General features: G+C 44.0%; 2 protein-coding genes and 1 long non-coding RNA gene across 5 annotated transcripts; 1 reads left to right on the plus strand and 2 right to left on the minus strand.

Moving 5' to 3' along the window:
• The first annotated feature begins 35,939 nt into the window (after positions 1-35,939).
• LOC101780057 (auxin transport protein BIG) lies at positions 35,940-58,105 on the plus strand. Its single transcript, XM_004956344.4, has 14 exons — positions 35,940-36,341; positions 39,959-40,065; positions 40,270-40,435; positions 40,512-46,543; positions 46,654-47,265; positions 47,369-47,549; positions 48,108-48,342; positions 48,453-53,000; positions 53,106-53,328; positions 53,449-53,847; positions 54,334-54,477; positions 54,652-55,677; positions 55,825-56,328; positions 57,034-58,105. Exons 1-14 carry the CDS (start codon positions 36,125-36,127, stop codon positions 57,844-57,846), a joined length of 15,207 nt encoding a protein of 5,068 aa, XP_004956401.2. The 5' UTR covers positions 35,940-36,124; the 3' UTR covers positions 57,847-58,105.
• Positions 58,106-69,198: 11,093 nt separating this feature from the next.
• LOC111256304 (nifU-like protein 5, mitochondrial) lies at positions 69,199-70,203 on the minus strand. The gene is made up of 2 exons (XM_022824119.1): positions 70,011-70,203; positions 69,199-69,774 (listed from the first exon to the last, which is right to left on the minus strand). Exons 1-2 carry the CDS (start codon positions 70,182-70,184, stop codon positions 69,709-69,711), a joined length of 240 nt encoding a protein of 79 aa, XP_022679854.1. The 5' UTR covers positions 70,185-70,203; the 3' UTR covers positions 69,199-69,708.
• A 17-nt stretch (positions 70,204-70,220) lies between these two features.
• Positions 70,221-71,768, minus strand: LOC101780462. 3 transcript variants are annotated; one of them, XR_002676351.1, is made up of 4 exons: positions 71,739-71,768; positions 71,460-71,587; positions 71,158-71,187; positions 70,221-70,312 (listed from the first exon to the last, which is right to left on the minus strand). It is a non-coding gene; the product is annotated as an uncharacterized LOC101780462 (long non-coding RNA). The 3 variants fall into 3 exon arrangements; XR_214642.2 differs by lacking the exon at positions 71,158-71,187; XR_002676350.1 differs by lacking the exons at positions 70,221-70,312; positions 71,158-71,187 and adding an exon at positions 70,538-70,636.
• Positions 71,769-72,089: the final 321 nt, after the last annotated feature.

A 72,089-nucleotide genomic window follows, 5' to 3' on the forward strand; every position in this document is an offset into this window, starting at 1 on the left:
AAAGCAACTTCACCGCAATGTTGAGGCTTATGTCGACGACGTCGTCGTCAAAACAAGAAACCGGGAGGAACTCATTGCTGACTTGGAGGAAACTTTCTCTAGTCTACGCGCTTTCCGATGGAAACTCAATCCTACTAAGTGCGTCTTTGGAGTACCTTCCGGCAAATTACTCGGGTTCATCATTAGCCATCGCGGCATTGAGGCCAACCCGGAAAAAATTTCTGCCATCACAAACATGCAGGCACCAGCTAGCATTAAGGATGTGTAGAAACTCACAGGCTACATGGCCGCTCTCAACCGGTTCATCTCGAGACTTCGAGAACGGGGACTACCCTTCTTCAAGCTTCTCAAACGCTAGGACAAGTTCAAATGGATGGAAGAGGCAGATGAGGCACTAAAACAACTCAAAGACTTTCTGTCAAAGCCTCCTGTACTCACCGCTCCTTCTCTGAACGAAGACTTGCTCCTATACATCTTGGCTACCACTCATGTCATCAGCACGGCAATAGTAGTCGAACGGTCTGAAACGGGCCATGCTTACAAGGTCCAACGACCTGTCTACTTCGTCAGCAAAGTACTCTCGGACTCCAAAACTCGGTATTCACCGATACAAAAGCTCTTATATGCAATTTTTCTCACCTCCCGGAAACTGCGTCATTACTTCCAAGAGCACAACATCACAGTCATCTCCGACTTCCCGCTCGGCGAAATTCTCCACAACAGAGATGCCATGGGTAGAATCTTCAAATGGGCAGTTGAACTCGGAGCTCTCACCTTGGACTTCAAGCCAAGGACAGCTATCAAATCCCAAGCTTTGGTCGACTTCGTAGCTGAATGGACTGAAAATCAAGTGCAACCACTAGTCGAACGGCCAGAACACTGGGTAATGTACTTTGACGGATCCCTCAAACTCGAAGGGGCCGAGTGCAGGCGTATTGCTCATCTCTCCCAGGGGAGACCAGCTCAAGTACGTACTGCAATATTCTAGGAAGCATCTAATAATGAAGCCGAGTACGAAGCACTGCTACATAGCCTTCACCTTGCAATCTCCCTCGGCATCAAACGACTACTGGTGTACGACGACTCTCTAGTCATTATAAACCAGGTCAATGACGACTGGGACTGGAACAAGGACAACATGGACGCTTACTGCAAAGAAGTCTGTAAACTGGAAAACAAGTTCTCAGGCTTGGAATTTCATCACATCGTCCGCGACAACAACGTTGCCGCCGATGTCTTATCCAAAATGGGCTCAACTCGTGCAGAAGTTCCAGCAGGAATTTTCGTCCATGAACTGCGCAAGCCGTCCATATCCGAACAAATCACAGCACCAGCAGTCCTGACTGCTGACGTCTCTCGTGAAGTCATGATGATAGAAGTCAACTGGAGGACGCCCTTCATTGACTACATCAAAGATCACCAGCTACCATCCGACAAAAATAAAGCTGAGCAAATCTCCCGGCGAGTAAAAAATTACGTTCTAGTCGGAGACAAGCTCTACAGGAAAGGTGCATCGTCTAGAGTACTCATGAAGTGCGTCATCAGAGAAGACAACCAAGAAATCCTAGAGGAAATTCACAGAGGAATCTGTGGCAACCATGCCTCCTCGAGGACACTAGTTGGCAAGGCTTTCAGAGCAGGCTTCTACTGGCCAATGGCTCTGGCAGACGCTAAACAACTAGTTTACAAATACTAAGGTTGTCAATTCTTCACAAAACAGCAACATGTACCGGCCTACAAGCTAGTCACAATACCTCCAACATGGCCATTTGCCTGCTGGGGGCTCGACATGATAGGGCCGTTACCAACTGCGCCAGGAGGATTCAACCGAGTACTCGTGGCAATCGACAAATTCACGAGGTGGATCGAGGTCAAACCAGTCACTTGCCCCAAGGCAGACTGGGTCCTCGACTTCTTGGATGAAATCGTACATCGCTACGGTTTTCCCAACAGGATTATCACAGACCTAGGGTCAAACTTCAATAATCACGACTTTTGGGAATGTTGCGAGAATAGCGGCATCGACGTCCGCTATGTCTCAGTCGCTCATCCATGAGCCAATGGACAAGTTGAGCGTGCTAATGGCATGATACTCGGTGCCTTGAAGAAAATACTACACGACGTTGGCAACACCAAAGGCGGCAAATGGCTCAAAGAGTTACCCAACGTTTTGTGGGACCTACGTACCCAACCGTACAAGACTACTGGGCTATCGCCCTATTTCCTCTTATATGGCTCGGAAGCCATCCTACCCGTTGACATCATGTGGCAATCATCATCCGTTGAACAATATGACGAAGAACTGGCAAAAGAAACAAGGCGAATAGACATAGACAGTCTAGAAGAAACAAGATGCGCAGCACTAGTGCAATCTACCAGATACCTTGACGGTTTAAGGCGTTACCACGACCGCAACGTCAAAGAAAGATCTTTCAACTCGGGCGATATGGTCCTTAAGCGTATCCAAGACACGTCAGGGTTGCATAAACTCAATTCACCATGGGAAGGTCCTTACATCGTATCAAAGGTTATGGGACCTGGATCTTACAGACTCCAAGAGCTTTCAGGAGAATAAGTACCAAACTCTTGGAATATAGAACATGTTTGTCGCTATTACCCATAGCAGCATCTGAGTAATCGCTTCAAGGCAATAACTCATGATGACTACTCGGGCTAACTGCCCGACTACCGAATTCAAGATACCTCAACTTTGACAAGAGTTATCAACTCAACAAGGATCACTGCCCTGGTACAAAATTTCCGTAAAGTATTTCTTTACTAAACTGAAGATACATCAGGTTACATATGAGTACAAGTACTCGGAATACACGAAGACTCCAAGCAACTGCCTACTGGCTGGCTGCATTTAAGCCTTAGGCTTTTACTATATCACAAGGCCACTCAGGTCTGCCGACTACAATGGGAAGGGCCCACACGCAAGGAAGCTGCGCAAAACGCAGCCATATCCAGGTCCTCTACCCAAGGCAACGCCTGGAACTCCAGCATTGCCACTGCCTTGACAGCGGCAACGATGAATCCGGCATGACGCGCCTAGAGGGAACCAAGGCTGCTCTTTTCCTAGCCTTGCGGAGCCAATTCACTCTACGGCCACACCTCCACCTCTAAGAGAGCGGGATAAAGACCGCGGCACTCATCACCCATCACCCGTGAGTTCCAGTGCGTACTCCACTGGATCACGAGCTGCAAGATGAGGCGTGCGACGAAACCTCCTACGAGGATTCTTCTAGCATCGCGGCTATCCCTACGAGCGCAGGAATCTGTGGAGGGAAGGTGGCCTCAATATACGAGGAATCTTCTAGCACCGGTGCACTCTTTGATGGCTCTCTGCACTCAAACAACAACAACCGAAGGCAATCCATTGTCACTCAGAAACTTGGTTTGGTTCGCTCTCCAACTGGCTCTATTTATAGCCGAAAGATACAACTACCACCTGCCCAAGAGTTACTATGCGCCCGTGATCAATGAGTTTGACGACTCCTGACTCTGCCCACATGATGGTACTTATGCCACAAAGTACAAAAGAGTACAGTACACCTGTGCATCCACAAAGGACAAAGGAGTACAGTACACCCGTGTCCCTCAAAAGAAGAGTACTTGACAGCGTTATGACTACTCGACACTCGGAACTACTCCAAGCCAAGCACGGCCTACGCTCACACCATTATCTCGGGGGCTTGGACTACTCCGACCCTCTGCTCAGGGGTCGGGCGCACCCGATCCCAGGACTCAGGGTCGGGCGAGGCGGAGCTCCTCCCCCAAAGGGTCAGGCTTAGCCGAACCCAGGACTCAGAGTCGGGCGAGGTGGAGTTCCCCCCCCCCCAAAGGATCGGGCTCAGCCGACCCTAGGACTCAGAGTCGAGCGAGGCGGAGTCCCCCCCCCCAAAGGGTCGGGCTCAGCCGACCCCGGGATTTTGGGTCGGACAATGTCTGAGTAAACCTACTTTTCGCAAGATCATTCCAAGCAACAAAAGCAATGGGCAAGTATTCATTTATAAAAATATTGTTCCAAGTACTCGACACAGATTCAAGAGTACATACAAAACTCAAGGCTCTTCTAGAGAGACAAACTCCAACATCTTCGACGCAATAGGCTCCGCCTCCTCGAGTTACTGCGCATATGCTTCTTCTATGCAGTTGCGAGGCACGCCGTCACCAGCAGCCGCCAAGTCTGCCCTTGGGTAGTAGGACTTCACGACTACAGGAACCTGTTTGCAGACAGCCTTGCAGAGTCCCGCCACTTTACTCGAGGCAGCCTTCAATCGCTCGACTAGTGATTGCGGCCCTGCGCCTTCTTCCACGGGGGCTATGGCGTTCACCAAGTCTTCAGCTGCTACAGTCAGCTCCTGGAGTTCACCTCGAAGTTTTCCCATGGTCTGGGCATGATCTCTGCATGCCACCATGGCCATGGCAAGCATCACGCCATTTTGCATCTTCCGGTCCCGCTGATGCTCACAAGCAGCCTGTGCTTCCATCAGCGCGGCCTGAAGACGTTCAGCTTCATCCGCCACTTGGTCGTGCGTGTTTCTCCAGTCAAGAACTTGGCTCCTTGCAGCCGCCTCTTGCTTCTTGAGCTCTACAAGACAAAACAAGTTCAACAACAGCCGGCTACAATTGGACATACTCGGAGTATGCAAAGTACTTACCTTGATACTTTTTGTTCAACGACTTGTAGCGGCTCTCCAGTTTTTGCTGCAGGACCGCGTGATCCGTACATTCCACAGCAAAAGACTTCACTCCAACCTCGTGAACCCTCAGAGCTTCTGTCAGTCGGGCACACTCCTGCTCCAGTTGATGACTTCGTTCCTGAAAAGGTCCGAGTATGCAATGGTGAGTTAAAAGCCTCACAACTACTCGGTCCATGTGACAACTCAAAAAAGAAATTCACCTGGAAGCTCCAAAAAAGTCCGATGGCCTTCTGGATCTCCAAATCAGATGGTAGGCTGATCACCGGTCTTCGAGTACTCTCTACAAGATGAGGAGCTGTACCCAAAACGGCACCTACAACATTTATCATCGGTCAACTGCTTGCTACGACTACAATAACAAGACTACAGACACATACCTGGAGCAGTCACCTCTTTGGCTTTTTCAACACCTACTACGGCCAGCGATCCACCAGTGGATGTTGATAAGGCAGCATTTCCTGAACCCGATGCAGCGGCAGGAACTTCCACCGAACGGATGACATCTTGAAGCATCGACATTGTAGCTCCAAGACGACCGGTGTCAAATTTGGGTACCTCCTCAACAATTAAATCCTCAAAAGGAGCAGATAATGTAGCCAGGGGATCCGACCCTACCCCTGTCTCCACAGGGATAGTTTCCTCTACATCCCTGCATCAAGAAAAGTCATTATACGACTTCAAGACAACTTAAAGATATACACCGGCTAAGCAAGCTCACCGAGTAGAGCGTGGCGGAAATCGCACACGTTTCTTCTCGACAACAAGTGGCCGAGTAATTGGCGCCGCAGGAACAGCCACCGGCACCATCTTCTTGCCAAGACTTGTAAAGCAAAGGTCAAGCCTACAATTCCACTCGGACTAACGAAACCAGCCGGGGTAGAACAATTACCACTGGCGATCACACTGGACAGCAAAGAACCAGTAGCGAGTACTGGCGACACTTTACAACACCCGCTGATCCAGCAGGCAACCCCAGGATCACCTGGTCAGCAACGGGCGGCATGACAGCCGATGGAGCCGGCGCGGATAACTCGGGGGCTACTTTAGCTTCTGTTGATGGCACCTTCTCTGGCACCATGTCAACAGATACATTACCGACGTCCGGGTCAGTTACGACTACTTCTCCAGAAGCAGCCTCATCATCACCAAGGGCCGCGTCGACAGCCTTTACGAACAGGACGAATCAACCATAACAATATCAAGTTCACAATTATCAGCTACAGATAAGTTCACGACTACACACCTTGGTTCCCCGAGGCTTCTCAGGGGTTGAAGCAGATTTAGCCGCAGACATCTTGCGGACTACTCTGCGCTTCTTGGTAGGAGGAGAGGGTTCGTCCTCTGACTCCTTGACAACAGTTTCTAATTCTTCTTCCGACTGCGCCAAGTAGCCGGCAAGAACTCGAGACTACAAGAAAACAAGTCGATACTAACAGCAAATATCACACAAGTGAAAAAGTACAAGTGCAAAGACATACCACTTCTAGCTCGTACCAAGCGTCATACTGACGAAGAGCCACAAGGATTACTTGTACTCCCTGATAGTTCCTGAAGAACTTGGCCAGCAACACCTCGACATCATCATCGGATATATCCTCATCGGACATACGCGATGGATCCTTGAGACCTGTGTACTCACTTCCCAAGTGAGCACGTTGTTGAAGCGGCTGGACCCTTCTCTACAGAAAGCTGGCCGCCACATTGATTCCAGTCAAACCGAGTGCCTTCAACTCGGTAATCTGCTGCATCAGGAGATCGAGCTCGGGGGTGTCTTCGGGTTCGCTCACCCAATTTTCTGCGTGCTTGGGCGCGTGACTAGTCACCACAGGCAAGCGAGGATTATGGTTCCCAATGTAGAACCACCTTTTCTTCCACTCCCCACGGGAGTCAGTCAAGTTGTACTTGATGTATGCGCCTGAGTTCCTGAGTTGAAACCCGGCGCCTCCAAAGACTTCTGTTCTATGAGCACTTGGCTATGGCTTACAGCGGAATAGTTTCCTAAACAACTTGAGACTTGGACGAATTCCCAAATACACTTCGTAGAGGTGTACAAATATCGACATATGCAGTACACCATTAGGGTTCAAATGCACAAGTTGAAGCTTATAATAGTCGAGAATACCTCTAAAGAAGTCGGAGGTGGGCACTGCCAACCCCCTCTCCACAAAGTGCGCGAGCATCACGGTCTCGCCTGGATACTCCTCAAATTGCCACGGATTTGGAAATGCGGGGCGCCACTCCATAATCTCTTTCGGCTATAGAAGCTTCGCATCGACTAGTGCTTGCACAGCTTCCTCCTTCATCACTGAATGTTGCCACGTTGCCCCAGGCGGCGGTGGCGCAGTCTGGTTCGTTGGCCCCACCTTCGGCGCTGGCAGCACCAGCTCCTTCCCCTTCTTGGATTTCGCCTTGCCCGTCGCCGGAGCCTTGCCCTGGATCTTCTCGGGTTTCTTGCCCATCTTCTTGGTGCGCATTCGACGGACTCAACCTCAAGCTAGAATGGCACTCTCACTCGGATCTTTATCAAGGGGCAGCAATGGCGGCGGCGGCGCAAATGTGGAGCAGGAGGACGGAGGAGGCAGACAATCAGATCTGATTACCGTGCGGGGTAAAAACAACCAAAAGGGGGCCTTCCAGTTTTTTCTCCGCCAGCTCCGGTTTCCATGCGTCGGTTGCGCAACAGACAGATTAATTGCAGATTAATCGCCTTAAACACTCAACGGCTACTCTTTTCAACAGACTGCTGACCACTTCAACGACAGAGATCGTCTAAGTGCTCGGGGGCTGCGGGTACCGTACCCGTTGGCTGGTTTTTTCTTTTTCAAAGACTGCTGAGGGTAAAATAGACAAAAGATTGGTTTGACCCTAAGCCTGACTCTTCGACTCAACCTAAGGCTCGGGGGCTAATCCATATGGAGTGCGATTGACATCGCACTACCATATAAAATCTCAGAACAGAAGCAACTCGAAGCAACAAAAAGAGTACCTTCCAGCCACGTGACAGTACTCGAGCACTTCGGTCTGCAAACTCTATGACCAGTTACTCGGATAGTGCCCGCAGCGCCCAAGACTGTGGCGCACGACTACAAAGTACTCGGGGGCTTGTCGGGCATGCACCCCAGGCCCACGAGTAGACCTTGGACGGCCCACTCAGGGGCGTACTCGGACATGATCAGAACAAGGGATAGGCGTATCCCACTCGGACTAGTCAAAGTATGTTTATGGAAAACTACTCGGGCCTTACCGAGTAGAACTCTATAATAGTACCCGACTAGGACTCAAGACTTGTAAACCTGCCCTCCCGTGTATATAAGGGTGGGCAGGGACCCCCCCTCAACAACAACTCCAGTTCATCAATACAAACCAACACACAGGACGTAGGGTATTACGCGATCTGGCGGCCCGAACCTGTCTAAATCGTGTTCCTTGCGTCACCATTGATTCCTTGATTCTCGATGATCCTTACCACACAAAAGACCTCCTAGGGTACCCGGGTTGCCGGTCTAAAACACCGACAGCAGTAGCTTAATCATGGCAAGGTTAAGTTGATGGTAAAGTTTCAACTCCGTAGCTTGCTGTTTGAAGATTGAAATAAAATTTGGGAGATGAACCAAATTAAATGGAAGAAAGAACCTTATGTTAAGGTAATAGCCTTTTTTGAAAGAGGTACAAAAGAACATTCAGAAATAGGATAACTTTTCGATCTAAAGTTTAATAAAGTTAAGTATTTATATGTACACAATCACCATCAAGTCAACCCCGAGTTTTATACCATAACACACCATACCTTATGCAGATAAAGAAGGTATAGAACCTTGTCTAGGTGAATGTGGTCATGATGTAATTTATAATTTAGTGCTAATTCGTGTTTTGCATCCTATTAGAAAGCTTGGAAATTAAACTGGATGCATTTGCATTTCGTGTAGAGCTGAACCTTGCTGACGAAACGTACGAGCTTCACCCGGTGTCAGAAGAAGGAGCCGTAGCTGATCTGCAGCAAGTCGGAGCCCAGCCCATACCGGAGCAAGCCAAGGATCAGTTCGCTAACTTCCCATGTGAAGGCAAGCCCCGGAGCATAAATTCCTATATTTAACTACTTGCAATATATTTGGATGCTTGATTGTGCATTGATGTTTTTAGGAATTGATTGAAACTGTAGATGCATGAATTAGTACCCTTTGATTTGAACACTAGTATGATAGGCCGAGTAGTTGCAATGCTTAATAGGACTCAATAAAAGTCGAGTGATTGACTGTCACTCGCGAGTTATAGGAGTTGTTTGCTTTCCTTTTGTTACAACTATAAGGACGATGGACGGGGCAGGGCTCTGTGAACTATTTTGGTGGTCAGTGGATTGCCCCATCTGTCTACATAAAATTAGACTAAGGTCGAGATGTGATAGTGTTCATGATCAAGTGTTGAAAGTACTAATCTCATACCTAGTATGGGATGGGAAAGCCTAGTACCTGATTGAATCGGAACATGAGCGGATCGTTCCACTATCTCTGGAACGGAGTTCCCTTGCGGCTGCATGTGGGGACAAGTGCGGTCATAGAACGGCAGAGGTCAGGTCTATGGAGCCTTGTACCAAGGGAAGTGGGCCCGACACGGGTCTGGGAATTGATGGGGACGACTGACAAATGAAGCGACCCTTCGCGGTGCGCATATGTCGTGGGATTAGGTTCGTCATGCATGGTTAAGAAATTCGAATCGATTCGTCTGCCTCTCAAAGTTTGGGACTACTTGATCGCTATGCTACACTGAGTAAGAATGAAAGATGATGATGATCTAATATTGTTACCTGTATTAATTGCTTGGAAAATATGCATGGTTTAGTATAAAAGCTAACTTAGAATGGTAAACAACAATAGAACCTGTGGCTAAAATGTTGAAAGTAAGGACCTACACTAGTCGCTTTTGGCAAAAACAAACCCTAGAGCCAAAAAGCTTGCATGTCTAGGTGTTGGTGGAGTAGTACCACTAGTCGGTTAAGTCTTGTTGAACGTAGTCACTCAGCCTTGTTGTGGCACATCCTTTTCAGGTGATGTTGATACCCCTGAGCTCGCTGCAAGTGGGACTTAGCCTCCCCAACTTCCTCCTGGTTGGACGGTTGAGTGGGATCCCTCCTCGGACGACGAGGACCGGGATCATTAATATCATGATCAGCTTTGTCATGATATCCTGCAATGATGTTTAGCTTCCGCTTAGTTATTTCTATTATTTGAGAACTCTGCAAACTTGCTTGAATTTTGAGCTTGAGGTTGTAATAATTTGATGCACTTGTTTAATTGAGATGGACTATTGTAATCTCTGTAACCACTCGCCTTCATGCGAGTCTTGCTTTCTCCATCTTGAGATAAGTGGTTTATCGGATGAAATCCGACAGACGACCAAGTTGATTTCTTTAAAGTACATGATCGCATGTTAAGCGGTTTAAGTGTGCTTTAGCCAAGTTAATTTGGGCGGTTCTGCCATAGAAAAATCCCGCAAGAATATCCAGATTGTCCAAGAACAGAGTGAGGCTGCACGCCGTGCGGCGCAGTTGGAGAAAGACATTACTGAGGAGCGCCGCCGCACTGCTGACTTTTTGAAGAAATATCAAGATGCCGTTGAGTCCTTTCAAATTGAAAGGCATGATTTTGAAGTGGAGTGGAGCCATCTGGTGACGCGCAATAAGTCCTTGCAGCAAAAACTGGAGGGTGAGTACTTGTACTCATATCTTGTTGATCATAATTGTGTATTCTATCGGTCTCTCTAACCGCATTGTCATTGTTCTTTATAGAGCTAAAGAGTCAAGAAGCCAAACTTAGCAATTAAGTGCTAGACTGGAGTTACTGTGTCCTTGAGTAGGACAAGTAGAGTTACTGTGTAATCACGGATGCGGTTGATGAGGACACCACGAGTACATCTACACCAGCAGCACCTCAGGCGCCTCCAGTTGCTCCTCCACCTCACGCGCCTACAGTTGATCATCCAGTTGGGCCAATCACTCGAGCCCATGCGAGAGAATTAAACTTCATCATGGTGTTAAGGAATGAAGGCCCAGCGGAATAAGAAGATGGCCCAATAGGGCAGCCTAGGTGGGGCGCCTAGGGTTGGGCGCACGCGACCCCTCCGGACTCCAGGGGCTGCGCCCCCTTTATTTAGTCGGAGTCCCTTTTGTTTAAGACTTGAGTTTTGTTTACATCTAGCTTTAGCTACTCTCGAACACGCGCAAATACGCGCTGTCCTTGTGTGATTCAGAACTCCACCTTCGAGTGATATTTAGATTGCTCGCCTCTTTTTCTTGTTCGTTCTTTGATTGCGGACAGGAATTGATCTTCGTGATCAGGCTGATCTTGCGCTAGCAAGGTTGGTAACCACAGGAAGTTGGTTCAGCGATTGCATTGGCGCTTCGGGTTCGCTCGTCGTAGTCGGATCGTCAGGGTCTACTTCCACCAAGTCGAATTTATCTCCACTCACCAAAAGATCGGGCACTCCGACTCTATCAAGTGGTATCAGGTTTCCAGGTTGATCGGTGAGTTTATCGAGTGTTTTTTCCCCTTCCTACAGTCCACAAAAACCAAACAAAAATTTCTTTTCAGGTTAGATCTTTGTCCCAGCAACCCTTTTTGAGCCTTACACCTTCTTTCAATACTTTGCATTGTTGAATTTGTGTGCCTACTCGTTCAATTCTTGCTGGTTACTTGTGTTTAATCTCTTGTTTCTCGTTTTTCTTCTAACCCTAGTTCTCGCCGCCGCCGTTCCGCTGCTCGCCAACCCTACCATGCCGCGCCCACCGTCCCCCCCTCGCGACAACCGCGCCGCGCCATCCCACCCCTCCGATCGCCCCCTCCCCTGTCCAAAAAAAAAGATAGAAAGCAATCAAAAAAAAGGAAAGTGCAAAAAAAAAGGAAAGAAGCAAAAAAAATCCAACAGGGAGACGGAAGGTGATCCAGTTTTGTTTCGGTGGAAACTCCTTGCGCGCGCCGTGAACCCTCCTGGGTCACGACCCTCCGGGGCAACTCCGCACCCCCCCCCATGCATACCGCGCCCTTCCCCACACATCCCGTGCTAGCTTTTCATATCCGTATCTCTCTTTCTTGTTACATTTTTCTGAGGTTCGCCTTACTCTAGAGAGAGAGAGAGAGAGAGAAAGTGTGTGCCGCAAAATGCTGTTTGAGATCCTCTATGTTCATATTATCCGTTTTGGGGCACCCTCTGTGAAAAAAAAAATAGAAAAACAAAAGAGGTGCGCCCTCTCTACCTTGGCCGTTTCTTTACCTCTATTCTTTCGGTTTCCCCTGTTACCAGCAACTCTTGTTACGTGTTTGGCACTATATTTCAACTTTGCATTATTGTTTGATTGTGCTAATCCTTCATTTGAGTGCAGCCTTCCCAAAACTCCACATAGTTCTACGACGAGCAGATTTTGTTTCTCCAGGCAATCGCTTCTCCAATCTTTCATGAGTTCCATCGGTTGGTTGCAGTTCACCCCTGTGTGCGTGGTAAGAACGGATAAGAATTTGATAACAGCACTAGTGTGAGCGCCTTGTGAGCCGTTGCACCCCTGTTTTGTCGTCGTTTTTGTTCTTGTCCTTGCGCTAACCATGGCAGATGATGTCGACGCGGGGACTAACCAGCTGTAGGGCATACGGGCACAAGTTGAAGGGCTTGTCACGGACATTCAGACGATTCATGAACGGCTGGACTCGACGATCTCCTCGACGACCGAGCGGTGCGATAAGCTAGACCTTGCACAGGCGGCCGCTAAGGCCACCCTCAACACAGTTGTGGCACGCCTCGATGCATTGCACACAACAGTCAAAGAGTTGCAGCAGGGTTATGGTGGTGACACGGACCAGGATGATGGCGACCGCCGAGGCCGTGCCCGCCGCATGCCACGCCGTCCCGGTAATGATTCCTTTTCCAAGATTAAATTTAAAATTCCACCTTTTAATGGCAAATATGATCCTGCTGCATATCTTGATTGGGAATTAGAAGTTGAACAGAAATTTTCATGCCATGACATTCTTGCTAATTCTCAAGTTAAAGCTGCTATTAGTGAATTTACTGATTTTGCTTTAATTTGGTGGCGTGAATATAAACACAAACATCCCAATACCATTCCCACCACTTGGGATCAATTAAAAGTTGCTATGCGCCATAGATTTGTGCCTTCTTATTATGCCCAAGATTTGCTTAATAAAATGCAACGTTTTCAGCAAGGTTCCAAATCTGTTGAGGAATATTTCCAGGAATTACAAATAGGCATGATTCGTTGTGGGTTATTGGAGGAAAACGACGCTGCTATGGCACGTTTTCGTGGTGGTTTGAACCACGAAATTCAGGATATACTTGATTATAAGGACTACACAGATATGACAACATTATTTGAATATGCTTGCAAAGCTGAACGTGAAGTGCAGGGACGCCGCTCGAAGACATTTTCTAACTCTTTTGCAGGAAAGACCAGAGCCATTTTTTCACTAAGATTGATTTGCGTAGTGGCTACCATCAGATTTGCATGAAATTAGGTGATGAATGGAAAACGGCTTTTAAAACGAAATTTGGGTTATATGAATGGTTGGTTATGCCGTTTGGTTTGACAAATGCTCCCAGCACATTTATGCGTTTGATGAATGAAGTTCTGAGGCCCTTCATAGGATTGTTTGTAGTTGTCTATTTTGATGATATCCTCATTTACAGCAAGTCTATGGAAGAGCATTTAGATCATTTGCGTGCTGTTTTTGATGCATTGCGTGCGGCCCATTTATTTGCTAACCTCGAAAAATGCATGTTTTGCACACAACGTGTCTCGTTTCTTGGCTATGTTGTTACTCCACAGGGCATTGAGGTGGATAGCAGCAAGATCGATGCCATTCGGGCGTGGCCTACACCGACGACGGTCACACAAATTCGAAGCTTTCCTGGTCTTGCAGGTTTCTACCGCCGGTTTGTTCGTGATTTTAGCTCCATTGCAGCGCCTCTACATGAGCTTACAAAGAAGGATGTTCCCTTTGCTTGGAGTGATTCGCAAGAGGTTGCGTTCAGCACCTTGAAAGATAAGTTAACCAATGCTCCTCTCTTGCAATTGCCTGATTTTACTAAAGTGTTTGAGCTTGAATGCGATGCTAGTGGTATTGGGCTAGGTGTTGTTTTGTTACAAGAAGGAAAACCGGTTGCTTACTTTAGCGAGAAATTAAGTGGTGCTAGCTTGAATTATTCTACTTATGATAAGGAGCTTTAGGCTTTAGTGCGCACTTTGCATACTTGGCAGCACTACCTTTGGCATCGCGAGTTTATAATTCATTCTGATCATGAGGCTTTAAAACATATTCGTACCCAAACAAACCTGAACCGTCGTCATGCTAAATGGGTAGAATTCATTGAGTCTTTCCCTTACATTATTAAACACAAGAGCGGGAAGGAAAATGTCATTGCTGATGCTTTGTCTCGTCGCTATACCATGCTGTTACAGGACGGGTTCCTATTTCGCGCTAACAAGCTGTGTGTTCCAGCTAGCTCGGTTCGTCGTTTGTTGTTACAGGAAGCGCATGGAGGTGGTCTCATGGGGCACTTTAGCGTCTACAAGACGCATGAAGTGTTGGCTGCCCACTTCTTTTGGCCCCGGATGCGCGTTGATGTTGAGCGCCTTGTTGCACGCTGCACTACTTGCCAGAAAGCTAAGTCACGATTGAACAACCATGGTTTGTACATGCCTTTGCCTGTTCCTACTTCCCCTTGGCTTGATATTTCTATGGACTTTGTTTTGGGATTGCCTAGAACAAAGAAGGGGAGGGACAGTATTTTTGTGGTTGTTGATCGTTTCTCCAAAATGGCTCATTTTATACCTTGTCATAAGACTGATGATGCTAGCAATGTTGCTGAATTGTTCTTTCGTGAGATTATTCGTTTGCATGGTATTCCAAATACAATAGTCTCTGATCGTGATGCTAAGTTTCTTAGTCATTTTTGGAGATCACTGTGGAATAAAATGGGAACTAAATTGCTGTTTAGCACCACTTGTCACCCTCAGACTGATTGACAAACTGAGGTGGTTAATCGAACCTTGTCCACCATGCTTAGGGTTGTTTTAGATAAACACTTGAAACGTTGGGAAGATTGCTTGCCTCATGTTGAGTTTGCTTATAATCATGCAACGCATTCTTCTACAAAGATGTGTCCCTTTCAGGTTGTTTATGGTTATATTCCTCGGGCGCCTATTGATTTGTTTGCACTTGATGCCGAGGACGCCCCACACATAGATGCCGCTGCACATGTTGATCAAATGATTAGCTTGCATGAGCAAACTCAACATAACATTGCTACCGCTAATGCTAAATATCAGGTTGCGGGTAGTAAAGGGAGAAAACATGTTACTTTTGCACCGGGTGATCTGGGTTGGTTGCATTTGAGAAAGGATCGTTTTCCTACTTTACGTCGTTCTAAATTGATGCCACGTGCTGCTGGTCCTTTTAAAGTGCTAACCAAGATTAATGATAATGCTTATATCCTTGACCTACCTGCGGAGTTTGGTGTTTCCACGAGTTTTAATGTTGCAGATTTGAAACCGTATGTGGGCGAAGATGAGGAGTTGCCATCGAGGACGACTTCAGTTCAAGAAGGAGAGGATGATGAGGACACCACGAGTACATCTACACCAGCAGCACCTCAGGCGCCTCCAGTTGCTCCTCCACCTCACGCGCCTACAGTTGATCATACAATTGCGCCAATCACTTGGGCCCATGCGAGAGAATTAAACTTCATCATGGTGTTAAGGAACGAAGGCCCAGCGGAATAAGAAGATGGCCCAATAGGGCAACCTAGGTAGGGTTGGGCGCGCGCGACCCCTCCGGACTCCAGGGGCTGCGCCCCCTTTATTTAGTCGGAGTCCCTTTTGTTTACGACTTGAGTTTTGTTTACATCTAGCTTTAGCTACTCTTGAACACGCGCAAATACGCGCTGTCCTTGTGTGATTCAGAACTCCACCTTCGAGTGATATTTAGATTGCTCGCCTCTTTTTCTTGTTCGTTCTTCGATTGCGGACAGGAATTGATCTTCGTGATCAGGCTGATCTTGCGCTAGCAAGGTTGGTAACCACAGGAAGTTGGTTCAGCGATTGCATTGGCGCTTCGGGTTCGCTCGTCGTAGTCGGATCGTGAGGGTCTACTTCCACCAAGTCGAATTTATCTCCACTCACCGAAAGATCGGGCACTCCGACTCTATCAGCGGTATTCTTCTTGGCCTTCCGACTATAAGTAGTCCCCCCAGTTGCCGTTGCTGAGACATGGATCCGATTATAGCGATGGTTGGCCTTAGGTTGCTTCTCTTTAACAGTAGCAAATTTCCAATGAGCGCCCCCGTGCTAGAAGATTCCTCATAGTGAGTTTCCACATTCCCTCCACAAATCTCCTCGCTAGGAGAGATAACTGTGATGCTAGAAGAATCCTCATAGGAGGATTTGCCGTGTGCTCGATCTTTTCCCCTGCTCTCTAGTAGTAACCATGCTGGAGCTCGTGAGTGAAGGATGATGAGTTTTACGGTCTTTATCCAGTTGTCTGGTCGAGGATGGAGGCGTGGTGCCAACTGCTCACTCTCTCTGTGTACTTGAAGTCCAGTTTCGAGTACTTGTAGGAGGAAGAGCGTGTTGATGGAGGGCAGCAGATCTGGAGTACGTGGAGCCCCAGTCTCCATCTATGCCACCGCTGAGGAGAGGAGAAGGGCACAACTACCTAGAGCGCAACTTCCTTACGTGCATTTCCCGCCACTTGGCGGTTGTTCCTCCTGAACTGCAAGTAGTCACCAAGTTCAAGTGTATCCTTGTGATATGATAAAAGCCTAGGACTTCTATTGTAACTACCAGTAGGCAGTTGCTTGCAGTCGTTGTTGTGCACTTATGTTGTACTCTGAACACTCCGACTTCTTAGAGTGGAGTTATCTGTTGTAATCCTGCAAAATTTCGTTAATATGAAAGTTCATGTAACAAATGAGATGAGTAGTTTTGTGTACTCTTTAACTGTCTGTTGTGACAAGCTGATGCTTATGGAACTAAGTAGTTCATGAAAACTTGTTAGCCAAGAAATAGCTCAAATTGCGGCTGTAAGCCATTGTATGAATTGTAGAGAACTCGTATAGACTTATGTTGACGAGTCAGAAACAGAGCGCTGGGGCTCATAGAGCTGAATAGCTCAAGTTGCAGCTGACTCGTCTTTGCGAGCCACTAGACTTGTTGAAACAAGTTGAAGTCAGAGTGTAGAGGCTCATTGAGTTGAATAGCTTAAGTTACAGCTGACCCACTTTTGCGAGCCACTAGACTTGTTGAAAACAAGTTGAAGTCAGAGCACAGAGGCTCGTAGGGCTGAGTATCTCAAGTTGCAGCTAACTCGCCTATGCGAGCCGCAAGTCTTGTTGAATCAAGTTGAAGTCAGAGCACAGAGGCTCATAGAGTTGAGTAGCTCAAGTTGCAGCTGACCCACCTTTGCGAGCCGCTAGACTTGTTGAAAGCAAGTCGAAGTTAGAGCGCAGAGGCTCATAGAGCTGAATAGCTCAAGTTGCAACTAACTCGCCTTTGAGAGCCACTAGATATAGGCAAAGATGAGTAATCATTGGTTGCCGATAGGAAATTTATTAATCAGAAATGAAAGATTGAGGCCGGTGGCCTGAGTACAGTGCTGTTTAGTCTGCTGACTATGGGTAGTAGCAACATAGGTGCTCAAAGTTCCATGAGTTTGCGATTTTTTCACCAGAGAGTTGTTGTAGCCTGTATGATCCTGGTCCTGTGACTTTGGACACAATGTAAGGCCCTTCCTATGGTGAGTTGAGTTTGTGTAGCCCTGTTGTGTCTTGAATGCGCTTGAGGACCATGTCGCTAATGTTGAAAGAACGCTATTTGATGTTGTGATCATGATAATGACGTAGTCCTTAAAGGTATCTTGCTGACTGTACGAGTGATGCACAGTGTGATTCTTCCAAGCTATCGAGGTCTAAGCACCAAGTTTCCTCTGCTGCCCCTTCGTCGTATTGCTTGACCGCAGGGGATCTCCACATGATGTCAGCAGAAAGTATGGCTTCTAACCCATAGACAAGGAAGTAGGGCGACTACCTAGTAGGCTTGCACGGTTGAGTACGTAGCCCCTAGAGAACGTTGGGTAGTTTTTTGAGCCACTTGCCTCCTTTGGTGTTACTAATGTCGTGCAGCCTTTTCTTGAGAGCTTCAAGTAACATGCCGTTGGCATGCTCAACCTGGTCATTGCCTCTTGGGTGAGCGACGGAGACACATCGAACGTCGATTCCGCTATTCTCGCAGTACTCCCAGAATTCGTGATTATTGAAATTTGAGCCAAGGTCTGTGATAATCCTATTTGGAAAACCATAGCGGTGAACTATTTCATCCAGGAAGTCGAAAACCCTGTCAGCCTTGGAGCAGGTGACTAGTTTCACCTCGATCCATTTGGTGAATTTATCAATGGCAACGAGTACTCGATTGAATCCTCCTAGGGTTGTTGGGAGCAGACCAATCATGTCAAGCCCCCAGCATGAGAAAGGCCATGTTGGAGGTATGGTGATGAGTTTGTAGGTAAGGACATGTTGTTGTTGGCAAAAAACTAGCAGCCTTGACATCTGCGGACAAGTTTCGCTACATCTGCTAGTGCAGTTGGCCAATGAGATTCTGCTCAAAAAGCTTTGCCTACTATTGTTCTTGAGGATGCGTGATTCCCACCGATTCCTTTATGTATTTCCTCCAAGATGTCCTTGCCGTCTTCGCGAGTGACACACTTCATGAATACTCCCGATGATGCTCCTCTTCAGTAGAGTTTGTCGCCGACTAGAACGTAGCTTTTTTCTTGCTGTGAGACTTGTTCTGCCTGCATCTTGTTGGAAGGTACCTTGTGCTCTTTAATGAAGTCGATAAAAGGAGTCCTCTAGTCTACCTCGATCATCATGATCTCCCGGTCAGGTTCTAGTGGACCCTTACTGGTGGTTGCTGGATTTATTTGTTCTGTTATAGATGGCTTGCAAAGTTCGTGAACAAAGATGTCTGCTAGGACTTCAGCGCGTGTTGAACCCATTTTGGATAAAACATCGGTAGCAACATTGTTGTTGCGGACCACATGGTGAAACTCGAGCCCTGAAAACTTGTTCTCTAGTTTGCAGACTTCCCTGCAGTATGCGTCCATGTTTTCCTTATTGCGGTCCCATTCATCATTCACTTGATTGATGACTACTGATGAATCACCATATACTAGTAATCTTTTGATGCCTAGTGAAATTGCTAAGCGAAGACCGTGTAGAAGTGCTTCATACTCAGCTTCGTTATTTGACGTTTCCCAAAAGATTGAAGAACATACTTGAGATGTTCACCTTTTGGGGATATTAAGAATACTCCCGTACTGGCTCCTTCAAGCTTGAGTGATCCATCAAAATACATGACCCAATGTTCAAGGCGTTCAACTGGTGTAGGTAATTGGTTTTCCCTCCACTCAGCCATGAAGTCGACTAAAGCTTGGGACTTAATTGTTGTTCTAGGTTGAAACTTTAAGGATAATGCTCCAAGTTCTACTACCCATTTTGAGATTCTTCCCATGGCGTCCCGATTGTGGGGGATCTCGCCAAGTGGGAAATCCGTGATGATGGATATGCTGTGTTCCTGGAAGTAGTGTTGAAATTTCCGCGAAGTGAGTAGTATGGCGTATAGTAGCTTCTGAACCGGCGGGTACTGTGTCTTGGAGTTCGAGAGTACTTCACTGACAAAATATACGGGTCTCTGGACTTTGTAGACGTGGCCTGGTTAAGATCTTTGGACTACTATTGTTGTGCTGACAACATGAGTAGTTGCAGTGATGTACAAGAGAAAGTCTTCATTTGGTGTTGGAGCTGTGCGGATCGGTGGCTTTGACAGAAAGTCTTTCAGCTATAACAGACCCTTGTCCGCCTCCTCTATCCATTGAAACTTGTCTTGTCATTTGAATAATTTGAATAAAGGTGGACCCCGTTCTCCAAGTCTTGATATGAACCTGTTTAGGGCCGCCATGCAGCCTGTGAGCTTCTGCACATCTTTTATGCTAGATGGGGCTTGCATATTAGTAATGGCCCAGATTTTCTCAGGATTTGCTTTGATGCCCCGATGGCTGATGATGAACCCAAGTAGTTTCCCTGATGGTACGCCTAAAACGCATTTGGTAGGATTGAGTTTCCATCGGAATGCTTGCAGGCTTGTGAAAGTTTCTTTCAAGTCTGCGATCAGATCATCTGGATTTCTAGTTTTGACTACTACATCGTCCACGTAGGCTTCTACGTTGCAGTATAGTTGTTTCTTAAAGCACATTTGAATTGCGCGTTGATACGTCACACCTGCTGTAAGGACCTTGGTTAATCAGCCAAGTTAATCTTAGACGAGTCCCTAATCTAGCTAACTCAGCTTTTCCTGAGCTCGAGCGCCTAGGGTCCGGTTCTCAGCCCCAACCCCTAAAAACCCAACCACAACTGCCATTTCTTTCTCAGTCCCAAAGACAACGTTCCTTCCAATCTTAGAGCTGTGAAGAACCCGAGACTGAATGGTGGACCACGATCTTTTTCCCCGGTTCTCGCGAGACCAACGCGCCTGAGCAGCATGCGCCTGCTTCAGAGCTCCCCCGCCGCGTAGCTCAACTTCTCCGCCGCCCGCCGCCTCGCCCAATCGCCAGCCGCGACAGGATGGATCAGCGCGCCCTCCTCCCCAATCGCAGCGGAAGCCCCCTGCAACCCTTTCTGCCTCGCCTCGTCTCGCTCGCGCCCTCGCCGGCCACGCCAAGGTGCCCTGTCGCCGCCGTGGCAGAGTTTTTGCCGCTGCTGCGTCAGACCGCCTCACGACCCTCACACATCATCTCGCCCGGATCCCCGGCTGCAAGCCCTGATGCCTTCCGGTTTTTCCGCCTCTCCAAAGTCGCGCCACCCACGAGCTCGCTCCACGACGATACCGCCCTAGCCAACCACGACTCCGGCAAAGACAACTCCTTTTTCCACCTCGCCAGTAATGTGCCCCGGCAAGCCGTTGTTTTGCGCTCGCTCACACCGCCGCTCGCCCTGTCACCTCGCCTGTTGCGACCTCGCTTGCAGCGCCTGCCTTCTTGTCACACGCCCGTCAAGTCGCCGCCCACAATCCGCCGCACGATGCGACCAGACCATGCTCACCTTCGCCAAATCTAAATCCCGGCAAAGCCGCGCCTGCGCCGGCCTTGTCTCCAGTGCCCAATGACCAAAGACCCTGTCTCCGAAGCTCTGTTCCGCCGCCCATCGCTGCTCAATCGCTGCTAGGGCAACGCACTCCATTCCTTTTCTTCCCGGTCTTCGTGCTGCTCAAACTCTCTCTCTCTCTTCCGCGCAGCTATAAAAAGGAGTACCAGAGTCCCACCGGAGTTTCCTTCGCCATCACTGTTTCGTTGCCCCATACTCTGCTCGCACTTGAGCACTGCCGCTTGAGCTCTTGAGAAGTTCCCCTCCCCGCTCAAACCCGCTTCTCCCCAACTCACCAGCCGCTTGTTCCTCCGTGCTGTGCTAGAGCTTTCTTGTTGTTCACAAGAAGCACCGCCTCCGCCGGAGTACCGCTGAACCTCGTCGCTGCTCAAGCCTTAACGCTTTAATCTTTCCGCCCAAGTCTATTCCTTCCCGACCCCAAAACTTCACCAGTAGACCTGAAGGTAAGCTGCCGACCCCTTCCCGGTTCGCCCGACCCCTTTTTCCATCTCGCCCGACGCTGTCTGCTCCGCCGACCCTTATCCACCTCGCCCGAGGGCTCGGCTGTATCTTTTTCCTTGACCTGAGGGTATCTGTGTAAAATATCGGGGACTTCTCTGTGTTAAGTCTGAGGACCCCGGCATAGTTATTCCTTAAGTTTAAGGGTCAGATCATAAGTTTATCCCCATCCGACCCTTTTATCCTGTTCTCCACCGACTGAAGTTGAACTTCCCCCACCTTTCCTATAGCTTTGCTACAAGTGTATGAGCCTAAACTTACAAGTGTTGTTGGAATAACCGTCTAAATGCTAACCCCTGCATTGCATTCGTGTAGAGTTACATCTCGCTGACAGCACCTACAAGTTACATCCGACGCCTGAAGACGGAGCAGTAGCAGAGCCGCCGATCACAGAAGCCAAAGCAGAACCCGCTGAGGACCAGTTCACCTCCATCCCGCTTGAAGGCAAGCCCCGGAGCATGAACCCAACTTTCTAAACTTGCCCATGACATCCTTCTTATGAATGTGCATTTACGTATAGGAGTTATTTGCAACCATAGATGCATGACTAGTTCCTTTTATCTGAACACTAGTCTGTTGGGTTCGAGTAGTTGCAATGCTTAATAGGACTCGGTAAAAGTCAAGTGATTTCCTGTCACTCGTGAGTTATAGGAATTGGTTGTTTTTCTTCTGTTTACAACTATAAGGACGATGGACGGGGCAGGGTTTTGATGAAATCCTTTGGTGGTCGGCTGATCGCCCCGTCTGTTTACTGAATCTGTTAAGGCCCAACAGTGGTGGTGTTCGTGATCAAGTTTTTGAAAGTACTAATCTCATACCCATTATGGGATGGGGAAGCGTAGTACCTGATTGAACCTAGACGTGAGCGGTTCGATCCACTGTCTCTGGAATGAAGTTCCCCTACGGCCGCATGTGGTGGCAAGTGTGGTCACAGAACGGCAGAGGCCGGGTCTGTGGAACCTTGCACCAAGGGAAGTGGGCCCGACACGGGTTAGGGAATTGATGGGGATGGCCGACACAGGAAGCAACCATCAGTGGTGCGTGGATGTCGTGAGGTTAGGTTCACCATGCATGGTTAAACAACTCAAATCAATTCGTCTGTCTCTCACAGTTTGAGACTGCTTGATCGCTATGCTACACAGAGTAAAGAAGGAGTCTGATGATGACATGGTCTTGATGTTAAGATTATATACATAATGTTGGATCTACGCTTGCTTAGTGTAAGTTGCCAATGTAGACTAGTTAATGAACTTAGAATCTGAGCTAAAACTTTGAAAGTAAGGACCTAACATAGTTGCTTTTGGCAAACAAAACCCCTCAGCCAAAGAGCCTTGCATGTCTAGAAGTGGTGAAGTAGTTTTTCACCGGTCGGTTAAGTCTTGTTGAGCTTAGAAGCTCAGCCTTGTTTGTGGCGTCTCTTTTCAGGAGAAGTGGAAACTTCCGAGCTTGCTGCTGGCACTTGGCCGCCCTAGCTCCCTCCTGGGTGGACGGTCGAGTGGGATCCTTCCTCGGACGATGGGGAATGGGATCATTGATGTCCTGTCTGGCCTCACCAGGGACATCCGACCCCGACGCTAGCTTCCGCTATGTTTTTGCCTTCCGTTGTTTCTTTCGGACCCTGTAAAACTCTGATTTCAACCAGTGTGTAATGAATTGTTAATCTAATGGTGGATCTGTTGTATTCTCTGGAACCACTCACCTTCGTGTGAGCTATGCTAACTCGGTCCTGTTAAGTGGTTAAATCGAATGAGATCCGACGGATCGTCGAGTTAACTTAATTAAAGCATGAGATTTGCGTGTTAAGCGACTTAACCGTGCTTTAATCAAGTAAATCTGAGGTGTTCCTCCACAGCTGCGTTCTTCAACCCAAAGGACATTGTCTTGTAGCAAAATGCTCCGAAAGGGGTGATGAACGCGGTCTTGGCTTGATCTTCTTCCTTGAGTGCTATCTGGTGATATCTCAAGTAACAATCAAGGAAACACAGTAGTGCGCATCCGGTTGTGGAGTCGACTACTTGGTCCATTCTAGGAAGTCCAAAGAGATCTTTGGGGCAATATTTGTTGAGTTCTGTGTAGTCGACACACATCCTCCACTCGTTGTTCTTCTTTCGAACTAAAACTGGGTTGGCTAGCCAATCAGGGTGAAAAACTTCCTTTATGAAGCCTGCTGCAAGTAATTTGGCTATCTCTTTTTCAATTGCGTCTCTTCTGTCTTGAGCGAATCTTTGTAGTCACTACCTTTTTGGAGTAGCTTTAGGATCGATGTTGAGTGAGTGCTCGATCAGTTCCTTGGGCACACCTAGCATGTCGGCTGGTTTCCACGCGAAGATGTCTCAGATTGGCCGAAGGAAACCGATGAGCGCACTTTCCTATTTAGGATCGAGCCCTGTTCCGATCAGGGCTGTTTTGGATGAGACGCCAGTCTCGAGGTTAATGGTTTTGAAATCCTTGTTGTTTGCTGGCCTGACTTTAGTAGCTCCCGACTTATTCTCTGGAATTTCTAGTTCTGCCGGGGTAACCTTCTTTAACGCGGTCAACACCTGTTGCACGTGTTGGGATACGAGTTAGACTACGCTAGCACAAAACAAAATTTTCTACCATGTAAACCAGGAAAATTGTCGTATATGGATCACAGGATTACCACTCGATGCACTAGTGCGGAAGATGTAGAATTGCGTCGGGGCAGCGAAGTCGATCAGCGTAGTCGAACACGTAGTCGATCACATCGACGTCGAGTAGCTCCTCAGCAGCTCATCCACGTACAGCGAGGTCATCCTCGTGCTGCGGCTTGTCGTGGCTCGTCGAAGTGCTACAGGTGCAACACCACCAAGGTATCCACATGTGCAGGGAGGAACCGTTGCAAGCCGGACTGCTACGTCCGCGAGTTGCAATAGGCGAGGGCGTGGGAGGCGCGGCAGCTGTGGTTCGGCCAAAAGGATTAGACCCTAGGGCGCCCCCACCCCTCTATTTATAGAGGTTCCTAACAGGCCTCTGGGTCCGAGGCCTGTTAGTATTTCTAAACCTGATCCAATTCAGATCACATTCGAATTGGGCTTCCAACCCCTTAAGTGTGTGACCCTATGGGTTTGGATACGTATAGACATGGCCCGAGTACTCCTACCCAGCCTAATAATTGGTAGCGGCCTCTAACAAGACGTGCCAACTCCTATACGCACACGAAGATCATATCAGACGAACCGTCACAACATCACGTACATGCTATTCCCTCTGCCTCACAATATTTGGTCTAGCTCCAAGCCGACCGCTCTTTCTCGATCCTGTGATTCGGAATCCCTCTGTAGGTTAACTCTTAACCATACGTAGCATGGCCATGCATTTCCGGATCCGATCACTTTGGGGCCCAGAGATATCACTCTCAATCAAAGAGGGGCAAATCCTATCTTGATCGACCATGCCTCACAGCATGCTTCTTGACAAACCCGAAAGCTACCTTTTTAACCACCCTGTTATGGTGTAGCGTTTGATAGCCATTAAGTAAGTCGATCCACATCTTGAGTACATGCGACAATCTCAGGTCTAGGGACAAAGCGTACACGTTGTGTAAAGAGAGAACCACTTCTCGTGTTGGGTCAGTCCTAGCACATGTCTCTACATACACCTACATTATTAGTTTGACATCTCCATATCCATGACTTGTGAAACATAGTCATCAACTAATACATGTACTAGTCTAATATTCATGTGTGTCCTCACATGAACTCCGACTAGGGACAACTTTAGAATAATCATACAAGTAAAGAGTTTCACATACAATTCATATAACTACAAATCAATTCAAGTAGCCTTTAATGGAACATCATTATCTCTATGATTGCCTCTAGGGCATACCTCCAACAGTCTCCCACTTGCACTAGAGTCAATCTAGAAGGTATCTAATACCCATAGCTCTTACATGCGCATCATGCTTAGCTTGCGGGAGAGATTTTGTCAAAGGATCGGAAATATTCAGATCCGTGTGTATTTTGCATATCTTGATCTCACCCCGATTAACGAATTCTCGAATGAGATGAAATCGCCGCATTACGTGTTTGTTCTTCTAGTGGTTCCTTGGCTCCTTTGCTTGCGCAATTGCCCCATTATTATCACAGTAGAGATTCAATGGGCTGGACGCATTCGGGAACACACCAAGCTCAATAAGGAAATTCCTTATCCAAACACCCTCCTTTGCGGCTTCCGAAGCCGTGATGTACTCGACTTCTGTCGTAGAATCGGCCACCGTCTCCTGCTTGGAACTCTTCCAACTAACAGCACCACCGTTTAGTGTAAACACAAATCCTGATTGTGACTTTGAATCATCTCTATCGGTTTGAAAACTAGCATCGGTGTAACCTGTTATAACGAGCTCCTCCTCACCTCCATAGATGAGGAACATATCTTTAGTCCTTCTTAAGTACTTAAGAATATTTTTCACCGCTGTCCAGTGACTCTCACCTGGATCAGACTGGGGTCTGCTTGTCATACTTAGTGCATATGAAACATCTGGGTGAATACTTATCATTGCATACATGATAGATCTAATAGCCGAAGCATATGGCACTCTACTCATGCGATCCCGCTCATTAGCAATTGAAGGACACTGAGTCTTGCTGAGATGTATGCCCTGTGACATAAGCAAGAACCCTTTCTTCACCTCTTCCATGCTGAACCGCTTCAACACTTTGTCAATGTAAGTACCTTGGCTTAATCCTATAAGCCTTCTTGATCTATCTCTATAGATCTTAATGCCCAAAATATATGCCGCTTCCCCTAAGTCCTTCATCGAAAAACTATTTTTCATTGAAGTCTTTACGGACTCAAGAATAGGAATGTTATTTCCAATCAGCAATATGTCATCCACATATAAAATTAGAAATACTATAGAGCTCCCACTTTCTTTCTTGTAAACACAAGACTCTTCTTCGTTCTTGGTGAAGCCAAACCCTTTGACCACTTCATCAAAACGAATGTTCCAACTCCTAAATGCTTCCTTCAATCCATAAATGGATCTCTGAAGCTTGCATACCTTTCAAGCATTTTTCGGATCAACAGAACCCTCGGGCTGTATCATGTACACGTCCTCAGTTAGGTTTCCATTCAGGAAAGCTGTCTTGACATCCATCTGCCATATCTCATAATCAAAATATGCAGCTATAGCTAGAATAATTCGAATGGACTTAAACATCACTACGGGCGAGAAGGTCTTGTCGTAATCAACTCCTTGAACTTGTTGAAAACATTTTGCGATAAGTCGTGCTTTATGAATGTGAACATTTCCATCCATGTTCTTTTTCTTCTTATAGATCCACTTACACTCTATGGCTTTAACACCATCAGGCGGGTCAACCAAGTTTCAAACTTGATTGTCTCCCATGGACTCTATTTCGGATTGCATGGCACTCTGCTATTTTTCAGAGTCTAGATCCATCATTGCTTCTGCATATGTCGCAGGCTCATCATTGTCCAACAATAATATTTTCTGCATTTCGTGGAGCCTTGCCGACCTTTGTGGTTGTGGCGGTGCTTCTCTTGCCATGGGTATATCAACTTGTTCTGCTACGTTAGCATCACTCATAGATTCTTGCCCGATCGGCTCATCTCAAATTTCTTCAAGATGCACTGTCTTTCCACTATTTTCTCCTTTGAGAAACTCTTTATCTAGGAAAACCTCATTCCGAGCGACAAACACTTTGCCCTCTGACCGGTTGTAGAAATAATATCCTAAAGTTTCCTTTGGATATCCCACGAAAATGCACCTATCCAACTTGGGTGTGATCTTGTCCGACGGAAGTCGCTTGACAAACACTTCACATCCCCAAATCTTTAGAAAAGACAAACTGGGAACTTTTCCAGTCCACATCTCATATGGTGTCTTAACTACGGATTTAGACGATACCCTATTAAGTGTGAAAGCTGCTGTTTCCAGAGCGTATCCCCAAAACGATAACGGTAGGTCCGACTAGCTCATCATTGATCGAACCATGTCTAACAAAGTTCGATTACGTCGCTCAGATACACCATTTCTCTGAGGTGTTCCAGGCGGCGTAAGCTGTGGAACAGTTCCACAGCTCTTTAGATGATTGCTAAACTCGTGGCTCAAATACTCACCTCCGCGATCAGATCGTAAGGCCTTAATTTTCTTGCCACGCTAATTTTCAACTTCATTCTGAAATTCCTTGAACTTTTCAAAGGTTTCAGACTTGTGCCTCATCAAGTAGACATAGCCATATCTACTAAAATCATCAGTGAAAGTTATGAAGTATTGGAATCCTCCTCTAGCCGTCGTGCTCATTGGTCCGCATACATCACTATGTACGAGTTCCAACAAGTCTACTACTCTCTCAGGAAATCCTGTGAAAGGCGTCTTGGTCATCTTGCCTAGCAAGCAAGCCTCACATGTCTCGTATGATTCAAAATCAAAGGAAGTTAGAAGTCCATCAGAATGGAGCTTCTTCATGCGCTTTTCACTTATATGACCCAAACGACAATGCCACAAGTAGGTAGGACTCAAATCATTAGGCCGAGGCCTTTTAGCACTTACGTTACAGACAGGTGAACCATTAAGATTTAAAAACAAACAATCCATTCACAATGGGTGCAAAAGCCATAAACATATCATTCTTAGAGATCACAAAACCATTGTTTTCACTCGCAAATGAATAACCATCCTTCATCAAGCATGAAGGAGACATAACGTTTCGACTTAAACTAGGAACGAAATAAGAATTATTCAACTCCATAATAAATCCTGACGGGAAGTGGAGTTGCATCATCCCAACGGTCAACCCCACGCGGAAATCAACTTCTTCTCTTTCCACGCTTCTACTTCTTATCATTCCCTGCATCGAATTGCAAATATGAGCAACCGATCCGATATCAAATACCCAAGGATTAATAATTGTATCAGCGAGAAATATGTTGTCTATAACATTAATAACAAGCGTACCTGAGGTGGAAGTACTCTTACTTCCGCCATTCTTCAACGAAGCTAGGTACTGCTTACAATTTCTCTTCCAGTGACCAAGTCTATGACAATAAAAGCACTCTTTGTCTAGAGCAGGTCTAGGTCCAGCTTTAACCTTGGGCGCTAGATTTGGCTTGGACATTCCAGCCTTGCCCTTCTTCTTCCAAGAATTGCCCTTCTTCTTAAAGCTAGCCTTGTTCTATATAGCCATCAGATGGCTACTACTAGCGTTTTTCTTAATGTCAGCCTCTGCTGTTTTAAGCATATCACACAGTTCATTTAGACCCTTCTCCATCCCATGCATATGGTAGTTCGAGATGAAGTTCCCATAGCTGGACGGAAGAGATGAAAGAATGAAATCAGTGGCCAACTCTTGGCCCAGTGGGAAGCCTAGCTTCTCTAACCGTTGAGTGTAACCAACCATCTTGATTTTGTGTGGTCCTACTGCTGCGCCTTCTGCTAGCTTGCTCTCAACAAAGGCCTTAGACACATTGAACCTTTCAGTCCTCGCCTGTTTTTGAAACATGTCTCTAAGCGCCACAATCATATCGTGCGCCTCATGGTTTGTTTCGAACTGCATCTACAGCTCAGGTTCCATGCAAGCAAGCATAAGGCAGCTTACTTCAAGGTTAGCATCACATGCTTTCCTGTAAGCATTCTTAATAGCAGCAGGTGCATCATCCGCAGGTTCTTCTGGTAATGGGTTGTCTAGAACATCTTCCTTTTTCTCAGCCCTAAGAACAATTCTCAAGTTACGGATCCAATCCGAGTAGTTTGTTCCATTCAACTTGTCCTTCTCAAGGACCGAACGCAAAGCAAATGGTGTGGTGCTGCTAGGTGTCATTTAATCTACAACAAAAGTAATGCAAAATACACTAAGACAAACGTATCCATGAAAGAGCAAATCACATTAAACTATTTAACAGAATCTACTCCCACTAAAATCAATATCCCTCTATTGACACTTAGTGATTCAGCATCCACAACTAACAAGTCTACTAATGAGCTTTAGCATCACCGCTAGCAAACAAGGTAGATCGGTGAGCAACTTCTTGCTAATCATATCACATATAACTCCTGTTGTTGGGTGACATCTCCATATGTCGGCGCCCAACCTTTATGCCCAAAGATTCTTAACCGTTAAGGTAATCTTGTTAAGCAAACCAACCCCTATGCATGTAAGTGTCCAACACAAACCCGTCTAGTCAAAACTAGTGGCACCCTAATTTCATAGACCCACCACCAATTGTACAAGACATGGGACCGTGCAAGTTTTAGTTGGGAGGGCATACTAACTTAAACTTTGGTAGGGATCGTTCTACTTCTAACATCACAGCATGCAGGAAGTAAAACATAAAGAATAACATGCACACAGTTGTGACACAGTATGGTCTGTTTTCTTATGGTGATCTCCATCTCCATAGAACCTATTTACCATGGTGATCTCTATCTTCATGTTCCATGTGCGCCATCCTCTTGGTGATGAGTCCTCCAATAACTAGAACATGCTATTGCATCTAATAGTTAGTAATGAAGATTACATAGTTGTTTGGATCATCACAGATTGGTACGCAGACCATTAAATACATTAAAGTGACAACACATATGGTTCCAGCCGTGTTGCCGTACGCGCGACACGCAAGTCACGAATGAGTTACACACATGCATCACACACACAAGGGGGCCATACTAATCACAAGATCCATACATCCTGCAAAACAGAGCTAGGCGTTCTAACATTCCAAACTTCAAAGGCCCGTAACTCCATCTTCCAAGCCGAATTTGGGAAATCTAATTTCGTCAAAAACGGCGAAGCGGTTGAATTTCATGTGTAACTTTTTTTAGATCAATTTTCATATAAAATTCGTCCCGATCCGAGATCATACCGAAAAGTTACGGCTATTTTAGCGAAGCACACGCATACGGCAAAATTCCGACCCGGTAGTAGATCCAATCTACTATTGCACATCTCATGCGCCTGGCGTATGAACTTGGATTTCGATTCGACCAATCATACTGATCTTCGCTCACTGCAATTGGCATTACGTGTATCACTTAACTCCGATGGCAGAAATCCGACCGGTAGGAGTATGTCGTTACACGACCATTGCAGCAAGAACACGAAAACAGGCCATAGATCAATCTGAAAACTCGCATATCTCCTTATACACACATCCCTAATCCAAAACAAAACAGCTATGGCTCTGATACCACTATACGGATATAAGGTAGGGTACGCTAGCGCAAATCAAAATTTTTCTACCGCGTAAACCAAGAAAACTGCCATATATGGATCACGAGATTACCACTCCACGCACTGGTGCGGAAGATGTAGAATCGCGTCGGGGCAGTGAAGTCGATCAGCGTAGTCAAACACATGGTCGATCACGTCGACGTCGAGCAGCACCTCAGCAGCTCGTCCACGTGCAGCAAGGTCGTCCTCGTGCCACGGCTCGTCATCGGCTCGTCGCGGCTCGTTTTGCTAAAACTAAATTTACCATGATTCCTTTTGCTGGTAATGCTGATCCTGAGGCTTATTTAGATTGGGAACTTGCTGTTGAACAAAAATTTAATTCTCATTTAGTTCCTGCTGAGCATACAGTTAGGCTTGCTACTAGTGAATTTACTGATTTTGCTCTCTTTTGGTGAAATGATCTTTGCAATAATAATAATGCCAATGATGTACCTTAGACTTGGAATGTTTTAAAACAACGTATGAAATCTCATTTTGTTCCTCCTTCTTACCAACATGATTTGCGTATGAAACTGCAAACTTTAAAATAAGGTAAAAAAGGAGTAGAAAAATATTATCAGGAATTGCTCATTGGTCTAGCACATTGTGATATACATAAGGATGATGAAGAACTTGTGCTAGATTCTTTGGTGGTTTGAATCGTGATATACAGGATATTCTTGATTACAAAGATTGGAACATGTTCAACCAATTGTATCATCTTGCTCTTAAAGCTGAAAGAGAAGTACAGGGACGTCGTCAACAACACACTTTTAGGTCCAACCCTGTAAGATCTTTTCCGCAACAATGTTCCGACGTCGACAAGCCTAAGGCTTCTGTTGCCCAGCTGCCAGCGACACCATTTGCTACTACACATGCTTCCGAGGTAAGCAATTTGTCTCCCGTGTCGTTCCAACCGCAGAAGAAAGCTATGGCCCCTGGTGTTGTAGGGATACGAGGTAGGCTACGCTAGCGCAAATCAAAAAAATTTTACCGCGTAAACCAGGAAAACTACCGTATATGGATCACGGGATTACCACTCGACGTACTGGTGCGGAAGATGTAGAATCGCGTCGGGGCAGTGAAGTCGATCAGCGTAGTCAAACACGTAGTCGACGTCGAGCAGCACCTCAGCAGCTCGTCAACGTGCAACAAGGTCATCCTCATGCCGTGTCTCGTCGTTTGCTCGTTAGCGGCTCGTCGTGGCGCGTCGACGGCTCGTCCAAGTGCTGCAGGTGCAACACCTCCAAGGTATCCACACGTGCAGGGAGGAAGCGTCGCAAGCCGGACTGCTAGGTCCGCGAGTTGCAACAGGCGAGGGCGGGGGAGGCACGGTAGATGTGTTTCAGCCAAAAGGTGTAAACCCTAGGGCGCCCCCACCCCTCTATTTATAGAGGTTCCTGACGGGCCTCTGGGTCCGAGGCCCATTAGTACTTCTAAACCTAATCCAACTCGGATCACATCTGAATTGGGCTTCCAGCCCCTTAAGTGTGTCACCATATGGGTTCGGATACGTATAGACATGGTCCGAGTACTCCTACTCGGCCCAATAGTCGGTAGCGGCCTCTAGCAAGACGTGCCAACTCCTATACGCACAAGAAGATCATATCAGGCGAACCATCACAACATTATGTACATGTTATTCCCTTTGCCTCACGATATTTGGTCTAGCTTCAAGTCGACCGCTCTTTCTCGATCCTGTGATTCGGAATCCCTTTGTAGGTTAACTCTTAACCGTACGTAGCATGGCCATGCATTTTCAAATCCGATCACTCGAGGGGCCCAGAGATATCACTCTCAATTAGAGAGGGGCAAATCCCATCTTGATTGACCATGTCTCACAGCATGCTTCTTTACAAACTCGAAAGCTACCTTTTTAACTACCCTGTCACGGTGTAGCGTTTGATAGCCCCTAAGTAAGTCGATCCACAATATAAATCATGGATACAAATAGAATATCATCATCTCTATGATTACCTCTAGGGCATACCTCCAACAGTTTATACATGCCTCTTCCTATTCCAAGTGCACCTTAGGAAGATATTTCTATGGACTTTGTTTTAGGACTGCCTAAAACAACGAATGGGAGAGATAGTGTCTTTGTTGTAGTGGACATATTTTCTAAGATGGCTCATTTCATACCATGCCATAAGAGTGATGATGCTACACATGTTGCTGATTTGTTCTTTCGTGAGATTGTTCGCTTGCATGGTGTGCCAAATACCATTATTTCTGATCGTGATGCAAAATTTCTTAGCCATTTTTGGAGAACTTTGTGGGCTAAGTTGAGTACTAAGCTTTTATTTTCCACTACATGTCATCCACAAACTATTTGGCAAACTGAAGTTGTGAATAAAACTTTATCTAACATGCTTAGGGCTGTTTTAAAAAAGAACATAAAAATGTTGGAAGAGTGCTTGCCTCATGTTGATTTTGCTTACAATCGTTCACAACATTCTACTACCAAGAAAGGCCCTTTTGAGATTGTTTACGAGCTTTTGCCTCGTGCTCCTATTGATATGTTGCCTCTTCCAACCTCAGAGCAAGTGAATTTTGATGCACAAAAATGTGCAAAACTGATCTTAAAATTGCATGAAACTACTAAAGAGAATATAGAGTGCATGAATGCAAAGTACAAACTTGCTGGTAGCGAAGGAAAGAAACATGTTATTTTTGAACCTGGTGATCTAGTTTGGCTACATTTGTGAAAGGATAGGTTCCCTGATTTGAGAAAATCTAAGATGCTACCTAGACCTGATGGTCCTTTCAAAGTGTTGGAAAGGATTAATGATAATGCATATAAACTTGAGCTACCTGCAGATTTTGGGATTAGTCCCACATTTAACATTGCAGATTTGAAGTCATATTTGGGAGTCGATGATGAAGCCATTGACAGCTCCACGCATCTGCATGTTCATGCACCTTGGGAGATGATGCAGACATCCCTTCCACTGATACAACCATGCCTATTTCACAGCAAAGATCAATGACTCGAGCTCATGCAGGACAACTCAACTATTAGGTAAAGTCGTTTCTCGCTGTCCAAACAAGTTATCCTCTCAATGGGGTGCTACTAAAAACTTGTGATGATTTTCTTATGCTTAGAAACTTGGGACATGAACAGGAGAAGAGGAGGAGCAGCCACAACAACCAATAACGTCCACAGGCACTCCGTTTGGAGATGTTCGGACCTTCCAGCACAAACACTATGGACCACTCCGTTTTGAGACGTTCGGACCTCCCGAGACAGCGCTAGATTCAATCCACCATATCTTCTTAAGGGTGTTTGAGGCCCATGAGTACTTGTTGGAAAGCTCCTGAAGTCTACTTTCAGATGTATCAAGGAACACCATTAGATTCAATCGGAGTCACCCAGAAAATATAGAGAGACGTTCGGACCTCCAATCATGGGTTGACAGTCTTGTATCAAGTTAAGCCCACTAGGGGCCCATTCTATGTTAGGGTTTACACCCTCCCACGCCTCCTGGCTGTCTCCCATGTATAAATACATGTTCCAGCTGCTAGGAGAAGTTGGATTTTGTTTAGATTTGAGTTAGCTTCTTGCAACCAGTCTGTAAAACGCGTGTGTCGGCTAGACCACCCAATTTGCTTGATTCGAGGCCCCAAACTTGTGATTCGGATCCAACCTTTCGGCTTCTATTTCGTGAGTATTTGCTTGTCATTTGTTCTTGCTTGTTCTCGGTTGCTAGCAGGTTGAGAGGTGTTCTTGGCACGGCAAGAACATCCCAATTGGAGACGGTGTACCTGTTGCTAAGGCGTAGCCCCTTGTGGTTTTGTAGTCGGACAGCCAACATCGAATCCACCCCTAAATCGAAGTTATCCCTCCTCTCATCAAAGATCAGGAACTAACCCCAGTGGGTTCTATCAGGAGATTTAGATGCAGGCTGAGAAGCTAAGATGAGGACGAGCTCAGTAGTAGCCGAGTGGAGATGACCAACACTGTTAGCATCAATTGCATACTTTTGGATCCAACAAGGAGACGCCAACGAAGCTCATGAACCTACAACTGCAAGATGCAACTGTGATGTCCTCGACAAATCTTGTGAAGATGCACAATCAAACTCCCGCCGCCAAATTCGAGCGGCACCGGTGGGCGAGTAGTGATGAGCGAGCAGTAGCGGCAACATGTGGCAGGGTGGCGGTCGATGAGGTGTGGGCGCAGACAAGCTCATCGACCGTGGCGCGAGGGTGCTCACGCGCTGGTGAAGCATGCAGTGGGCCACACAGAAGTTGATGGGGCAGGATTGGAGGAAGACTTGAAGAGGCACATTGGGAGCTCGTCGGGCTAGCAGACACATGCAACGAGGAAGAAAAGTGCTATCGTCGGAGGGGATCTCGACGGCACGAAGGAGAGCGCCGGGTGAGCACACAGGACATAGGTGTGGGTGCGGGAGAGGAGCGAGCGGCGACGGCGCGGGTGAGCAGCGAGCTGCGTTGGCGCAAGTAGATGGTCGTGTCTCGCACGGGAGAGGGGCGATGGCCCGATAGTTGTCGTTTTGTTTTCCAAACCTCCTCATCTAATTATTTTTTTTACAACGGTATTGGACCAAACCGTTTGTAATTTTAGTGTGCTAACCACTTATCAAACAAATTTTTAGCTCACCGGTGGAAAATAATTAGAGTGTATTTTACCTGTGTTTAAGCTCTAAAACCTGCCATCCAAACAGCCCCTTAGTGTAGTTTTTTTTTTACTTCATGACTTGCGAATTACACACGTCTTCTTCTATTTCATGTCATCTTCTTTGTTCCAACTGGTAGCACAACTTACGACTAAATAACAGGATATGAACCGGTGGTGTGAGAAGATGATCATGTAGCCATGTAACCCAAATTGTCCACTAGCCTTCAATTGTGATTTATATTTTTGAAGGAATGTATAAGCAAATCATTTAAGACTTCGGGAGAATTTCTGGAACATGAATCAAAATTAGTACAAAACAACTTCTTGCTCTTGTGAGGAAAAAAAAGAAATTTCAAAAAAACATCAACATCTACAGTTTAAATATAAAAGAATGTATTTATATTTTATAATATATCAAATATTCATTTTTTTTTTCTGAAAAATGATTTTCCTGAAACACAAAGTGTCCTTAGGTATATAGAGAAATAACGTGTTTAATAGGGACGATATAGCAAAATTCGAAAAAAAAGATCGCCACGAACCGACTTATCACGAAGAGCCACTAATCACACGTAGATCGATCCAAATCAAACCCGAGTCCTTACTCCTAAAGGAAGACAAAGCTGAAAAAACCAGTGCAATAAATAAAATACATAAAAGCACCTCGCAGCATCGCCTTCCTTCCCACGCTCATCCTCTCTCAGTCTCTCTCTTCCCCCTCCCCCTTCTCTCTCTTCTTTCTCTCTCAAAAACGACAACACATGTAGCACAAAACCCTCCCTCCTGACCTCCTCATCACAAGGTTCGAGGGCGATCGATCCGACGACCGCTCCTCTCTAGGCACCCCCGCCGATCGGAGATCCCTCGCCATGGCGGCGGCGGCGGAGATCTCGGCGATGCTAAACCACCTCGCCGCCTCTGCGGAGCGGGACCCGCCGGCGCGCCGCCTCCGCTCGCCCACGGCACGCCCCGGGCTCGAGGCCCTTGCGGGGGCCCTCGCGGCCGGTCCGCCGACAGACCCAGCCGCCGCCCGCGCTGTCCTTTCTGCCGCCCGGGCCGTGGTGTCCGCAGTCCTACCCACCTCAGGTGAGCTCCTCCGATCCCGCCTCTCCCGTCTTGGATGGTCCCCCATGGGCCATGAGTGTTCGCGTTGCTGTATTATCGCGGGTTGTGATCTTGTATTTTTATAAGCTAGGGCTGCTAGATGTGCTGCTGCTGGTGGCTTGTGTTGTCTGATCCTAAGATTGCTGCTTGTTAGAGAGTAAGATAGGTATCACCTTGCCTTGTGGCAGTAGTTCCTCTACAGGGACGGTTACAGCTACGGCAAAGAATCAGACCGTTTGATTGGTGTCTGATAGCTTCCATAGTTCCATGTCTCATAACCTTTGTCAAAGTTGCCGCTATAGCTTCCATAGTTCCATCTTCCATGTCTCATCACCTTGTTCAAGTTGCTGTGTTCATGTGGCTTTAGGTGTTTTGTTTCCCTTCCATATTTTGTGCACTGGATTGTTAGATCTATATATACAATTGTTTGAGAGTTTCCCTTATAGCTCTGGCTTTTGTTTACTTAATTGTTGCATCAATCTTCAGTCTGGGTCAGCAAGGTTTATCCATCCTGAACATCATCCCTGTTTCATGTACCAGGCTGTGCTCCACTCTGCATTCTGTTTCAGTCCATTATGTTTGTGATGCGAGGTTTATAGGTTTTCTTGTTCTTTTGGTCCTACTATGGTTATCTTGTTGCCACGAGGTCATGAACGTTTGTGCTTTCTCTGTGCATTTTTGAGTTGGTTTAGCTAGTTTAGGCACCGGAGAATTTTATATACACTTCTGCACTTCAAATTCATGCACTCATGTATGGATTGGGTTCACTGCTTCACTATATACTTCATTCCCTGTGGCTAATGATGTATCGTTATTTTCTTTTATCTAATGTTGGACTGATTGCTGCTTTGTTACCAGTATCGGTTCTCAGTGGTATCATGTCTGAATTGCATGATAGGATGATTGGTAGTCCATGGGATTGACAACAGATTTTCTTCACTGATCTTAATAATTTGGTAGAAGATGCAATGGTGATTTGTAGTTCCCATTTCCTGCCAAATATGGATCTAGGTGTCTGTATTTTGGAACAATGTGGAAACAAGAGTATGTAAGAATCATATATGAATGGATGTTCCCTGCACATGCACACTACCTATTTACTAGTTCTGGCTAACAGCTGTAATTTTCTGGTTGCTGTTTGGTTTCAGAATGATACTCTTAATTCTACATTTCACTTTCAATGTGTTTGTAATTTATAGGAATGAGCAAAGCAATAAGTTTCCCTGTTGTCTGGGTTAAGTTCCTTCTTCCTTGTAGTGCTGTGTGTTAGGTGATAGTTTTCTTCAGACTGAAATATTGTTCTTAGGGAGTAAGGTGGTCCCAACAACCAGTGTATCTGTTATATGTCAAACAAGAGCATGGTTCGTAAGGCATCGCCTAGGCGATGAGGCGCTCACTGGGGGCAAGGTGTCCCTGACGCCTAGCCAAAATAGGGAAGAAGAGAGGGAAGAGGGGGGCACGGAGAAGAAAGGAAGAGCAAGGAGGTGAACTGGTGGGCGGCACGGCTCTCGTTCCTCCTTCCCCATCCTCGCCAGTTCAGGCGCCATCGCTGCCACAGCTCCGCCCACTGATTCCAGAGCAATTGCTGGCGCAGATCTGCCCCTGCTCAGCTGCGGTGGTTGCGATCTGGAAGGGGGTGGCAGTGGGGCTCCGTTTTAGTAGGGGGAAGAGGCTGATTCATGGCCATGCTCGTCGCTACTTCTGTGGGGTTGTAATGTTCGGGGACGGGGTGCAGACAGAAGATTGAGAGGATAGGGTACGGGAGGTGGGAGGGGAAAGGTTGTTTATGGGCTGTTGTCTTGAGTTGGGCTTTAGTAGACTAGTGGGCTCATCTATTGTTGTGGTTATGGCCTATTAATAGACTTATTTTTCCTTTTATTCTCTAATTTATCTATGAGTATGGCGTTCGGCCGTCTGCCTTGCCCGCCTTACCGCCTCGCCTTAAGCACCGAGGTAATAAGAGGGTGGTGGGTTGCCACGGCTCGCCTTAACGCTTTAAGAACCATGAACAAGAGTAATGAATTAGTTTATCAGGTTTCTCTTGTCCCAATGTGATCTCGATCATCTAGAAACCCTAGTCCTTCAAACATTCTCATTCATCCACTTATCTAATTAGGAGAAAACTTTTGAGATTTGAATTGAACCTGGCATTTGCCTTGTTTACTTAGTGGGTTTCCTTCTCTTTCTGCTAGATTTTCCTTTAGTGAGAGGGGGGGGGGGGGTCTGGGTTTTGTGTTTTAGATATTTCTCTGCCCCTCCTGAGAACACATGCTGATTTATTGCATTCCTTTACCTTATTTTGAGCGTCTGGATAGGTGCCTTCTTAATTCGGTGCTCTTCAGCATAAAGTATCTTGCTGCTTCTGGAGGCCTTGTTTTTGTTGTCTGTGTTGCACTTAGTATTTACTGTGACCTTAGACAGGGTTTCTTATGGAGATCTTGGTGCACTCCCTCAAGATACTACCTCCGTCCCAAATTACTATTCGTTTTGGCTGTTAGGTGCATAGCTTTTGACATGCACCTAGATATATACTTATGTCTAGATACATAGCAAAAGTTATGTATCTAGAGAAGCCAAAACGAATAGTATTTTGGGATGGAGGGAGTAGGAAGCAATTTCTATTGCATTCCATGTCACTCCATTGGTACTAAGCATGCCCATAGTGACCTCCTCAATGGCACTGAAAGCATTAGCTTCAACTCCTTCGTGATGCATGTGTTGAATAAATAAAATGGTAGAACTTGTCATGCCTTTGATGTAAAGTTGATGAGGGACATCAAATATAACCAAATGGTTCATGAACATTCAAGTGTGTCAAAATCCAAACTGAATTTTGCTATCAAGAATTAGAAGACAAGTCCCACCCTTCTACTATGAAAAGATACACTCATCTCTAGACACTTCAAGAATTAGTTGCAAATTTGGTTTTCACTACTACTACACTAGTGTGATCAAGAAGTATCTTGAAGCTTAATTGTCTATTAGCTATACATGAGTTGTTACCTAGTTGTCATATGTGAGTTGTTATCTAGTTGTCATATTAATTGTGTAAGGCTTATGAGCCTATAAATAGAGGCAAGTCTCAAGTTTGTAAGGTGGTTTTGATGTACCCACTATAGTTATGAATAGAACATGTTGTTCTACCCTTTAGATCTTGGACTAGATCTTGTACCCTAAGGGCTTTGGATTAAGCTCTTGCTATCTGTGGATTCGGATTCGACCTTTTGGTCTATTTGTCTCTGGAATGATATCTAGCTCAGCACGTTGAAGTGGTTCCTTCAATACTTTGTGCTGTTTCTACCTATTAGCACATTGGAGAGGTTCCTCCAATACTTGTGCTGTATCTATCTATTCGTAGCAGCAATGTGGAGCTGTTCCTCCACATTAGTGTGCTGCATCAAAAGTTGTCTCTAAGAAATCTTTTTTTCTTGCCTATTTGGAGTACTCATTTACACTTCAATAGATAATAACTAATAGATTTTCTACAATATTATGCCCCCCTTTCCTTTAACTATTAGAAGGAGGTCTAGTGTAGCTCTAAAATAAAAGGGTTATGTTGAGGAAATTAGGATTTGATCTGTTTCTCTTTTTCTTATCAGTGGAAGAAGTGGAGTCAATAGCTGTGGAGATTGTGGAGAGATCTTTGGAATTCTGTCTCTTGCATCTAGAAAAATCGTCATATGCGTGTGATGACTTTAGCTTAGTGGTAAGTTCTCCTCACTTGGTTTTAATTTGTGGGGGGTGATCATTTGGAGTTTCTGACTTATCAAAGTTTACTAGATGTTTTCCTAAGATGATCTTATATGTTGTCACCGTTGTGTTTCCATCTTGGTTGAGCCAGCGTTCTGCAAAGATACTTGCACGTCACGTAGCATTCTTTATTTGTTAATTTGGTTTTGCATATTTGCAGAATGAAGTTGCCTGTTTTGTGGAATTTATTCTGCTTAAAGGTACTCACAATAAGGCATACTCATTGGAACCCTGCGTTATAAATGACATCATTGAGCAGTGGACATCTGTCCAAGTTGAAGCTGAGCGCTTGAGCCCACAAGAGAAATATTTCTGCTATCTAAAAGGTAAACTCCTGGGGCCTTTGCTATGCGAAAAGAATCAATGTTTTATGTCCATTTGACGACTTATCTCTATTACCAGGATTCAACTGCTCGAAAAGTGGAGATGATCTTAAACGGTTTCGTTTAGCCTTATTACCAGAATACTTGCGGCAAGATTACGTTATTTCAGAGAATACCCAATCATGCAGTGTGGTATCTCCAAATAGCATGGTGCCATTAGCGCAGCATTTTGCAGCTGTTCATTTATGTTGTATACCACGCCTTCTTACACTAGTGGGGAAGCTATGCCAGTCTCCTGCTTTGGAAATGGTTGAAGATGTAAACATTAACTTGAGGTTGTCTTTTACCCAAAGAATTTTGAAGTTAGTCTGTGGTCTCACTATGGAGTTTCCCCCTGATGCTTCTGATGCCATGATGTTATCATCAGTAGCAAGATGTGCTGATAGTCTTCCAGCCTTGTTCAGACTGAAGTTCAAGTTCTCAAATCATGACAGAGTCTTCTGTGTAGATGGTGTTGGCACTATCTTGCTGCAGATACTTGAAGAATTTCTACAGCTAATGCAAATTATCGTTTGCAACAGTGATATCTGTTGTACAGTTCAAGTATGCGTGCTTTCATCCATGCTGGAAATCTTCAGTCCTAATATATGGAGATATGAAAGATCTGGTACTTGCTTGGTGCCTCCTTTAGCTTACTCTCCTCGTGTCGTTCAATTTGTGCTGAAACTTCTTAAAGACACCAAACGATGGACAAGGCGTGTTGACAGGGACAAACCTGACAAAGATGCTTTCTATTATTCATTCAATCATGAGTTAAATGATCTGTCTTGTCATGTCCGTTCAGAGGAGGTACCATTGCTGAAGAAATATACATGTGAGGAGTATCTACAATTTATCTTCCCTTCAGGAGAACAATGGTTGAATGGTTTAGTTCATCTGACTTTTTTCCTCCACGATGAAGGAGTGAAATCAGTGACAAGTGAGAAGCCACAGCTGAGTTGCACAAAACAACCTATTGTTTCAGAATTGGAATCTGTGGCTAGTCACGAGGAAGAAGCACTTTTTGGGAATCTTTTTGCTGAAGTACGTCCTGCAGGAATAACCGAAAGTGTTGAGCAGCCAACATCTCTAGGGAGCGATCTATCAAACAGCCAGCAGGGGCCTATTCAGTTAGCTGCCGACCTGATATGCTTTATGAAAGCATCCATATTCTCTCCAGAATGGTCCAGGGCTATATACATGGATGCTTGCAGAAAATTTAACACCTGTCACCTAGATCAATTTCTTTCAATACTGAAGTGCCAAGCTTGTTTCCCTGACGAAAGCAGCACTGGAAATACGATGTCTTCTGAAAATAAATTACTGCACATCAATGCAGCTTGTTTTGAACTCCTACAAATGTTTCTTGTTTGTGATGAATGTCCTGCTTCCTTAAGGGAAGACCTTGTGGAGAAAGTGTTTAATGTTGACAATGGGAAGTACACCTATAACCACTATGCACTTGCTTTAGTTGCGCATGCTATGACTTATGCAGCAAACTCAGGATTTAGTCTGGGAAGAAAGATTTTTGTTCAGTATGTTACTTATCTTTTGGAGAAGGCAAATGATACATCATCCAGCTCATTAAATGTTAGTGATTTCTGTGCAAGTCTCCCTTGTGCTTTTCATCTTGAAATTCTTTTGGCAACATTTCATTTAACGACAGAGTCAGAAAAGGCTGATTTGGTCAAAATTGTACTCTCTTCCCTAGAGAAAATGAAAAAGCCTCCATCTGGAGTATCTGTGACTGGACTGACAAGATGGGCATTGCTCCTATCAAGACTTTTGCTTGTTCTGCGACATATGTTGCTGTACCCGTTAACACATCCATCATGGCTGTTTATGAGGATGAGATCCAGATTGAGGGATATCCAGTTGAATCAGGGCCAGTCACATTCCATGAATGATTGCTTGCCATCCCTTGCCACTGTTATTGTGGAGGAAATGCTTGATGATTCTGTCAAAAAGAGTGCTATGGCCAGTGATTTGCTCCCTCACTTAATTGATATGACTCCAACTCATGCTGACTCCTATTTTGATAAGGCTGCTGTTGAAACTTTGGGCTTGAGCTTGGCTGATTTGGGTGCAACTATGTCACAAATCCTTAATTCTTGGAATGGTAGGAGCGCTGAAGTTGCTGATGATCTCATTGTGGAAAGATATATATTTTTTATTTGCTGGAATACTCTATCTGTTACAGGCTGTCACGGCAATGGTTCTCTTCTGAATGATGATTACTTGAAGCCTGAACTTGGCAATGTCAACGTCTTCCTAGCATTTGCTCTCAGTATCAGCAATGGTGCTTCATCTCATGCTGGTATCGATCTGCCTGCATTAATATTTGAACTCCTAGAGTTGTTGCACTCTGATATTCTTGGTTCTAGTAAGCTGGAGAGTTGGGATTTCCCAAGGAAAGGAGCTTGGCTTTCTTTTATTCTCTCACTCATTAATGCGGATCTTCAGAGGCAGCAGGTGCAGGTAGGTGCAGAAACTGAGGTGGATTCACATAGAAAACATGAGGTTCAGGGTGAGGAGCTATTTACTCATGGAAATAGTTTGTCTATATACCTAACCAAGAACATTGGACGCTGTTTGGATACCTTGTCTTCTCTTTTGGAGGTCTACCTTCATACTTTTAAGAAAGCATACCTGTCATTTCTTTACAGTGGAAAGCCTTCCTTGGATAATTCTTACCCTTCCCTGCTGCTCAAGCATTCTGTCTTTGACAAATCCAAGCACCACCTTCTTTTTGAGAAATCTGGTTCATATTTGGAAATGCTGGAACCCATATACCAGCTTTCATCAAGAATAGATGGAGTCACCACAAAGCTAGGTGAAGGTCAGGAAAATTATTTTTCCCTTAAGTGCTTGTTGCATGGATTTCCATCAGCTTACCCTTCTAGCAACAGTGCCCTCCTTTCTTGCATTCTGGTGATAAATGAGATCATGCAGACCTTTAATGGTTATACAAAGGTTGCGCTACCAGGAGACAGAGACAGAGTTGATGAGGGTATTATTTCCAAACTGCTTAGTATGGTGATGGCTGTTAGATCAGATCAAACATTCAAACCTATTCATGGAGAGTGTGATAATATATTTATGAGTCTAATTAACAACAGGGATGATCTTGCTAAGTACAGCGATCTGTTTGTTCTGAAGCAGCTAGAAGGATTCCTGGCTGACATAAACTCGAATGAGAGCATGGATAGCAGGATGAAAGAGATTTTAGTTTCTACAATTGTTGATCTAGTGGAAGACCTTAGATCTAAAAGAGAGGTGTTTAAATTCTTCCTTGGTGATGATGCAGAAGGAGCTCCTGATGAAGCAAGCCGTATTTTTGCATCTGAGCATGCTGATATGTCAGTCTTTCTTGATGTTTTGGATTGCAAATCTGAGCAGGTTAATTTGAAGATTCTGCATTTGTTGACTGATATATTGCGCAATGGTTGCTGTCCTGGTCTTAAGCAGAAGTTGCAAAACAAATTTATTGGAATGGATGTGCCCTGCTTTTCGTCATGGTTAGAATTTGTAATATTGGGACCTTCTGTAAAAGTTGAAAGCACAAATGGCACTGCTGGTCCTGCAACCCGAGAACTAGCAGTGGATTTTTTTACGAATCTCATCTGTCCTTCACCTGAAGCAGTGACCAAAGAACTTCAACATCACCTATTCAACTCTATGCTACTGTTACTTGATAGAGCATTTTTGTCACATGACCTCCAGACTGCTAAAGCATATTTCCATTTTCTTGTTCAACTATCAAGTGAGGAATCACACTTCAAGCACTTGTTTGAAAAGACTCTGATACTGATGGAGACAATGGTTGAGGACAAGGGTAAGCTGCACACTTTGAAGTTTCTGTTTTCTTTTGTGGAGGCAGTGTTCGGCGATACTGGACTAAATAGAAGTGCTCTTAAGAGACTTTCATCAAAAACTTCTGGCAGCAGTTTTGGATCAGGATCTCTCATCCCAAAGCAGTTGAAAAATTCAGAAAACCTTGTTATCCGCACGAATCAAGTAAGTAATCCTGCTGTAGATTGTGATGCTAGCTCTGGTGAGGAAGATGAAGATGATGCTACTTCTGATGGGGAATTAGGGAGTATTGATAGAGATGAGGAAGATGACGGAGACAGTGATAGAGCTCTAGCGTCAAAAGTGTGCACATTTACATCCAGTGGCAGTAATTTCATGGAACAGCATTGGTACTTCTGCTATACTTGTGACCTGACAGTTTCGAAAGGCTGCTGTTCTGTTTGTGCCAAGGTGTGTCATCGAGGGCATCGTGTTGTTTACTCTAGATCAAGCCGTTTCTTCTGTGACTGTGGAGCTGGAGGTGTGAGAGGAAGCAGCTGTCAGTGTTTGAAACCTCGGAAATTTACTGGCAGCTCAACTGTACCACCAGCAGCTAGCAGCTTCCACCCCATACTAGCTTATCATGAGGATGTGGAGCAGGTTGCAGATAGCAGCTCTGATTTTGAAGATGATATCTCTACTGATGCTGATAGTTCCATGAAGCTATCTGTGCCTAATGAATTCAGCAGTGGGCTTCCTTTATTTCTTAAAAATCTGGATATTGAGGTTAAGGTGCTTGAAATCTGCAAAAAATTGCTGCCTGCTATACTTGACCGAAGGGAGTTGAATCTTTCAAAAGACAGAAAGGTTTTGTTGGGAGGTGATGTGCTGGTGTCACATTCCTCTGACATCTTCCAACTAAAGAAAGCTTTTAAAAGTGGATCACTTGACCTGAAGATAAAAGCCGATTATCCAAACTCTAGGGAGCTTAAGTCACATCTTGCTAATGGTTCGCTTGCTAAATTATTGCTCAGTATCAGCACTAGAGGTAAGCTTGCTGTTGGAGAAGGTGATAAAGTTGCTATATTTGACGTGGGACAAATTATTGGACAGCCTACTGCATCACCTATTACAGCAGACAAAACCAATGTGAAGCCCCTCTCCAGAAACATTGTTCGCTTTGAAATTGTCCATTTAGTTTTCAATCCGTTGGTGGACCATTACCTTGCCGTTTCTGGATATGAGGACTGCCAAGTGCTAACATTAAATAGTCGTGGTGAAGTAACTGACCGCCTTGCCATAGAACTTGCTCTGCAAGGAGCATATATTCGACGTGTGGAGTGGGTTCCGGGTTCTCAAGTACAACTCATGGTAGTAACAAATTTGTTTGTGAAGATATATGATCTCTCACAAGACAACATCAGCCCCATGCATTATTTTACTGTAGCTGATGATATAATAGTTGATGCGACCCTTGTCCCCTCCTCGATGGGGAAATTGGTGCTGCTTGTTCTTTCTGAAGGGGGCCTTTTGTATAGGCTGAATGTTACATTGGAGGGTGATGTTGGTGCAAAAATATTGGCTGAAACAGTCTTGGTCAAAGATGCCGTATCCATGCATAAAGGTTTGTCATTGTACTTCTCATCAACGTACAGGCTTCTATTTGTATCTCATCAAGATGGTACAACCTTCATGGGCTGCTTGAATGCTGATTCTTCGTCGATAACGGAATTGTCATATATATGTGAGGAAGATCATGATGGTAAATCCAAGCCAGCCGGGCTCTACCGTTGGAGAGAGCTATTAGCTGGCAGTGGAATCCTTACCTGCCTATCAAAATCTAAATCAAATGCTCCTTTTGCGGTGTCGTTGGGTCCTCATGAATTGGTTGCACAAAATATGAGGCACAGTATTGGTACAAATTCCTCAGTGGTTGGTGTTGCTGCCTATAAGCCTTTGTCTAAAGATAAAACACATTGCCTTATTTTGTATGATGATGGCAGCCTTCATATTTACTCTCATACACCTAATGGAGGTGAAAGTTCGACAATCCTTGCAGCAGAGCAAACAAAGAAGTTGGGCAGCAGCATCCTCAGCAGTAGAGCTTACACTGGCATAAAACCAGAATTTCCACTTGATTTCTTTGAGAAGACAACTTGCATTACAAGTGATGTTAAATATAATAGCGAAACAACCAAGAGTGGCGATTCTGAAAGCATTAAGCAAAGATTGACATCAGATGATGGGTATTTAGAGAGTCTGACATCTGCTGGCTTCAAGGTAGGGTGTTCTGTTTTGTTCATACTGTGATTTTTTTCCATCATCCATGTAGTGTCCCTAAACCAATTGATGTTGAATGACTTATATGCACTCCATTTTTTTTGTTGTAGGTGACTATTTCAAATCCTAACCCAGATATAGTCATGGTTGGTTGCCGGATCCATGTGGGCAATACATCTGCTAGCAACATTCCTTCTGAGATCACAATTTTTCATAGAGTCATTAAGCTGGATGAAGGCATGAGATCATGGTATGATATTCCATTTACTACTGCTGAATCACTTTTGGCAGATGAAGAATTCACAATTTCTGTTGGGCGGACGTTCGACGGTTCATCTATACCTAGGATAGATTCTATTGAAGTTTATGGTCGAGCTAAAGATGAATTTGGATGGAAAGAGAAAATGGATGCTGCGCTTGATATGGAAGCACTGGGTGGTAGTTCTACTGGTGGAAGATCAGGAAAGAGACCCCAAATTGTGCAGGCTGCTCCTATCCAAGAGCAAGTTTTGGCAGATGCCCTCAGGATTCTCTCACGCATATACCTGCTATGCCCACCAAGTTGCTTTACTGACATGGCTGATGCAGGCATGGAACTTAATAATCTAAAATGCAGAGCTTTATTGGAAACCATCTTTCAAAGTGACAGGGAACCTCTGCTACATTCTGCTGCATGCTGTGTCCTTCAGGCTGTGTTCCCAAAGAAGGACATGTACTATCATGTAATACCAATTTTCATTGCCTACTGATCTTAACACTTATGGGTCAATGGTTTCCTTCTGCTCCACTATTTTTTGGATGACCCTATGGCTTCTGTTTATACAGGTTAAGGACATGATGCGCCTTCTAGGGGTAATAAAATCACTCCCAGCAATTACTTCAAGAATTGGAGTTGGAGGTGCTGCATCTAGCTGGGTGATAAAAGAATTTATAGCCCAGATCCATACAGTTTCCAAAGTTGCATTACACAGGAAATCAAACCTGGCCTCTTTTCTCGAAACTCATGGTATTAATTATACTTTTGACTCGTTGAACCAAATGTATCGTTTGACTCTTACATGTTGACTTTTAGAAGGATTGAATATTCAATTGCTGACTGGGCCGTTGATTTCTCTCACCTTTTGAATGGTGCCTCAAGGAGTGGATATTGTACTCCCCCCGTCCTGAAATCTAAGGCATTTTGGTTCGTCCTAAGTCAAACTTCGCTAAGTTTGACCAAATTTATAGAAAAAGGCAATGATATTTATGATGTCAAATGAGCATAATTAGATCCATTATGAAATACACTTTCATAATTTACTTATTTGATGTGTTAGATGTTAATACTCTTTTCAATAAGCTTGGTCAAAGTTAGGTTAGTTTGACTTGGGACGTACTTGCCTTGTATTTCAGAACAAAGGAAGTATTACTTTCCTTGCATAAGTTGCATTATGTGGGCCGTACATTCACATAAAACAACATGCTAGAATGTAGTGATATTCCCCAATCTGTCAATTATTACAGTTGCTAATTTAAAATATTCTCAACCTACAAATATTTATTATAATAACCGCATTTTTTGCAGGTACAGAACTAGTTGATGGTCTTATGCAAGTTTTCTGGGGTATATTAGATTTAGACAGACCAGATACACAGACAATAAATAGTCTTGTTGTACCCTGTGTGGAATTTATTTATAGCTATGCTGAATGCCTGGCTCTGCATTCCAATGAAAATTCTGGAGTTTCAGTGGGACCTGCAGTTGCGCTACTGAAGAAGCTACTCTTTGCACCATATGAAGCAGTGCAGACTTCTAGCAGGTGATCCTCTTCCATTGTTTATCAATCAATTCGTGTGCCACTATTAACATTTGCTAGTTTTCATTTGTTTTCTACCATTTTCTCAATTACTTTTTCTTTCTGGTTTTCAGTTTAGCTATTTCATCCCGGTTTCTCCAAGTTCCTTTCCCGAAGCAGACAATGATAGCTAATGATGATGCTCCTGAAAACCATGCAAAACCGAGTGCATCTGCTATGGGTTCCAGCAGTGGAAATGCTCAGGTTATGATTGAAGAAGATCCTGCATCATCATCAGTGCAATACTGTTGTGATGGCTGTTCCACTGTTCCAATACTTAGGCGAAGGTGGCACTGTAACATATGTCCAGATTTTGACCTATGTGAAACTTGCTATGAGATACTTGATGCAGATCGCCTACCGGTACCGCATTCAAAAGATCATCCCATGTCAGCAATACCAATTGAACTTGATACATTTGGAGGCGAAGGCAATGAAATCCATTTCTCTATTGATGAGCTAACAGATTCTGGTGTTCTTCATCCTCCTGCTGATAGAAGTGTTCAGACCTCCCCATCATCGATTCATGTTTTCGATGCAAGTGAGTCTGCAGACTTCCCTGAGACTATTGCAGGCCAAACAACTGTTTCAATTTCTGCATCGAAACGTGCCATTAATTCCCTGCTACTTAGCCATCTAATTGAAGAGCTTAGAGGTTGGATGGGGACCACAGCTGGTACTCGTGCCATACCTTTAATGCAGCTATTCTACAGGCTTTCATCTGCAGTTGGTGGTCCTTTCATGGATAGTTCAAAGCCAGAAAATTTGGATTTGGAAAAGTTTGTGAAGTGGCTCATGGATGAAATCAACATAAACAAACCATTCCCTGCCAAAACGCGATGCACTTTTGGAGAAGTTTCGATCCTTGTTTTCATGTTCTTCACACTTATGTTCCGTAACTGGCATCAGCCTGGGAGTGATAGTTCTCATTCAAAGTCAAGTGGGAGCTCAGATTTGACAGAGAAAGGTCCTGTTCAGGTTCCGGCGTCAACCACAGTTGCTCTTCCATCATCCCGTGGTGACCAGGATAAAAATGAGTTTGCTTCTCAGTTAGTTCGTGCCTGTTCTGCCCTCAGGCAGCAGTCGTTTTTGAATTATCTTATGGATATTCTGCAGCAACTTGTTCATACTTTCAAGTCATCATCCATAAATGGAGAAGCTGGTTCTTCTGGTTCAGGCTGCGGATCCCTATTGACAGTAAGGAGAGAGCTACCAGCTGGAAACTTCTCTCCATTTTTTTCAGATTCATATGCTAAATCTCATCCAACTGATCTGTTCACGGATTACTACAAATTGTTGTTGGAAAATACTTTCCGGCTTGTATATAGCATGGTTCGACCAGAAAAGGAGAAGTCTGCTGAGAAGGATAGAAGCAACAAGGTTCCCAACACAAAGGATCTAAAGTTGGATGGATATCAAGACGTGCTTTGCAGTTATATTAGCAATCCTCATACTTCATTTGTTCGGAGGTATGCAAGGAGGCTCTTCCTTCATTTATGCGGCAGCAAGACTCACTATTATAGTGTGAGGGATTCATGGCAGTATTCCCATGAAGTCAAGAAACTTCATAAAATCGTAAACAAGTCTGGAGGTTTCCGAAATCCTGTGCCTTATGAGAGAAGTGTTAAGCTCATAAAATGTTTGTCTATTCTTTGTGATGTGGCTGCAGCAAGGCCAAAAAATTGGCAAAAGTTCTGCTTGAAGCACATGGATCTTCTTCCATTTCTCGTGGACAATTTTTACCATTTCAGTGAAGAGTGTATTATTCAGACTCTCAAGCTTCTAAATTTGGCTTTCTATTCAGGAAAAGATGCCAATCATAATGCGCAAAAACCAGAGTGTGCTGATTTAGGAGGTTCTACAAGAACTAGCTCACAGTCTTCAGACTCGAAAAAGAAGCGGAAGGTCGATGATGGTTCTGAAGGTTCCTCAGAAAAATCGTGCATGGACATGGAACAAGTTGTAGAAATGTTCAATGATAAGGAAGGTGACTTGTTGAAGCGGTTTATCGATATATTCTTGCTAGAGTGGAATTCAGCAGGTGTCCGCCATGAAGCTAAATGTGTTTTATTTGGGGTGTGGTACCATGCAAAAAACCCACTTAGGGAGACTATGCTAACAATTCTGCTGCAGAAGGTGACACATCTTCCCATGTATGGACAAAATATTGTTGAGTACACTGACCTTATGATCAGTTTACTCGGGAAAGTGAATGACTCCAGTGCAAAGCAGAATGACTCTGAACTTGTGAATAAGTGTTTGGCACCTGAGGTAATAAGCTGCATTTTTGACACGCTCCACTCTCAGAATGAGCTATTGGCAAATCATCCAAATTCCCGTATTTACAACACGCTGAGTTGCTTAGTGGAGTTTGATGGCTATTACTTAGAGAGTGAGCCTTGTGTTACCTGCAGCTGCCCAGATGTTCCGTATTCAAGGATGAAGCTTGAAACCCTCAAGTCCGAGACCAAATTTACTGACAACAGAATAATTATAAAATGCACTGGAAGCTTTACTATACAGTCAGTTACAATGAATGTTTATGATGCTCGCAAGTCTAAGTCGGTGAAAGTACTCAATTTGTATTATAATAACAGGCCTGTGACTGACTTGTCAGAATTGAAGAATAATTGGACTCTTTGGAAGCGTGCTAAGAGCTGCCATCTTACATTTAATCAGACCGAATTGAAGGTTGAATTCCCCATCCCAATTACAGCGTGCAATTTTATGATTGAGCTTGATTCATTTTATGAAAATCTTCAAGCTTCTTCTCTTGAGTCATTGCAATGCCCACGGTGTAGCAGGTCTGTCACTGATAAGCATGGCATATGTAGTAACTGCCATGAAAATGCATACCAGTGCCGACAATGTAGAAACATTAACTATGAAAATCTTGACTCTTTCCTCTGCAATGAGTGTGGATACAGCAAATATGGTCGTTTTGAATTCCACTTCATGGCAAAACCCAGTTTTTCATTTGACAACATGGAAAATGATGATGACATGAGAAAAGGATTGGCAGCAATTGAGTCAGAGTCAGAAAATGCACATAGGCGGTACCAGCAACTGATGGGATTTAAAAAGCCTCTCATTAAACTTGTGTCGAGCATAGGTGAACAGGAGATAGACTCGCAGCAGAAGGATGCTGTCCAGCAGATGATGGTGTCCTTGCCTGGGCCAACATGCAAGGTAAACCGCAAGATTGCACTTCTTGGTGTTCTGTATGGTGAAAAATGCAAAGCAGCTTTTGATTCTGTGAGCAAAAGTGTTCAGACATTACAAGGGCTGCGTCGTGTTTTAATGACATATCTTCACCAGAAAAGTTCTAGTGATACCAATGCATTACCAGCTTTTTCAATACCAAGGTCTCCAAGTAGTTGCTATGGGTGTAGTACCACATTTGTTACACAATGCTTGGAGTTACTACAAGTGCTGTCCAAACATGCAAACTGCAGGAAGCAACTTGTAAGTTCTGGAATTTTATCGGAGTTATTTGAAAACAACATTCATCAGGGCCCTAGGACTGCACGCACTCTTGCTAGGGCTGTGCTATCTTCTTTCTCTGAAAGTGATGCAGATGCAGTTCAGGAATTGAACAGTTTGATTCAGAAGAAGGTGATGTATTGTCTTGAGCACCATCGTTCCATGGACATTGCACAATCAACACGAGAAGAGTTACTGCTGCTATCAGAGACCTGTGCCCTTGTAGATGAGTTTTGGGAGGCAAGACTACGTGTCGCCTTTCAACTGTTGTTCTCTTCTATTAAGGTTGGAGCAAAACATCCTGCAATTTCAGAACATATTATTCTTCCTTGTTTGAGAATAATTTCTCAGGCTTGCACGCCTCCAAAATCAGACGGGGATAAGGAGTCAGGCTTGGGAATATCTAGCTTGGCACTGCAATCTAAGAATGATGATACAACTGGCAACACAACCACTAATAACCCCAGTGCTAAGATTCAACCAGATATATCTGGAAAAGTTCATGATGGAAGTCAAAGAGGCCAGGACATTCCACTTCTGAGCTACTCTGAATGGGAGGGTGGTGCATCATATTTAGATTTTGTCCGGAGGCAGTACAAAGTATCACAGGCAGTGAAAGGATCTATTCAGAAGACACGCCATGATTCACACAAGCCCGACTATCTGGTTCTCAAATATGGACTCAGATGGAAGCGTCGTGCGTGTCGGAAATCAAGTAAGAGTGACTTCTCAAAATTTGCCTTGGGTTCCTGGGTATCAGACTTGATTTTAAGTTCGTGTTCCCAGTCAATAAGATCCGAGATATGCACTCTCATAAGCTTGCTATGCCCATCAAACTCTCCCAGACAGTTTCAGTTACTGAACTTGCTAATGTCTTTACTTCCTCGAACACTCTCAGCTGGTGAAAGTGCAGCAGAGTACTTTGAGTTACTTGGGATCATGATTGATTCAGAGGCTTCACGTCTTTTCCTAACTGTTCGTGGTTGTTTGACATCATTATGTTCTTTGATAACAAAAGAAGTGTCCAATGTTGAATCACAGGAGAGAAGCCTAAGCATTGATATATCACAAGGGTTCATTCTTCATAAGCTTGTTGAGCTCCTGAACAAGTTTCTTGAAATTCCCAATATCAGAGCAAGGTAAAGCTGTCTGTGCTCCTGAATAAGCTTCTCTGTTTGCACATAAGCTACCAATGCATCTGGTTGCTTTTCGATGTCCTTACCTTTTTCCCCCTCATACTACAGGTTCATGAGTGATAGGTTACTATCCGAGGTCTTGGAAGCTTTTCTGGTGATCCGTGGGCTTGTTGTGCAAAAGACAAAGTTAATTAATGACTGTAACCATCTTTTGAAAGACCTTCTTGATAGCTTGCTCCTTGAGAGTACTGAAAATAAACGTCAATTTATTCGTGCTTGCATCTCTGGATTGCAGAAGCATGTGAAGGAAAAAAAGAGACGGACATCTTTGGTAGAGCACCTATTTTTTTCTTTATTTTGATACTGTGCTTATAGTTCAATTGCAACTCTTGTGAACATAAAATGTAACTTTTTCTTGCCCTGTTCACTTATCTGGAATTTTATTTTGCAGTTTATATTGGAGCAACTCTGCAATCTGATTTGTCCAGTGAAACCAGAGCCTGTTTATCTTCTGATACTGAACAAGGCACATACACAAGAAGAGTTCATCAGGGGTTCTATGACAAAGAATCCATACTCCAGTGTGGATGTTGGCCCTCTAATGAGAGATGTGAAAAACAAAATATGTAACCAGCTTGATCTGATTGGACTTTTGGAGGATGATTATGGTATGGAATTATTAGTTGGTGGAAACATAATCTCACTTGATCTGAGCATTTCCCAAGTCTATGAGCAAGTATGGAGGAAGCACCATGGTCAAACTCAACATTCTTTGTCAAATGCCAACTCACTAACTGCTGCATCATCCATTAGAGATTGCCCGCCGATGACAGTGACCTACAGACTGCAGGTTAGGGTCAAGGTTTCCTTTTTGTCCTTCAATTTTTCATTTTATATTAGCACCTATTTAGTTGTAAGGGATCTTAATAATTTTTTATAAGAACTGCTCATTAGCTGCTAACATACTAAGTTGACCTGGTATATATGTCCACTAATATTTGGAATTGCTGTGACACTTTATTTGCTAATATATTTATGTGGTTCTATGATATGCCCCCTTTTTATATCATAAGACCTTGATTTCTTCTGGGCACTGCATATGGATGCTAAATTCCAGATGCAACTTTTCTTGTTAAAATGCAATTATTGTACAATAATGAACTAATCTGGAGGGCGTTCTTGTTTCTGTTAATATAATTGTGCATGATATGATTCTTTGCTTCTCTTGGTTAGGACTTTTAGATATTTCTTGATGGATTCATAGATAGTAGATAGTCTGATTTTCTTAACATTATTTCAATGTTATGTTCAAAAGACATGATTATTTTCTGATCAGGGTTTAGATGGTGAAGCTACTGAGCCTATGATTAAAGAACTGGAAGAGGAAAGGGAGGAATCACAGGATCCTGAAATTGAGTTTGCTATAGCAGGTGCTGTTAGGGAATGTGGAGGCCTTGAGATTATTTTGAGCATGATTCAGGTATGCCCTTCTAAATTTCAATTGAGTTGGTTACCGTCATCCCTCGTTCTCCCTCCAGTGTAGATTAATCAATCGAGCAGCTATCAACATGAACTTGAAAAAATATGTAAATTTTGTGTTCCAATCTTGTTAACGTGACCTATTTTGTATTGATGTTCTTATGTTGTTGGTCAGAGCCTGCGTGATGATGAGTTCAGATCTAATCAAGAAGAGTTGGCTTCTGTTCTTAACCTTCTAAAGTATTGTTGCAAAATCCGTGAAAATAGATGTGCCTTGTTACGTCTGGGTGCTTTGGGTTTGCTGCTTGACACAGCTAGGCGTGCATTTTCTGCGGATGCAATGGAACCAGCTGAAGGTATTCTACTAATTGTAGAAAGTCTTACTATGGAAGCTAATGAGAGTGACATAAGCATCGCCCAAAGTGTTTTTACAACTACTAATGAGGAGACTGGTGCTGGTGAGGAGGCAAGGAAAATTGTTCTCATGTTTTTGGAGAGATTATGTCATCCTTCAGGTGCCAAAAAATCCAACAAGCAACAAAGGAATGAGGAGATGGTGGCAAGGATCCTGCCTTACTTGACCTATGGGGAACCTGCAGCTATGGAAGCTCTTATTCAACATTTTGAGCCCTACCTTAGGGATTGGACTGAATTTGATCAGTTGCAGAAGCAACATGAGGAGAATCCAAAAGATGATAGTATAAGCCGAAACGCGTCGACACAGCGATCTGCCGTTGACAACTTTGTTCGCGTATCAGAGTCACTTAAGACTAGTTCGTGTGGTGAGAGGCTAAAAGAGATTATTCTGGAGAAGGGCATTACGAAAGCTGCTGTTGAGCATGTGAAGCAAAGCTTTGCTTCTCCAGGACAGACTGGCTTTAGAACAAGTGCAGAATGGACATCTGGCTTGAAGCTACCATCTATTCCACCCATTCTGTCAATGTTGAAGGGGCTGGCCAAGGGCCATCTGCCTACACAGAAGTGCATTGATGAAGAAGGCATATTACAACTGCTTCACGCTTTGGAAGGGGTGCCTGGTGAAAATGAAATTGGTGCAAGAGCAGAAAATCTTTTGGATACGCTGGCCAACAAAGAAAATAATGGAGACGGCTTCCTAGGAGAGAAAATTCAAGAGCTGCGACATGCTACAAGGGATGAGATGCGTCGCCGTGCTCTTAAGAAAAGAGAGATGCTACTTCAGGTAACTCTTATAGTTTCATCAGCAGTTATGTGACCTGTTTTCTGAAGTTCTTTTCTGCAAATATTTCCAACAGTAATTGTTAGGTCCTGAATTCTACATGTACGCATGTTAATGGGCACTGCGTTTTCCCCTCCTTTTCTATTCCAGGGAATGGGAATGCGACAAGAATTTTCTTCCGATGGAGGTAGACGCATTGTTGTGTCTCAGCCCACAATTGAAGGTTTGGATGATGTGGAAGAAGAGGAGGATGGTTTAGCATGTATGGTTTGTAGAGAAGGGTATACTTTAAGGCCAACAGACATGTTGGGAGTCTATGCATTCAGTAAACGAGTGAACTTAGGTGCAACAAGTGCTGGTAGTGGCCGTGGGGACTGTGTTTACACCACTGTTAGCCACTTCAATATCATACACTACCAATGCCATCAGGAAGCTAAACGAGCTGATGCTGCACTGAAGACTCCTAAAAGGGAATGGGATGGTGCTACCTTGCGAAACAATGAGACATTGTGCAATTGTATCTTTCCATTGAGGGGGCCATCTGTTCCTCTTGGGCAGTACACTAGGTGTGTTGATCAGTACTGGGACCAATTGAATTCTCTTGGACGAGCAGATGGGAGTCGTCTCCGATTATTGACATATGACATTGTGCTGGTATGTGATCCTGACTTGGGTTACATATTCTTGTGCTAAAATGGTGCAAAAATTCCCAATCATACTTTTCACTGTAATTCAATTGCTATGAATGGCATTTTTATTATGGCTACATTTTGTTTTATTTTAGTTCTTGCCCAGGTTTGAATCCTCTTCCTGAAAGTTGAAATATACCATGAAACGACAGTCATGTTTTTTATTTGGCCCTGAGAAATGCATGATTGCATTGCCATGTATGGGTAGAAAACTTGTTTCTGAAGATTATTTCCATATTGATTATTCTTTGACATGCATATTGATTATTCTTGTTCTTATTATCTTACATGCTAAAAGTATGTTCTTTGACATTAATGATGCTGTTGTTCCATTCTATTCTAATATACTGTATCAGTTCATAAATCATTTACCACACTAAGTATTCAAATGTCACATAGAAATGGTGTCAGTGGTTTCGCATCACTCATCATAAGTAACCTCTATATCATTAATTTCATTACCTACTATGAAGTTACAAAATGCAGTGGTCAAGGTGTATTGAAAGCCATGCTGATGTCTGAAATATAACGAATGAGTTCAAATTGTAACTTTGATTGACAGATAGATGTACAGAAGATGTCATTGTGAATTGTTTGACAGTGATTTTGGCAATCATTTACCTGTTACACTTGACTGATCTCATAAAATGGTGCTTTTTTTTTCCACTAGATGCTTGCGAGGTTTGCAACAGGCGCTTCTTTCAGTACGGATTGCAAAGGTGGGGGCAGGGAAAGCAACTCGCGATTTCTTCCATTCATGGTCCAGATGGCTTCGCATCTTGCAGATGGAAGTGCCAACCAGCAGCGTCATGCTATGGCCAAGGCTGTCACCACGTACCTGTCCAGCTCTCCATCAACACCGGAATCTCCTATTCGGCTTTCAGCATCCATCTCTGGGCCCCGTGGTAGTTCAGGTTCCTCCGAGGAGACTGTACAGTTCATGATGGTTTATTCCCTTCTGTCAGAGTCATACGAGAGCTGGCTCCAGCACCGACCAGCATTCCTGCAGAGGGGCATCTACCATGCATACATGCAACATAAGCATGGGCGATCAACCCTCAAGATGTCTTCTGACTCATCCTCCTCGGCAGTTCGGTCAGATGAAGGTTCATCCTCTGATATGAGTGAGAACAAGAAGCTATTTACCATCGTCCAGCCAATGCTGGTGTACACTGGCTTAATTGATCAGCTGCAACAGTTCTTCAAGAAGGGCAAATCATCCGGCATGGGCAAGTCAGGTGAGAGAGAAGAGTCTGGTGGTAGCCTCGAGAAATGGGAGATCCAAATGAATGAGAAGCTGAGCAATATGAAGGAGATGGTGGGGCTATCCAAGGACCTGCTCTCCTGGCTGGAAGACATGACCTCGTCTGATGATCTGCAGGAGGCCTTTGATGTCATGGGAGCGTTGACGGATGTATTCTCGAGTGGTCATGCGACATGCGAAGATTTTGTCCGGGCGGCCATACATGCCGGCAGGAGCTGAGCATTAAGAACGGAATGGTTCCTCGGTGTGTTGTGTGTTGATATATGTGCCATGTGCCTAGCTGTTTTGTATGAGTAAGCAGCTATAAACATTATAGCCTTGTTAGATCAACTGGTTCAGAACTGTACTTCTATTTCTTGGTCTCGGCCATTCTCGTCATGCTAGCTCCATTCAGCCCCGATGTTTCCGGTTGCAGCAACTTGGCATCCTTTGCCGTATTGTTAATCTGACACTGGCTCACGTTACGGTTGACTCTTTTTTTTCCTTGCCAATGTTTGGACATCGTATTTCATTAGGAGAGACAGTAGGCCATTTGAATGATAGCAGCATTCAACCACCAACAAACGAGTCCCCGACCACCCATCAAATGGCCACCTAGAAACAAATTGAAATGGTTTGCAAGCACATCAAAACCAAAAATTAATCTCGTGGATATATAATTTGGAGAATAAAATACACTGGTAGTCCTTAAATTAAATAAAGTACCATCTGAGTCCATAAACTCTTAAAAGTGCCATCCATCCGGGTTCCTAAACTCTCAAAATACATTTTTCAAATCTTAAAACTTGTTACATGTCGCTGATAACAATGCTCCCTCCTCGCTCCTTACCTTCACAACCACCTTATGCTAGTGATCACACAACGCATGTGTTGCTTGGTGCTTGGAGGACCTTAAAATGCACTCGGAGAGTTTAAGGATTCGGATGACGTCATGAGACAGGTTGGGAGACCTGAAAATATGTTTTTGAGGGTTTAGAGGTCCGGATGACATCTTGTCATGGATCTGAAAATGCATTTTGAGAGCTTAGATACCCCATGACAAGTTCAGATACCGCCCATGTATTTTACTCTAATTCGGAAAAATAGGTGAGCGATTCATACACATCATCCCTTTCTTTTATCAAGGGTTTAGCAATTGGTATCCTTTCACAAATAATTAAAATGCAATTCGTGATCTGAATCTTTAATTGTGGAAAATTTTCAAGTTCTTTTGCCAATCCCTCGAATTGGATCTGACTAAATTCGGGTATTATGGACATTCCCTCGTTTCCATTCCGGAGCATTTTAATCTTAAGTTTCCTATCCTATTTATCGAAAAAAGATTCCATTATCAGCACACTCTTCATCAATTCCTACGGATAAATCTACCAACCATGGAATCTATATTCTGTTTACTGACACTATTAGAGAACTGGGTATTAGTACCGATTCGTATGGTGCATATCTCCCGAAAATGCATCCGGGATTAACCCGTCGAGATAAAAGGGGCAGTCTTTTATCATGGGTCCTAAACCGGGATATAAGATCATCTTTTAGTCCTAGTTTGTAAAACCAACCGGGACTAACGGGGCTGCCACGCCAAGCGCTGGACAGACCCCTTTTTTTCCGGTTTGTAAAACAAACCGGGACTAAAGTGCGTGTATACAACGCCATGCAGGCGTCTGCATGGCGCCTATAATTTCGTGCATCACATACCCCTTTAGTTAGTTGAGAGTTTTTTTATAATTAATGAAATCAATCAAACTATATATAGTATTTAAACGAATCAATTTAACTATTACATACTTATATAGACAATTCTTATACAATTAGCTAGTATATGTACAATTCTTGATTAGTATATATGTACAGTACAATTAATTCCTAGCTAGCTAGCTAGCTATATAGCTCTAGGATCTTTGTTGAGGTCTTCCCGTTGAGGTGTTGCTTGGTGCTTCTTAATTTCATCCACCGTAATGAAATCTCCTTGTGGATTTATCACCTCATCCAGCAGGAATCCTACGAGACTTTCGCATATTCTGTCTATTCTTTTCTTCTCCAAGATCTTGTCTCGAATATTATGCATATGTAATTTGGAAGTGAATAATGTTACATGGACAATTAAATATAAGGAGATAGAAAACAATTAACTATTAATAGTATTATTTATATTACATACTTCCTGTTTTTCCTGCGGCGTCAACTTGGCCTGGTGTGATAGAAAACTTTGCATGTTCTCACAGACATAGTACCCACATAGATTAGTCCCTTGTTCCTATCTTAAGCACTTCAGTGGAAAAAAACAAGTTATAAAATATTCGTCATATAGAATGTACAAAATATGCAAACTTCATACGTACCGGGAAGTCTGTGTCCCATGTAAGTTTTTCTTGGAATACACCTTGGCGTCATTTTTTGATGAATTATTTTCATGCCCTACGGATTTAAATAATGAATGATATAGTGTTAGGTGAAAATTTAGGAAATACACTTTTGTATTGAGATAAAGGTCCATAATTATTAATTATAAGTGTAGAATGTCTTGAATCTCTTGGTACTCCGCTAGTGGTTTCCTCAAGGAATCGAGGACGGTAACTCGGCTTCTATCAGGCTCAATTACTATTAGGATCCAGTGGTAACTGTGTATGTAAATATTCATTAGTCAGATAAGGAAAAGAATACTAAGATAGACGGTATACATACGTGCAAACACTTACTTGAAGTTGTATGGAAGTAGTATGTAGCTCTTGCCACCTTGAAGGTCCAGCATATTGAAACATTCCACCAACATTTTATCTGTAAAATCTTGTAGTTGGGTTTGGTTAACTACGAATGGATCCATGAAGCCAACATGCAAGTATCCTTCTTGTCGGCACTTCTGAATTAGCCGCCTACATAAAAAGGAAGACAAAGTTAGTAGGGAGACGCATGCATAAAAATAATGACGAAGATAAACGGATACTTACAGAGCCCAGGCGCTGATGAGAGAGACGTCTAGAGCATCTTGATGGTACACTTCGTATATATCTTTGAATTCTAGCCAGAGGAATTTCTCGCCTTCGTCGTAAAAATCTATCGGTTTTACCTTAAGGGTGAACATGGAAGTCTGGTCGGCGGACGTCTTCATGTACCATTCATGGAATTCGTACATCTTCGGTGATAGGCTCCCTACCAACTCCGGCCTTACCAGACTTTCCTAGCTCAAACGTCCATCTTGGTTGAAATGGCTGTGAAGTTGCTGGCTCGTGACCACCTAGCTCTATACATTGATCAAGTCCCACTTCAAATTCTTCCATGAATTGCAATACTTGATCTTGTTGAGACTTGGGCATTACTGCTATCCTTCTAGCGTCTCCTTCTGGTAGATGACGAAGGCGGCGATCAACAACAGTTGAAGATGACTTTCCTTTTCTTTTTTTCCCTATATTCATCACCTCCTTGTTTGAATGTGACATCTTCTGAAAAAATTGTAATTAGTTGGATCAATTGTTGGTTGTGGCTCCATCTCCCTTGCTTTTTTTTTGTTCAGCCCTTTTCCTGAACAAGTCCTTGCATTCTGCTTGGATTTCGGACCAGCGTTCCTCTTGAGTCATTGCATTCCAGCGTTCTTCAGGAGTCAATTCAGGCTCCTTATTTGTTTTCCTCTTTTTATGTGCTGGCCTGGGAGCCGTTGGTCGCGACTTCATAATCGGGTCTCCAGCAGGTTCCTTTTTTGGGGCTGCAGGTACCTTGCTCAGGACTGCTCTTATTCCCCGCGTCGTCGGTGAGCGAGGAGCAGTGTTGTTGTCTTCGTCGTTGCCAGCTGGATGTGGAGATGGAGACTTTGCTCGAGCATGCATCAACGACGGTCCTGGCACTGAATGTCCTAGTGCTGATGGTCCTGGTGATGATGGTCCTGGAATCAACCGTGGTGGAGAAGTCGGTCTTGCCATTTGAGGAGATGGTTGTGGCTTGGGTTCTTCCGGAAGGGGTGCTGCCTCCATACCCAGGATGAAGATGTAGCATTTGGGCCATAGAATGATACCTCCTTGAACTGCATCTCCTAATGTCCTCTGATGAGGACACCACCTGCTCGAATACAACCACATTAGTAACTTTTGATTCATAGGTGAAACAATTCTTTACCATGATTGTATTTGATACATTTGATGAATTGATGTTGCACCATGATGTGTGTTCATTGTCAATTTCAGAAATACATACGTGGATCAAAAATAGTGTTAAACACACATGGAAGGCATGGAGGACCAAAGAAGTAGATTGGGGACCAAGTCCAAGCATTCCCCACATCCTCCACCAGGCCACCACGTCACTTTTGGTCCAAGGAAAGAAAGAGTTCCAATCCAACACGTTTTGGGCTGGATTCGGACTGCAGCTCTATGCCAACTTGCAACGGCCGTCATGACCTCATCCGGACTCCGTTTTAAATGTTCAAGTACTCCTTGGAATCCGTATGAAGTCTATTTTGATATGGATCTAGACTCATATTGATATCTATTCTGAGTCGGTCGCAATCACCGAAATACTACTGAGAGGTTTTCTGTCTAGAGGTGCTACATCGCCTTATTTTGGCCCAATGGGCTGTGTATCAAGTTGGGTCCATTAGGGACATGTCCTAGGGTTGGAGCAAGGCCCCAACACCCCCCTGGTCATCCTCCTAGGTATTAATAAGGATTAGAGCTGCCACAAACAGATTGGATTTTGTTTTGTTGAAAGTTTAGCCACTGCTAGTTCCTTGTAGACGTGTGTGTCGACTAGACCATCCGTTCTACTTGATTCAGAACCCCAACTTTGTGATTTCAGATTGGTTTTCATCTCCATATTTGCAATTGAGTTGCTTGTTCTACTTGTTCTTGCTTGTTCTTCGATTGCTTGCAGGACGAGTGCCCTAGTGGCCGGGTGACGTGCTCCACAAGATCGCGGCAGCCATTGGAGGTGGTGTATTGGTTGCTAAGGTGCAGCTTGGAAGGCTGTAGTCGGGCCGTGAACGTCATCTCCATCCACCAATCGAGTTATCCATGCCTCTCTCATCGAAAGATCGGGAATCAACCCTAGCGGGTTCAAATCAGTTGGTAATCAGAGCAAGGTTTATCGGTGAGAGACTTCCAATCCTTCACTATTTTACTTTCCCATACTCCAGAAAAGGCCAAAAAAAAGTTAGTAGATTAGTTTACCCGCAATCCTATAAACCCTTTGAGCCTTTGCTAGCACTACTTAGTTAGGGCTTGTTGAGTTTTCGATTGAATCGGTTGTGTCGAGTTGCTGGTCTTAGTGTCTTTTCCTTTAGAGTTTTTAGTTCTATCACGTTTTAGTCACCACGACATCGACCATCACCATATACATCGTTCCTACGTTTCTGCCACCACGGATCCATATGATGTTCGATTTGGGAGATTAAATACAATCTAGAAAGCTGAAGTTGTCTTCTTTCCAACGGATCTCACCTTGTAGCAAAATTCATTCCGAGCGCTCCGCAATCTTCCTAGAGATTTTCGTATCTGTTGTATTAACAAGAGTGGTTAAATCTAAATTCAAAGGGGTTGTGTGTGATAGCCTTATTGTTTTGGTTGTTATAGTACCACACAAAAGTTTTAGGCTCCTGCAAAAATAAAAGGAAAAAGAAAGAAGAAAAAAAAGAAAGAAAAAGGACAAGAGAAGGAGAAGAAAGAAGGGCCTGAATCTGTGAATCTATTATTTTTCTTCATGTTGTGCTAGTTGCTCTTTTTCAGTGACTACCTTTATGCCTAGGCTCACGTCTCTAGCATGGTTTAGCCTAGGACCAGCACAGTATCGCCGTTGAATGATTACTCAACTTGCTTTTGTGACTAACGTGGTGCTAGTATATTTCCTTTCTTAAGCCCACCTACAGCTCCATATATTCGAGTACAGCTTGACAGGTTTTTTTTTATTGTTGCGGCACTGATACACTTCACTCCACAGTTGTAGACTTGTTGGTTGCCATCACCTCCTGTTTTGCTTGGTAAGAACTTGTAAGGGCTTGTTTTTATAAGTTGAGTTTGAGAGAATTACAACCGACACATCCTAGTAGTTGACAGGAGGATACATATTATTTTTGTGTTTCTTGTTTTCTACTAATCATGGCAGGTGATTTGGAGATGTTTGAGCTGTTGAAACTAGATTCTCATATTCAAGATGTCATTTAACACTTTTCGTTATCTGATGGTAAGTTTGATCCTAAACCTTACATTGATTGGGAGCTAAAAGTAGATAATGAATTTGATGAGCATGACCTGTCCGAGAAACAAAAGATTTATATTGCCTCTAATGTTTTGACTGGATTTGCTTTGCTAGAATGGAAACATATTTGTAGGCACAACAAAGTTCTAGAATCTTGGGAAGACTTCAAATTTTTTTTAGAGATGCATTCATTCCTGAATATTATGCTAATTATTTGCTTGCAAAATTAGACAACTTGAGGCAAGGTAGTAGGACTGTGAAAGAATACTTCCATAATTTTAAAATTTGTATCATGTTTGGTGGATTAGATGAGTGCATGGAAGATGTTATATGTAGGTTCATGAGAGGGCTCAATTCTGAAATTCAAACCTTGTTGATTAGCAAATCATACAGACATATTGGTCAATTGTTATGTCTTGCTCTCAATGTTGAAAAGGAGATTCTATTATCTATGAATACTTGCAAAAATGATGTGACCCATTATATCCAAAATTTGACCACTCTCCATGCTAATGAAGAGTGACAAATAGTGGAACCCATTGCTGATTTTCCTTTGTCACAAAATGAATTCCTTGCTGTTCCTTGTGATAAAGAGGACTTGTGTGCTGATGATAAGCTTTTTCATACAAATAGCGAATAAGTGTGATACTTTTGGTTTGGAATCAGACAAATGTGCTGAAGATAAGCTTTTTTCATCCTATTACTTGTGCACAAGATGAACTGAATTTGCTATCCTCTTTAAATACTTTGGGTTATATTGAATTTGATATTCTGTAATCTAAATTGTCTAAAAGAGAAACTTAAATTTTCTTCTGGTTTGCCAAGTTTTAATCATTGTTTGCTTTATCCAATTGGCAAATATGACAGCAAAGGAGAATATTTGGTGCATAAAATTTATATTTTCTCTAGTCAGAAATATCCTTTGGGGCAACAATACCATGATCAAATAGAGGGATGCACTAACACTAATAATATCTTGCAAAGTTTTTCTAGTTTTTCCCATATGCAACAGGATAAGGCCAAAGAAAGGGAGCATTACTGGTTGTGGCCATACAGCATGGCTGTCGCTCCATGCTCCAACATCAAAACAAGCACCTTAGAATGCCATTGGAGCAAGTCGAGGACGACTTGCAGCCAAGAAGGGGAGAATGATGAGGACATCACCTGCTCAGATACAACCACATTAGTAACTTTTGATTCTCAGGTGAAACAATTCTTTACCATTATTGTATTTGATACATTTGATGAATTGATGCTGCTCTACCGAGACACTAGCATAGCCAGGTGGAATCTACATGCCATGGCTCGCCTGCATTGCCCAGCTTGGTAAGGCACTCGCGTACGTTACCTCTACATATAGCAGAAATAAAGATGTTATTAATCCTGAGGCGTGGTGGATCGATGGTTTGAGAAGATTATTGCATAAATATTAATTATGTATAAGAGTATACCTTAACAGTTAGGTTGCTGACCGGTACATGCAGCTCACAGGAGATGCGTTGCCTGATGAAATCAACAACGAACTATTGGTCCTGTGGATCGGGCTGTGCTTCTGATTGTGAAAGGGCCACTGGACGATTGACTTTGTCATGCATTCTTTATTCCATAGATTGCACTTGAGATTCTAGGTTGCGCCCTCAGCCTGATCCTTTCTTCGCTTGCGGCTTTTGTAGGAGTCTCTGTCTTCTTTGAAACTGTACTTCCACGGAACGATCCCAAACCCGCGGACATGTCCTGGGTGCTCAGGATTCCCGAGAGCCAATGTGAGCTCATCCATTTCTCGATCCACCACCAACCTCCTAGCCTTAACATCTTCAATGTTCTTGGCAAGTTATTCGCCCTTGAGACGTATTTCCTCAGTTAAGATCAACATCCCATCTTCTGGGTTTAGTTTGCCTCCATGAGTGAAAAACCAATTTTTAGCTCTTTGGCTCGATTGATGAGTTGCTGGTATGATACCCCGTTCGAGCAGGTCTTGTTCCATCTTCTGAAATTTGGGCACTGCTGTTTTGTAACCACCTTGCCCTAGCTTATGGTGCTCTCTCTTACGACTAGCATTTTCAACGTTGGTGTTGAGTTTTTGCTGACTGTCGTGGCTCCTCTTGTACTCGACAAATGCCTCCCAGTGGCTGTTCAACTTTGGAAATTCGTTGAAATCTGGAGTTTTGTCCTCCTTAATGTACTTTGAAACTAGAAATTTCTTGAATGTTTGAAATTGTGTGGCAATCTTCTTCAGCATCCACGCTTTCACATCCTTTTCAATATATCTAGTAGGAAATATGAAATGTTGCTTGACCTGTTCCCACAGTATATCCTTTTCTGTTTGCGGCAACACGTTTGGATCATTGCTTTTTCCTCTCCATTTCTTGAAGCTGATGGGCACATTGTCCCTTACAATAGCCACGAGCTGAGTCACGTACTTGTTTGCCACATCGACGGGAGCAACCGGCCTGCCGTCTTCTGACACTTCTATCATCTTTAGCTTTTGCGTTCCATCCATCACCATGCTTCGACCGCGTGTCTTCTTAGGGTTCACCGATCCATATAGCTAATAGTTCAAGATTCGTTAATTAGTACATAATAACAAATAAAAAGACATTCTTCTTGGGGTACAACGTTATTAATGACATATACCTTGGCAGTATCTTCCGCCGCGGCAAGGTTTTGCTCGGGCTCTTCATTGCCATCGGCGGATATGTTGAGGTATGTGTCCGCCTGGTTACTCTCTTCTTTGGTGTATGTTACGTTATGATCTCTACCAGCACTAATGTCCTCCAGCATGAACCTTGCATTCTCGTCATCCGCCATCTCAACTACTCCAAACACAATTGAAATCATAATTACATGTACGTTAAGGTATATAAATAAAATCATAGAAACATACACATGAAACCGTACAAAAAATTAAACTTACATGAAAACTTCTTAATTACATGAAAACTTACATGAAAAAATACACAAAAAATCTTGAATGAAACTTAATTACATGAAATGTCTTTAATGTATTGCAAGTTAATGTACATACATGCACTCATAGAAGAACAACGTGAAACCATACTAATTTATACTACTTTCTAATGAATTCTATCAAAATTGAAGTGTAATTTATTTATAGAGATTTCTACTAATTTATTGGAATTTTTCTAAAATTTGTACTAATTAGTACAATTTCTAAGAATTTCTACCTAATTTTATAACTAGAAAATTTTATAACTATCAAATTCTAACTTCCTATACAATTTTACCAATCCAAAATTTTCTATTAATTTTATAACTATAAACAAATAAATATAAAAGACTTGCATCACTGCCAAATTTATTCTAACTTCCTATACAATTTTAACAATCCAAAATTTTCTATTAAATTTATAACTAGAAAAAGTAAATAAAAAAGGCTTGCATCACTGCTAAATTTATTCTAACTTCCTATACAATTTTACTAATCCATAATTTTCGATCATTTATATAATTAGCAAAAAGTAACAAAAAAAAGGCTTGAATCATCACTGCCTGCATCACTGCCTTGCAGTATCACTGCCAAATGTATTAACGCTACTAGAGCGGTGGGTGCCGAGGTTCTACGCGCGCGGGCGCGGCGGGGGATCGACGAGGTGCGAGGGTGGCCGTGGCGTCAATGCGCGCGAGGCGGATCGGAGCTCGAGGCACAGACGGAGGTGTGGCGGATCCACTTCGGATTTGCTTGATTAAACATGATTAAGCCGCCTGATATGCGACACTCATGCCTTAACCAAGTAAATACGAAGTGCCGTCGGATTTCATCCGATTTAACCACTTGAACAGGACCGAATAGCAAACTCACACGAAGGTGAGCGGTTCCAGAGAATACAACAAGTCCACTGAGTTAACAAATTAACCACTTAGTTTGGCCATAAAACAACATCAGAGTTTACAAGGTTCAGAAGAAAAGAACAGAAGGTAAAACAACGAGCGGAAGCTACTTCGTCGGGGTCGGACATCCCTGGTGAGGCCAACCGGGACGTCAGTGATCCCTCTCCTTGCCGTCCGAGGAGGGATCCCACTCAACCGTCCAACCCGGAGGGAGTTGGGGCGGCCAAGTGCCAATAGAGGAGGGCTCAGGGGCAGCAACTTCACCTGAAAAAGAAGAGCCACCACAAGGCTGAGCTACTAAGCTCAACAAGACTTAACCGACAGGGAGTACGCTACTCCACCACTTCTAGACATGCAAGGCTTTTTGGCTGAGGTGTTTGTTTGCCAAAAGCGCTAGGCGTATCCCTACTTTCAAGTTTTAGCTCAAGTTCTAAGTTCATTACCCGATCTAAGTTAGCAACTTACTCTAAGCAAACATAGAACCAACCAAGGTATATATATATATATATATATATATATATATATATATATATATATATATATATATATATATATATATATATATATATAGGCCTCCGCTATTTGGTACCCAGGGTACAGAATAGTCTATTCTGTACCCGAGCCCCTTCCCAGCACCCCGCAGCGACGCCACGAAGTGGAGAACCTTGCAGGACGTCCGGTTTTTTTTTTGACAGGCACCAACAACCCCGCATCGCTCGCAGGACGTTTGCATATGTTGGAACCGCTCAGCAGTATTCTCCGCCCTCGCATCGCTCGGGTTGAATACGACGCCGCTGATTCGCCCTCAAGGTTGTGTACTTGATTTTTTTTACAAACTCTGAATCAGCAAGCTGCAGTTCTCTAATGGATATGCATTGTGATGTTACTTTTCAGACAACCTTAACGCACCTGAATGATGCATTTGCTATGTCTGTTGTGTCAAGATCGGCACCCCGTTCTTGGGTAGCACCGGATTGCAGCTGAAGTAGTGGTAGCTCGATTTGTTCAGATCATAGTGTGTTCTTGCCGTTCTATTGCTAAAGCTGGCTCCTTCTGCTGTCAACTTGTATGCCCAGCAGTTATTGTTCATCATTCAGTCTTCTGTTTTGCGTTGTAAATTGATGCTCAGTTTCGTTAGACTCTTAGGCTGTAATTTTAGGTAGTTAGCAATGGTTCAGATCATTCAAGAGTGTGCATGCAATAACTAAGTTTGGCCAACACTTTTTGTCAGATCTTGGTCTGTAGCTCTTCTAAGAAATGGCTTGGATCATTGAATTTGACCGGCTGTAGTGCGGAAAGAAGCATGTTTCACCTATGTTTTCTTTCTTCCTTTTTATCCCTGGACAAAATTTAATGTTTCTTATCAACTGATAAATGTATTAATCCCATCGCTGAATTGTGTGCTCAATGTGCATGCAGTCCAACTTTGCTACATTGGATGAGGGCACAGGGGTTATTGTCAGCAGGAGGGCAGATCGTCATTTTGAGGAGGAAGGCCCTATCCTCTGTGCTGTGTTGGATGGACTGACTATGGATTCAAATCATCAACTTGCATATTGTCAAATAACAACGATAAGATGACAACACACTCCACATGTATAAACATTAATCAGTCATACAGTAGGTAATATTTATGAAGAAACTGTATAGACTGCATGTTGTTTCTAAGAAAATAAGGGAAAGCGGATGATCTGGACAATTGTAGAGGCACTGAAGCCAGGCAGACAGTTGAATCCGCTGAGCAGCCTGCAGAAGCACAGATACCCCATTGTAGCTTCTATCTTCTGCTTTCTAACCATGTAACCATCAAACAGGCCCTTGGCTCCGCCAAATTCTTGCAGAGCAGACAATGATATAGGGAGCTCAAATGTGTGCAGCACATTTGATTCTGTTCCCAGATCCACTGGTGCATTGATATCAATCAGCTTCCCAGCATCAGCCTCTGCCACTTGAGCTGCTGCTGTGGCTGCTGCGGGCGAGCGGCGGCGGCGGCAGCTGCGGATGGCGAGCGGCAACATTTGAAGAGGATGCGTTGACCCTTATAACTGAAAAAGCTCATTCCATCTGTCCAGCCAGCTCAGCTTCCTCGTCACCATCAAACTCTTGCTCTACTCCTTTCACCTGCCAAAGCAGTATGACAAATTAGCACAATAGAAATCTTAAGGCCTGCCACTGAGAATCAATGGATAATCTCCCCCTTTATGAAAAACAAATTATATGGAACAATTGCAATAGGAACTCATTTCCTGAATATCAGCACATGACAAGCAATCTAGTTATCAAATAGAAAACATCTTTCACATGAGCCACAAGCATTAACGACCGTCAGCAAGAACGTATAAATCACATCACGTTACCTCAGGTACATAGTGCATAAGCATGTTTTCTATCCCAGACTTCAATGTGACGGATGAACTTGGACACCCGCTGCAGGCACCTTGCATTTTAAGCTTAACTATCCCTGTTTCTCTGAAAGGATAGTATCCTAGTGAGACGAAGGAATCCAAATATTCAATATCAGCAGACAGCATGCTGGGGAGGGAGAGAAAGACTAACGGATCAAACCTCGGTATTCAATGTCACCACCATCATCTTGAACAGCTGGCCGAATGCGAGTCTCCAACAATTCTTTTATCATGGCAACTATTTCTGAATCATCCTAGGAGGAAAGAGTATAGGATCTTCAGTATCACAACCAAATGCTAGCCAGTATACCATAGGCAGTTGTCGAAGTGTTCCCAAGTCAAGATAACAAAATGGTACAATCAGAGGGTTGTGGGTTTCAAACATTTTTTTACCTAGGTGGCAGTAAAGCACTATTATAGATTACTAGGATTAGGTTCTGAGGCATGTTGCGTAAAGAGCACACAGTCAGATGGTTTAGTATCTCTATTTATCTCATCATTACAGGTCACAGCTTCAAATGAGTTGATGTTGATGATCAGAATAATTTTATTTCTAAGCTATTCTGTACCCTGGTATTCTGTGAATAAGCTTCAAATGAGTCAGAACCTAACAATATTGATGAGAGGCATTAGCATAAATAAGATTGTGTGTTTGTCAGCATTTCCTATCTACACTTCATTGCTAGTTAGAGAATCTGGAGTCCAAAACTCCAAAGAAAAAACAAAGCATATCTCCTAGTAGTTCATAAACATGATTATTAGTCTTTTTTTCGACAATGAAGACAAACCAAACCAAACAACAAATTAAAAAATGGCAATATTTCAGTATTTGCCTCCTGCTAACATTTCAGATGACAATATGAGCTCTAATCTTAATTAGCCTAAATTAGAAAATCTAACCATATCACAAAAGCATATCTACATATCCAGATGGGTAAATTTAACAGAAGGAATCATTGATGACTTCATGTCTTAACTTAACTCGAGCTGTAATCATAGTGCCATGTCATTAGACCCTCATATCAAGTTGATAATGAATTTGTATCATGGTTCTATCGCACTCAAACAACATTTAGTCCAGGTCTCAAGACAATCTCACCATTCTGATGGAAGGCTTGAATAACAGCATCTAGCACATGCAACATAAGCATGCTGGTTAAGTTAGTAGGAGTAATTGTTACAAGAATTGTAATTCTCAAAGACCTGAAGTAGAAGGTTAAGTGAATCATGCCCATCTGAAACAGGAATTCAGTGAATCATGCCATAATGTCAGTTTGGAAACACTAGAATTTCAAGTTGCAGCAGGCCAATATCCTCTTATAATTCACTCAGCCCCCCTCGTTTCACCCAAACTCACCAGGCTATGGAATTCCAAAAGAAAGAAACAAACCTCTTTATTACCTGAATATTTCCGTTGCTGCCGGTTTGGACTCCGAGTACTCAATCGAACCAACTGCCACTGTAAGGTCCTAGTAATCCTGCTTAATGTGGTAGAATTTTTAGTCTACTCCGGCTCACAAGTTTTTAGTCTGGGAGGGCAGTCAAAACAAAATGAATTAACACCAATATATCAGCTGCCATTTGATATGCATAAGCACTACGCGTCTAGGTTAACAGATAACACATTTTTCCATTTGCAATAAACAAAGGATAACACAAATAAAAGAACAAAAAACATACCCAGAGATCTGATGTTCAACCGAAGCGCCAAAATGCAAGCTCACTGAATGAATCCCAAGAGGCTTCAGGGGTTTGCATATCGATCGCACCTGCCCAAACGACACCAAATTAACTAAGTCATTCACATTTGATTCATTAAAAAGCTATACAGATAAATACACAGTAAGCATCAAAATGGCAGTACCAACTTGCGCGGCCTTCTCCTGGGACGGGACGAGGTACAGCAGGAAGGGGCAGGAGACGACCATCCCAAGCCTCTCCTTCCTAGCGACGATGTCGCAGGCAGTGGAGACGAGCCACACTGTCTGCTCCATCGTGGCGCACGCGCCGCTGGTGTCGAGCACGTCGGAC

Source organism: Setaria italica, chromosome II (assembly GCF_000263155.2).
Source record: "Setaria italica strain Yugu1 chromosome II, Setaria_italica_v2.0, whole genome shotgun sequence".
NCBI classification, from domain to species: Eukaryota; Viridiplantae; Streptophyta; class Magnoliopsida; order Poales; family Poaceae; genus Setaria; species Setaria italica.

Coding starts and splice junctions, on each gene's coding strand:
- LOC101780057 (XM_004956344.4), top strand. CDS start 36,125: ATGGCGGCGGCGGCGGAGATCTCGGCGATGCTAAACCACCTCGCCGCC. Junction 36,342..39,958: donor CGCAGTCCTACCCACCTCAG/GTGAGCTCCTCC, acceptor TTTTCTTATCAG/TGGAAGAAGTGGAGTCAATA. Junction 54,478..54,651: donor TTATTTTGAGCATGATTCAG/GTATGCCCTTCT, acceptor GTTGTTGGTCAG/AGCCTGCGTGATGATGAGTT.
- LOC111256304 (XM_022824119.1), bottom strand. CDS start 70,184: ATGCTGTCTGCTGATATTGAATATTTGGATTCCTTCGTCTCACTAGGA. Junction 69,775..70,010: donor TTATGCACTATGTACCTGAG/GTAACGTGATGT, acceptor CTGCTTTGGCAG/GTGAAAGGAGTAGAGCAAGA.